Source organism: Malania oleifera, chromosome 6 (genome assembly GCF_029873635.1).
Source record: "Malania oleifera isolate guangnan ecotype guangnan chromosome 6, ASM2987363v1, whole genome shotgun sequence".
Classification (NCBI taxonomy): domain Eukaryota; kingdom Viridiplantae; phylum Streptophyta; class Magnoliopsida; order Santalales; family Ximeniaceae; genus Malania; species Malania oleifera.
The window spans coordinates 108,346,017-108,418,105 of NC_080422.1; the positions used below are offsets into that span (position 1 = coordinate 108,346,017).

Sequence of the window (72,089 nt, forward strand, 5' to 3'; positions counted from 1 at the left end):
GTCTAGGATTCATGACATCTTTCATGTGTCGATGTTAAGAAAGTACGTTCCAAATCTTTCGCACGTGATAAGTTATGAATTATTGGAAGTCAAAGATACCTTATCCTATGATGAAGTGCCAGTTCAAATATTAGTTCGGAAGGAAAAAGAGCTTCATACTAAAAATATTTCGTTAGTGAAAGTGTTCTGGCATAACCACACAGTGCAGGAAGCTTCATGGGAACTAGAGGAGGAAATACGTCAAAGGTATCCGTAGCTATTCAACGAGACCTCGCTAGGCAGGTAGGTGAAGCTGTTCAGGTAAGAATCAGATTGTGAATATATTTTGCTTTTGGTGTAGGTTGTCCAGTTAGGTTCAAGTAATTATAAATCTATAGGTTTCGGGTTGTGTGTTTTGAGTAGTTTTGGGAAAATTTTGTTTGACTATTTGTAATCTCCCAGAAACATATTATGTGGGTGGCCGCCGGCTCTTCCTAGAGTCGGATGATCGATTCAGTAATTTTAGGAGTGATGATAAGTATGAGTTAACAAATTTCTAGGACAAAATTTCTATAAGGAGGGGAGGATGTAGGAACTCGAACCGAGAAAAGAAAAATAAAAGAAAAGAGAAAAGAGAAAGAAAAAGAAAATAAAGTAAATGGTTTGGTACACACCAAACCATCGATGGTTTTGTAGGACTCAAGAAAACCATCGACGGTTCTAATCAGAAGGTTTTTTTGGAGACCAAACTGTCAATGGCTTTAGCAATATCAGGAAAATTGTCAACGATTTCAACTACCAAGAGGTTTCGAGGAAAATTTAGATTTGGTAAATGGCCAAACTATCAACGGTTTCAAGAAAATTGTCGACGATTTTCTCCGAGCCAGCTTACCTATAAATAAGTGTAAGCTCATTTTTTTTAAGAAAAATAATTTCTCGCTATCTCTATCTGTCACCTATGGTTTTGGACTTCTCTCTCTATAAAACTCTCCTGCGTCTCCCTCGTGCTCTCTGATCCTCTCTCCTTCCTCCCAACTTTCTGGTTTCCCTTTCCTTGGCGAGTTTAAGGAAAAGCTAGGTTTTGTTCCAACGAACATGATAGGCAGATTTTCAGGAACGGGTAAAGGGATTAGATTATGCTAGTTATTTTTGAAATTTGAACCGATTAAATTGTAGTATATGATACGAGAATGTTATATATGATTTCCTGATTTAATCAGGCGAATGAAAATGTTGTTTTGGTTATTATACTTGGATTTGGAGAAAAACTAAAGTGAGTGGGGTGATCATTTCCATTTTACCAGTAAAATATGTATTTTGAGTTGAACTAAATGTTATGGATGATCACACCCTTGTTTTTTGCAAAATATGTTTTCCCCGAGCACTTTATTATATTGCTATTTAATATTCAAATAGTGTGGCATGAGTATGATTATTTAAATGCATAATTAACCGGTGGATTAATTGATATGGTATTGCATGGCAAAATTGGAATTTTTATACTAAATGGTGGTTTAATATACGGAATATGGGTTTTATACTGAGATCTAGTTATAATGAGCTTTGAGCTTGGAAATGTTGTGAATAATGCAGAAATTGTGAGTCCATGGTGATATACTAATCGCGTGGTTATTAAAAAATTATCGTTGAGACGTTGGGGAGGAATGCTCACGATATATGTGTTGAGAATTGTGAACACAAAATATGAGTCGAGAATTATAAATATGAAATATGTGTTGAGAAATATGAACAGATTATCTATTTTATTATGTAAATTGCAATGTATATTCTAAGAACCTTGATGGACAGTGGATGCTCAGTACCGTAGCAATAGACGACATACATATATATATATATATATATATATATATATATATATGTCAGTGCAACCACACTATGTTTAGAGTGTTGGTAGTGGATGTCAATTTGGCCTGCGAAGAGTTGTGGACCAGCCCTGGAGTTCATACCAGGCTGTGGTAGGCAAATCAGACTACAGACACGATATGCTTGACTTAGCTTGGTGGTAGGCTAGCCAGGGCTAAGTCTAGTCTTCGGACCGCACAACCCGATCATGTGGGGTTATTACATGATGTGATTATGATAGTCCAATCAGGGAGGTTCTTATTTATATAATTGTAGATTTATATAATGGGGCTACTGTTGAGCTAAGTTGTGAACTAGAAAGAAATTATACGTATTTTTAAATATACAGGTGTGGGTACAGTTTAAAATGCTTTGCATTTAAATATAACTTGATGGATATATTTGCTACACTAAAACTCATGTTAGCCACACACTGGTACTAATTTAATCATCTTACTGAGAAGTGTCTCACCCCAATAAATATATCAACTTTTCAGGGCCTACAGGAATTCGAGTCTAGGAGCTCTGGGGCGGGACCTAGAAGAGTTCGCTGAGGGTGAGTGTTAGGGGACACTATTTTGTTAACAACAGATGTTTTGGATATTTTGGGTTGTAATATGAATTTAAGTATGATAGATGTGATAGTTGTGAGATAGTACTCTAGTAGGTATGGAATGGATGGTCTTTTGCTTCTGATGTGTGTATTTTAATTACGTTATGGAAAGTTGGTACCCGGGACCCCCTTTTTGAGTTCAGGTTATTACATTTGTGGTATCAACGGTATCATATAATGATGTCATTTTTATGTTGATTATGGAATATTTTTGGGGGCACTACAGAGTGGGCTAGGGTTTAAGGCAAGCATTATTATGTATTTCTTTTTTGGCTTTTGGAGGACTATGGCAGAGGGGGCGACCTAAGAGCTGTTGCTGTGCGGAGGGGCCTCTGCAAACTCCACGACTTGCTCTATCTCTCTTCTTCTCTCATCTCTCTCTCTCTCTCTCTCTCTCTCTCTCTCTCTCTCTCTCTCTCTCTCTCTCTATCTCTCTCTCTCTCTCTCTCTCTCTCTCTCTCTCTCTCTCTCTCTCTCCTCTTCTCTCATCTCTCTCTTTCTCTCTCTTTTCTTAGTTTTAAGTTGTTAGATTTATTTTCATTGTCAAGATTTTAGTTTACTTCAATTTAAAGTTGGGTTTAAATATCTGTTTAAGTAAGTTTAAGAACCTTTTTAGATGAATTTTTTTTTCTCTCTCTTTCTCATCTCTCTTTAATCTCTTCTCTCTATTTGAGTTATTTTAATCTTATTAGACTTGATTTTCATTATTAAGAGTTTAGTTTATTTCAATTTAAAGCTAGGATTATTATTCCTTTCGATTTTGTTTAAAGTTTCCATTAGAATTTTTATTATTCTCTCTTTGATTGTTGAAGTTTAAATTTGTTTGGGTTATTTTTATTATTAAAGTCGGTTGTTTTTATTTTTATTTAATATCATTGTTGGAATTAATTTGGGTTTTTTGATTGTGTTAAGTTTAATTTTTAAGTTGGTGTTCAATTGATGAATTTGTGGTTGAATGCTTCAGTTGCGTAATAAAGTTTTTGTTTTCAGGCTTTTGTCTAAATTTTCAAATGTAGGATTTATTTTCTGTGTGAATGTTTAAACGTATGATTATGTTTTGCATTTAAATTTTTTATCGTCTATCTTATTGTCAGTTTTCCCATCATTTGTTTACTGTTTCCCATTTCATGTCGTTAATTTGATGCATGTTAGATTCATAGTTTAGGGGTCGCGTTATTAAAATTTCATCACAATCTTTCAAAAATCTCAAGAAAACAAATCTGAACCATGTTCAATAAACTTTTTATACGAGTTCGGAATTAATATGCATTCCTTGAGGAGACGACCTGGCCCTTGGGCTAATTAATACACGACTCAACTCCTATACTTGGGATAGCCTTCACGCTACTCTTTTTTACAGTGAGTCAAGTTTTTGGCGTCATTGCTAGGGAATGCCAGAATTAGTTTCAAACTACTGTTTTTCCCTTTTATTTTGCTTTTCCTTATGAAAAAAAAAAAAAGTTTTGAAGAAAATATGGCTGCACTTACACCACACAATCTTATGGATTTTTTTGCAGCCTACACACACTACCACACCTTTTTGCATTGCTTTACCATATGATGCACCGAATTTCATGATTAAGCCTGAGGTGTTGTCAGTGATACCTCAGTTCCACGGAATGGATTATGAAAGTCCTTACCAGCACTTGACTAACTTTGAGCCGGTTTGTACCACTTTCATTAATAGGGCTGGAACTTATGAGTATATCAAGCTCCGCTTATTTCCTTTTTCTTTGAAGGATAAGGCGAAGATTTGGTTTAACTCTTTAAGACCTAACTCTATTACTAGTTGGACTGATATACAGCTTGAGTTCTTACACAAATTATTTCCTTTTCAGAGAACCCAATATCTGTAGGAGCATATCAGTCAGTTTACGCAGAAGGGTGACGAGACTTTCCAGGCTTGTTGGGAGAGGTTCAAGGATCTGATAAATATCTGTTGACATCACGGGTTTGAATCTTGGAGGTTAGCTAATTATTTCTATACATGTCTTACTTTTGAATGCAAATAGTTTGTCCAGACTATGTGCAATGGAGAATTCTTCAGCAAGGAACCAAATCAGACACTGTCATTCTTTGATTACTTAGCTGAAAGTGCCCAACAATGGAAGACACGATATGATCAGGCACCAATGGCAGTACAACCTCTCAGAGCAATCAGTAGTGGAGGTAAATATGAGGTAAAAGAGGAGACTGATCTCCATGCTCGTGTTGCTGATCTGACTAGGAGAGTAGAAGTTATGGAATTAGAGAATGTGAAAGTTGCGAAAATAGTGGAGATGCAATCATTAAATTGGGTAACAAATCTCCAAATCAACCATTCTCGAATGCCTACAATCTGGGATGGAGGAATCACCCAAATTTTTCATAGAGGAATGATCAATCTGGTCCATCTTCTTCACAGTTTCAGCAGCCTCCTAAGTCTTATACACCACCTTTGCAGCCAACATATCATCTAGTTGCTCCTCCGCATCAATATCAGCCGCAATAGATCTCTTAGAGCTACACGCCTTCAGGATTTCAATCTAATGTAGCTCTTGTTCCACCAAATAAATCTCCTGATGATAGCATGGCGCAGATGGCAAATACTCTTCAAAAATTTATGTAGATCGACACTCACACCATAAACTAACTGCGAGGCACTACTAATAAGATTAGTACACAGTTGAATGCCTTAGAAAAAGGGGAATTTTCGGCACAACCTCAACCTAATCCTCAAGTATACCGGCAACAAGTACATTGTAACGACCCAAAAAATTATAATGATTAAATAATTAGAAAGATAATAAATGGAATAGATAAATAAAGGATAAAGAGAAAAATAAAAAAATTTGAAAGAAAATAGCAGAACTCATCGACGAATATCTTGTCCTCGTCAGCGAGTAGTTTATATAAAATCGTCGACGAAGTTCAATCCCTCGCTGACGAATAAATCCTGAGTGAGTGAGTTTCGGATATCAAGATTTGTCGATGAATGCACCTTCTCATCGACGAAGTTCCTTCTATGACTCCTCGACGAGTCCTGTCTTCTCGTCGACGAGGCCACGTGGCAACTTTGAGTATAAAAGGTCCAAGGAAGCTTCTTGGCGAAGGAAAAACCATTTTCCTCCAAATTTCTCTCTCTAAAACATCTCTCTCCCTTCTCTCTAAGAATCCAGCCCAGATTCAGCCCAAATCGAAAAACAGAGACTGTTATAGTAATCTAGGGAAGATTCTCTACTCATCTAGCAAAGCAAAATTCTAAACTGGGCTTTTCGGGAAACGCTCCAAAGTTGAGGAAAGGGTTAAGATTCTTGGTTTTGGGATTTTAACTGTTTATTTGAGGTTTATAGGCTAAGAAAATGCAAAAATAGTAGGTTATTTGTGGTTTATCTGATTAAACTAGGGTTTTTAAACCAGGATCCGGGTGAGCATCACAGGCAACATCTTGGGGATTCTTGTTGGCGTAGTTCAAGAAAGTAGGTAAGGGGAATATATATTAAATCAGATTTTTATGAATTAATTCGAAAATGAAATATGTTATGACTATACGTGTATATGTTTTTGTATGGGTTTAAAATGCCAACCGTTTAAATTACGTTTTTTAAGCCTAGGGCTATTTATTTAGGTACGTATATGTGAAAATGAACTAATGTAAGTGAATATTATTTTCAGGATAATTATGTAAAAAGGAAAGGTATATTTTTGGTATATAAATGTTAAATGTTGGTTGGCTTATTTTACAGGAAATACATATATGAATTGTACTACTAAATAGTGTGGCATAAGTAAAATAGAATTCTGTGTAGAATTATGTTATATGTATAAGATATAGGATATACAGGAAATGAACTGAGTATGAAAACAATATATGAGATATGTTGCATGTGAGTGTTAATGCAACCATGGAAACAAAAATAAATGAAAGATGCTGAGACTAATACAAAAACAGTTGAAAGATGTTGGGACTAACACATAAACAGCTGAAAGATGTTGAATAGCATACTAGCGCATTTCTATGTGGACTAACATAAAAACAGCTGAAAGATGTTAGGACTAACACAAAAATAGCTGAAAGATGCTAGGATTAACACAAAAATAGCCAAAAGATGCTAAGTAGCAGACTAGCACATTTCTATGTGGACTAACACAAAAACAGCTGAAAGATACTGGGACTAACACGAAAACAGTTGAAAGATGCTGGGTATATTATGAAATGAAATTAAAATGAGAATGAAATGGAAATGAATGAAATGGAAGTGAAATATGAAATGTGAACAATGTGAAATGGGAAAGAGCAATGTAAAGTGAAATGTTATGAAATGTCAAAGTTGAGAACATGAACAGATGAGAATTACAGAATAATGACAGACAAAATAATGTATTATGGTAGTATCATTATTTATGCTTGTAAAACATGTTACGTTTGGGCGGGGCAAACTCTTCGCCCGAGGGCTTGCTGAGAAAAGCGAGTGCCCTGGTTAGTATCAGGTGTAGTAGTAGGCTGCATAACGTATTAGGGCAGAGGAAAACTACTTGTATGAGCGGGTAGATTTCCCTATTCTCGGGAGCCTTCGCCGGTAAACATTTGGATGAACTGTATGAGTACGAGATTACTTATTCACCTAAGGGTTTACTGAGTAAGGTGAGTGCCCCAGTATGCTTTAGTTGTGACCTTCGGGTTGCCTACAGTATCATGGCAGAGGGGTGCTACTTGTGTGGGCAGGTAATCACCCCTATCCTTAGTTTTTTTCTCGTGTGGGCGCACACGGCCACATAAAAAATCTCATAACAAATCGAATAAAGCCACCCTTCACCTCTCATCACAAGTGTGGGCGCACACGGCCATATAACAAATCTCTAGCAACGGTACCGTGCTCACAATACACTGGTCCCCAGGATTCTTAAAGCATATCATGAAATTTAGATAATAGAAAATATCATTTAAAACATCAATTCACATATATTTCCTGTTATTCCAAAAGTCTTGACCTCGGCCACAAAATACAACCCGGCATATAGTCGTCAATTAAAATTCGGCCCTTGGTCGTCATACCAAATTCCTACATTATTCACAAGAAATTCCAGTATTTTTCGCAACAATTCAAATCCAGTTAAACAATAAATCCTACCAAATAATCATCGGTCACACGATTTTAACATTTAAACATAACCATATAAACAACCAAACTTTCCACCATTCGTTTCTATTCAAAATACCATAACATATATCTTAAGTTTGTAAAATTCATTTCAAACAGTTGGTTTTTGAAATCACCATCAAATTCTTATATATATTAATTTAATCAGTTCAACTTAAATAAAATTACTGACTTAACTTAATCCCCTTACCTGATTCCTGAAGAAGTCCGCTAACACCCCAACTTACCCCCCACGGTGTTCAAAATCCCCAAAACCCTAAAATTCAAACTTCACTACATTACTCATCACAATCACTAGAGTAACTTTCCTTAAAATTCCCCTAAACTCTGAATACCCTAAATAGTTTAATAAAGCCTAAATTATTAAACTTACCCCCGATTTAGAATTGGTACCCCGGAGCTCCAATTCAAAAACTTGCTCTAGATATATTGTAGAGAATCTCCCCACGAATCTCCTGATAATTTTTCATTCGTTAATTGGGCTTATGATTTAAGAAAAATTGAGGTAAGTTTGAGAATTTACCTTACCCCAGGAGATATGTCTACGCCGCTATCATGACAGATGCGCTCCAGTAGAAGTGTCGGCAACGACGAACAAAGCCCAATGATATTTCTAGATTTTTGATTGGTTGAATATCGGAGATAAGATTGAGGAGAGTGGGAGAGAGGAGATGAGGAGACGGAACTGCTTCCTTAGCATTTTGTTTTTTTTTTTATTCAGATGCTTCCTAAAGATTAACTTTAGGAAGCTTTAGTTTATGTATATATATATCATTATAATATTATATTCTATTTTTTAATTAATAATTATTATTTAATTAATTTATTTATTTATTAAAATTTTAATTTTATCTTTAATTTTAATTTATTTTTTATTTTTTTTAGGATCACTACATGAGAGCTGCTGCTGCGTGGAGGGGCCTCTACAAACTCCACGGCTCTCTCTCTCTCTCTCTCTCTCTCTCTCTCTCTCTCTCTCTCTCTCTCTCTCTGTTCTTCTCCCATCTCTGTCTCTCTCTCTTTTCTTAGTTTAATGTTGTTAGATTTATTTTCCTTGTCAAGATTTTAGTTTACTTCAATTTAAAGTTGGGTTTAAATATTTGTTTAAGAACCTTTTTAATGAATTTTTGTTTTCTCTCTCTCTCGTCTCTCTTTCATCTCTTCTCTCTCTTTGAGTTATTTAAATCTTATTAGACTTTATTTTCATTATTAAGAGTTTAGTTTATTTCAATTTAAAGTTAGGATTATTATTACTTTCAGTTTTGTTTAAAGTCTCTGTTAGAATTTTTATTATTCTCTCTTTCATTGTTGAAATTTAAATTCTGTTTAGGTTATTTTTATTATTAAAGTTAATTTTTTTTCTTTTTAATATTTAATATCATTGATGGAATAAATTTTGGTTTCTTGATTGTGTTGAGTTTAATTTTTAAGTGCAACCACACTATGTTTAGAGTGTTGGTAGTGGATGTCAATTTGGCCTGCGAAGAGTTGTGGACCAACCCTGGAGTTCAGACCAGGCTGTGGTAGGCAAATCAGACTACAGACACGATATGCTTGACTTAGCTTGGTGGTAGGCTAGCCAGGGCTAAGTCTAGTCTTCGGACCTCACAACCCGATCATGTGGGGTTATTACATGATGTGATTATGATAGTCCAATCAGGGAGGTTCTTATTTATATAATTGTAGATTTATATAATGGGGCTACTGTTGAGCTAAGTTGTGAACTAGAAAGAAATTATACGTATTTTTAAATATATAGGTGTGAGTACAGTTTAAAATGCTTTGCATTTAAATATAACTTGATGGATATATTTGCTACACTAAAACTCATGTTAGCCACACACTGGTACTAATTTAATCGTCTTACTGAGAAGTGTCTCACCCCAATAAATATATCAACTTTTTAGGGCCTACAGGAATTCGAGTCTAGGAGCTCTGGGGCGGGACCTAGAAGAGTTCGCTGAGGGTGAGTGTTAGGGGATACTATTTTGTTAACAACAGATGTTTTGGATATTTTGGGTTGTAATATGAATTTAAGTATGATAGATGTGATAGTTGTGAGATAGTACTCCAGTAGGTATGGAACGGATGGTCTTTTGCTTCTGATGTGTGTATTTTAATTACGTTATGGAAAGTTGGTACCCGGGACCCCCTTTTTGAGTTCAGGTTATTACATTTGTGGTATCAACGGTATCATATAATGATGTCATTTTTATGTTGATTATGGAATATTTTTGGGGGCACTACAGAGTGGGCTAGGGTTTAAGGCAAGCATTATTATGTATTTCTTTTTTGGCTTTTGGAGGACTGTGGCAGAGGGGGCGACCTAAGAGTTGTTGCTGCGCGGAGGGGCCTCTGCAAACTCCACGACTTGCTCTATCTCTCTTCTTCTCTCATCTCTCTCTCTCTCTCTCTCTCTCTCTCTCTCTCTCTCTCTCTCTCTCTCTCTCTCTCTCTCTCTCTCTCTCCTCTTCTCTCATCTCTCTCTTTCTCTCTCTTTTCTTAGTTTTAAGTTGTTAGATTTATTTTCATTGTCAAGATTTTAGTTTACTTCAATTTAAAGTTGGGTTTAAATATCTGTTTAAGTAAGTTTAAGAACCTTTTTAGATGAATTTTTTTTTTCTCTCTCTTTCTCATCTCTCTTTAATCTCTTCTCTCTATTTGAGTTATTTTAATCTTATTAGACTTGATTTTCATTATTAAGAGTTTAGTTTATTTCAATTTAAAGCTAGGATTATTATTACTTTCGATTTTGTTTAAAGTTTCCATTAGAATTTTTATCATTCTGTCTTTGATTGTTGAAGTTTAAATTTGTTTGGGTTATTTTTATTATTAAAGTCGGTTGTTTTTATTTTTATTTAATATCATTGTTGGAATTAATTTGGGTTTTTTGATTGTGTTAAGTTTAATTTTTAAGTTGGTGTTCAATTGATGAATTTGTGGTTGAATGCTTCAGTTGCGTAATAAAGTTTTTGTTTTCAGGCTTTTGTCTAAATTTTCAAATGTAGGATTTATTTTCTGTGTGAATGTTTAAACGTATGATTGTGTTTTGCATTTAAATTTTTTATCGTCTATCTTATTGTCAGTTTTCCCATCATTTGTTTACTGTTTCCCATTTCATGTCGTTAATTTGATGCATGTTAGATTCATAGTTTAGGGGTCGCGTTATTAAAATTTCATCACAATCTTTCAAAAATCTCAAGAAAACAAATCTGAACCATGTTCAATAAACTTTTTATACGAGTTTGGAATTAATATGCATTCCTTGAGGAGACGACCTGGCCCTTGGGCTAATTAATACACGACTCAACTCCTATACTTGGGATAGCCTTCACGCTACTCTTTTTTATAGTGAGTCAAGTTTTTGGCGTCATTGCTAGGGAATGCCAGAATTAGTTTCAAACTACTGTTTTTCCCTTTTATTTTGCTTTTCCTTATGAAAAAAAAAAAAGTTTTGAAGAAAATATGGCTCTTATGGATTTTTTTGCAGCCTACACACACTACCACACCTTTTTGCATTGCTTTACCATATGATGCACCGAATTTCATGATTAAGCCTGAGGTGTTGTCAGTGATACCTCAGTTCCACGGAATGGATTATGAAAGTCCTTACCAGCACTTGACTGACTTTGAGCCGGTTTGTACCACTTTCATTAATAGGGCTGGAACTTATGAGTATATCAAGCTCCGCTTATTTCCTTTTTCTTTGAAGGATAAGGCGAAGATTTGGTTTAACTCTTTAAGACCTAACTCTATTACTAGTTGGACTGATATACAGCTTGAGTTCTTACACAAATTATTTCCTTTTCAGAGAACCCAATATCTATAGGAGCATATCAGTCAGTTTACGCAGAAGGGTGACGAGACTTTCCAGGCTTGTTGGGAGAGGTTCAAGGATCTGATAAATATCTATTGACATCACGGGTTTGAATCTTGGAGGTTAGCTAATTATTTCTATACATGTCTTACTTTTGAATGCAAATAGTTTGTCCAGACTATGTGCAATGGAGAATTCTTCAGCAAGGAACCGAATCAGACACTGTCATTCTTTGATTACTTAGCTGAAAGTGCCCAACAATGGAAGACACGATATGATCAGGCACCAATGGCAGTACAACCTCTCAGAGCAATCAGTGGTGGAGGTAAATATGAGGTAAAAGAGGAGACTGATCTCCATGCTCGTGTTGCTGCGCTGACTAGGAGAGTAGAAGTTATGGAATTAGAGAATGTGAAAGTTGCGAAAATAGTGGAGATGCAATCATTAAATTGGGTAACAAATCTCCAAATCAGCCATTCTCGAACGCCTACAATCTGGGATGGAGGAATCACCCAAATTTTTCATAGAGGAATGATCAATCTGGTCCATCTTCTTCACAGTTTCAGCAGCCTCCTTAGTCTTATACACCACCTTTGCAGCCAACATATCATCTAGTTGCTCCTCCGCATCAATATTAGCCGCAATATATCTCTTAGAGCTACATGCCTTCAGGATTTCAATCTAATGTAGCTCTTGTTCCACCAAAGAAATCTCCTGATGATAGCATGGTGCAGATGGCAAATACTCTTCAAAAATTTATGTAGATCGACACTCACACCATAAACTAAGTGCGAGGCACTACTAATAAGATGAGTACACAGTTGAATGCCTTAGAAAAAGGGGAATTTTCGGCACAACCTCAACCTAATCCTCAAGTATACCGGCAACAAGTACATTGTAACGACCCAAAAAATTATAATGATTAAATAATTAGAAAGATAATAAATGGAATAGATAAATAAAGGATAAAGAGAAAAATAAAAAAATTTGAAAGAAAATAGCAGAACTCATCGACGAATATCTTGTCCTCGTCAGCGAGTAGTTTATATAAAATCGTCGACAAAGTTCAATCCCTCGCTGACGAATAAATCCTGAGTGAGTGAGTTTCGGATATCAAGATTTGTCAATGAATGCACCTTCTCATCGACGAAGTTCCTTCTATGACTCCTCGACGAGTCCTGTCTTCTCGTCGACGAGGCCACGTGGCAACTTCGAGTATAAAAGGTCCAAGGAAGCTTCTTGGCGAAGGAAAAACCATTTTCCTCCAAATTTCTCTCTCTAAAACATCTCTCTCCCTTCTCTCTAAGAATCCAGCCCAGATTCAGCCCAAATCGAAAAACAGAGACTGTTATGATAATCTAGGGAAGATTCTCTACTCATCTAGCAAAGCAAAATTCTAAACTGGGCTTTTCGGGAAACGCTCCAAAGTTGAGGAAAGGGTTAAGATTCTTGGTTTTGGGATTTTAACTGTTTATTTGAGGTTTATAGGCTAAGAAAATGCAAAAATAGTAGGTTATTTGTGGTTTATCTGATTAAACTAGGGTTTTTAAACCAGGATCCGGGTGAGCATCACAAGCAACATCTTGGGGATTCTTGTTGGCGTAGTTCAAGAAAGTAGGTAAAGGGAATATATATTAAATCAGATTTTTATGAATTAATTCGAAAATGAAATATGTTATGACTATACGTGTATATGTTTTTGTATGGGTTTAAAATGCCAACCGTTTAAATTACATTTTTTAAGCCTAGGGCTATTTATTTAGGTACGTTTATGTGAAAATGAACTAATGTAAGTGAATATTATTTTCTGGATAATTATGTAAAAAGGAAAGGGATATTTTCGGTATATAAATGTTAAATGTTTGGTGGCTTATTTTACAGGAAATACATATATGAATTGTACTACTAAATAGTGTGGCATAAGTAAAATAGAATTCTGTGTAGAATTATGTTATATGTATAAGATATAGGATATACAGGAAATGAACTGAGTATAAAAACGATATATGAGATATGTTGCATGTGAGTGTTAATGCAACCATGGAAACAAAAATAAATGAAAGATGCTGGGACTAATACAAAAACAGTTGAAAGATGTTGGGACTAACACATAAACAGCTGAAAGATGTTGAATAGCATACTAGCGCATTTCTATGTGGACTAACATAAAACAGCTGAAAGATGCTAGGACTAACACAAAAATAGCTGAAAGATGCTAGGATTAACACAAAAATAGCCAAAAGATGCTAGGTAGCAAACTAGCACATTTCTATGTAGACTAACACAAAAACAGCTGAAAGATACTGGGACTAACACGAAAATAGTTGAAAGATGCTGGGTATATTATGAAATGAAATTAAAATGAGAATGAAATGGAAATGAATGAAATGGAAGTGAAATATGAAATGTGAACAATGTGAAATGGGAAAGAGCAATGTAAAGTGAAATGTTATGAAATGTCAAAGTTGAGAACATGAACAGATGAGAATTACAGAATAATGACAGACAAAATAATGTATTATGGTAGTATCATTATTTATGCTTGTAAAACATGTTATGTTTGGGCGGGGCAAACTCTTCGCCCAAGGGCTTGCTGAGAAAAGCGAGTGCCCTGGTTAGTATCAGGTGTAGTAGCAAGCTGCATAACGTATTAGGACAGAGGAAAACTACTTATATGAGCGGGTAGATTTCCCTATTCTCGAGAGCCTTCGCCGGTAAACCTTTGGATGAACTGTATGAGTACGAGATTACTTATTCACCTAAGGGTTTACTGAGTAAGGTGAGTGCCCTAGTATGCTTCAGTTGTGACCTTCGGGTTGCCTACAGTATCATGGCAGAGGGGTGCTACTTGTGTGGGCAGGTAATCACCCCTATCCTTAGTTTTTTTTTCTCGTGTGGGCGCACACGGCCACATAAAAAATCTCATAACAAATCGAATAAAGCCACCCTTCACCTCTCATCACAAGTGTGGGCGCACACGGCCACATAACAAATCTCTAGCAACGGTACCGTGCTCACAATACACTGGTCCCCAGGATTCTTAAAGCATATCATGAAATTTAGATAATAGAAAATATCATTTAAAACATCAATTCACATATATTTCCTGTTATTCCAAAAGTCTTGACCTCGGCCACAAAATACAACCCGGCATATAGTCGTCAATTAAAATTCGGCCATCGGTCGTCATACCAAATTCCTACATTATTCACAAGAAATTTCAATATTTTTTGCAACAATTCAAATCCAGTTAAACAATAAATCCTACCAAATAATCATCGGTCACACGATTTTAACATTTAAACATAACCATATAAACAACCAAACTTTCCACCATTCGTTTCTATTCAAAATACCATAACATATATCTTAAGTTTGTAAAATTCATTTCAAACAGTTGGTTTTTGAAATCACCATCAAATTCTTATATATATTAATTTAATCAGTTCAAATTAAATAAAATTACTGACTTAACTTAATCCCCTTACCTGATTCCTGAAGAAGTCCGCTAACACCCCAACTTACCCCCCACGGTGTTCAAAATCCCCAAAACCCTAAAATTCAAACTTCACTACATTACTCATCACAATCACTAGAGTAACTTTCCTTAAAATTCCCCTAAGCTCTGAATACCCTAAATAGCTTAATAAAGCCTAAATTATTAAACTTACCCCCGATTTAGAATTGGTACCCCGGAGCTCCAATTCAAAAACTTGCTCTAGATATATTGTAGAGAATCTCCCTACGAATCTCCTGATAATTTTTCATTCATTAATTGGGCTTATGATTTAAGAAAAATTGAGGTAAGTTTGAGAATTTACCTTACCCCAGGAGATATGTCTACGCCACTATCATGACAGATCCGCTCCAGTAGAAGTGTCGGCAACGACGAACAAAGCCCAACGATATTTCTAGATTTTTGATTGGTTGAATATCGGAGATAAGATTGAGGAGAGTGGGAAAGAGGAGATGAGGAGACGGAACTGCTTCCTTAGCATTTTGTTTTTTTTTTTATTCAGATGCTTCCTAAAGATTAACTTTAGGAAGCTTTAGTTTATGTATATATATATCATTATAATATTATATTCTATTTTTTAATTAATAATAATTATTATTTAATTTATTTATTTATTTATCAAAATTTTAATTTTATCTTTAATTTTAATTTATTTTTTTATTTTTTTTAGGATCACTACATGAGCTGCTGCTGCTGCGTGGAGGGGCCTCTACAAACTCCACGGCTCTCTCTCTCTCTCTCTCTCTCTCTCTCTCTCTCTCTCTCTCTGTTCTTCTCCCATCTCTGTCTCTCTCTCTTTTCTTAGTTTAATGTTGTTAGATTTATTTTCCTTGTCAAGATTTTAGTTTACTTCAATTTAAAGTTGGGTTTAAATATTTGTTTAAGAACCTTTTTAATGAATTTTTGTTTTCTCTCTCTCTCGTCTCTCTTTCATCTCTTCTCTCTCTTTGAGTTATTTTAATCTTATTAGACTTTATTTTCATTATTAAGAGTTTAGTTTATTTCAATTTAAAGTTAGGATTATTATTACTTTCAGTTTTGTTTAAAGTCTCTGTTAGAATTTTTATTATTCTCTCTTTCATTGTTGAAATTTAAATTTTGTTTGGGTTATTTTTATTATTAAAGTTAATTTTTTTTTCTTTTTAATATTTAATATCATTGATGGAATAAATTTTGGTTTCTTGATTGTGTTGAGTTTAATTTTTAAGTTGGTTTTTAATTGATGAATTTGTGGTTGAATGCTTCAGTTGCGTAATAAAGTTTTTTTTAGGCTTTTTTTCCGAAATTTCAAACGTATGATTTATTTCCTATGTGAATGTTTAAATGTAAGATTGTATTTTGCAATTAAATTTGTTATCGTCCATCTTATTGTTAGTTTTCCCATCATTTGTTTACTGTTTTCCATTTCTTGTCATTAATTTGATGCGTGTTAGATTCATAGTTTAGGTGTCGCATTATTTAAATTTCATTACAATCTTTCAAAAATCTCAAGAAACTGAATATGAATCATGTTCAGTAAACTTTTTACACGAGTTTGGAATTAATCTGCATTCCCTGAGTAGATTGACAATCTGGCTCTTGAACTAATTATTATACTATTGAATTCATATACTTGGGATAGTCTTCGTGCTGCTTATTTTTAGAATGAGTCATGTGGGTTTTTTATTATATATGTACGAGTTGCAGTTTAAAAATACAGAATTCTCTAAAATTAAATTAATGGATATATGTTGTCTACACTAAAACTCATATTAGCCACACACTGATGAAAACTTATTTCTTCTTACTGAGAGGTGTCTCACCCCAACAAATACTTTTATTTTTCAAGGCCTACGAGGAATCGAACTAGCGAGCTTCGGGGCTGAGTTTAGATTTGTAGTTTTTGTAAGTATAAGCGAGACACTAGTTTATCATGTTTTTGTTTATGTTGGGATGCTACATATATATATAACATGGAAAATACATATGTGGCTATCATAGTTTTAATACTCTGGTAATGTATTAGAGTTTTGAATGGTTTCTGCTGCTTGTATGATAGTTGTGATATTAGAGATTTATTTAAAATAACACTCTGAACCCAGTTGCAGGTTCGAGGCGTTACAACTTACACAATCAAATCAAACTAAGAAATAGAGAGCAACTAAGATTAGATATTTCATCTTAGTAAAATAAGTCCATTTATAATAAGAATAGGCAACCACCTAAAATGCAAGTCATACCATCCCAGTATGCTCCATAGCCATAAGTCAAAAATCAATGCCAACTTTTTCCATTCCAGCAATATGATACGAGAACCTAAAAATTTCATCAAGAATCACCTTAAAAAAGGCAAAGTCTACTCCCTTTTTCATTTTTATCCTCTCTTTATTTTCTTTATAAACTTGTGTAATGGAAGGTTTTTCATCTTTAAAGCATCGCCTTTCTTTATTATTTATAAATCGTTGGTTTTTATTATTAAACACACTCTAATTTCCCATCATTTGTGGCATATATTATTTATAAAGCATTGCTTTTTATTATTAAAAAAAGTATTAATTTTTAAATAATTAAAATCTCGTATTAAACCAATGAAAATGAATGTCATTGCTCACTTTTTGATAAGAGTGAGAAGCAACCCTAATTGAGATATTTATGCAAATTGGAATTGGAAGATGTCAAGTCCAAATGACCAAAATAACCCTCAACGCGCCCTAAAATCCGGACAACAAAAACCGCTGCACCCACGTATCCTCCCATCTCCATCCTGATCCGTCATTTTACCTTTTGTTTTGCCCTTCTTCGTAATATATATACGCCCACCTTCTGTTTCGTCCCTGTTCCCGATCCTCTCCCCTGCGCTCCCATGGAAGACGAACGAGAATCTTCTTCTCTCAAGCACAAGCTCAAGAGCTCCCTATGCTTGTCCTGCTGCTTTCGCAGCGCTCGTCGCGAAACTCTGGACTCCCCATCCGATGAGCGGCCCAGGCTGATCAGAGCGTCATCCTCCTGGCTCAGATCCAGAGCTCAAGACCTGCCGGAGATCCGAGACAAGTGCCGGAACATCATGTCTCGGATCGGCCGGAGCCGCCGCCAGTCGCACGATTTCAGGTACGACCCGCTCAGTTACGCGCTCAATTTCGACGAAGGCTTCGAGGAGAGCTACGACGATGAGTTCCCCCTGAGGAACTTCTCGGCGAGGCTGCCGGCCGCGAAGCCGCCCCCGGGGTCTGCCGCGTCGCCGACGGTGCCGAGGGAGATCGCCGCGTGTAGTTAGAATAAGCGTTCCTTGGTGTGGTGTGTTGGCGGGTTGAGTCTTGCGTTGAAGAATTTCCCCTTGGAGATCGCCCGTGGTGAATGTGAATGTGCTCCGCCAGTGAGAGCGTATCGAGGAAGATCATCACTCGATGTTATTGCAGGGATTTCGGTCAGGTTAGGGTTCTGTGTCGATGACTCTCTGTACAGAGATTTAGATTTGCGTGTGGTGTTCTAGCGAAAATTTTCTTGTACATAGATGCAGTACGGTCTTTCCTTGATTCTCTCATTCTTTCTGTTATCAATTTTCTGTTTGTTTCTTCTTCTTCGTCCACCTTTGTAAAGTTCTTTTCGGATCAAGAGAAACCAGTTCTTGAAAAAATGTTCTTCAACTGCGCTCAATCCAATCAGATCGAAAAACAGTATTTGCAAATACTTACAAAAATTCAAATTAATTTGGGAGAAAATTGATCGTTATTAACAAATTAATTTACCAGGTTGAATTGCGATAAGAATTTGCGAATCAACCTGCAACGCGTGCGCGAGTGAACTACCCCCCAGTGCGGAGTTGAAATTCCGAGGAGACGCCTCTTTCATCACACAAATCTTCTTCGCCTCCATCTTTAATTGAATGCAATTCACATGTCTGCTTCTGTGGCCCGTGGGGATTCAAATTGGTCATCAGCCCATGGAAGATGGCATATGCTATGTTTGAACGCATATGCGGTCTTGAACTTAAATTTGTGTTAATTTTAAAAAAAAATTATAACTTTTTTTTTTGAAAATTATATATGTAGTGTTTAAAAGGCCTCGATATTGAATTTAAACATACAATGTTATATCACTCATCCATCATGTTTTTTCGTCGCCCAATATTCCGATCCATATAATCTTTAATTTTAAGGATATTCTACGATCACATAACACGCTTGAAATATTTTTTTATTTTACCTAACTTACTTTAACTCTATGCATTACATCATTTTTAATTTTTCCTATTGAAATTTACAAGTACTATTTAATTTCTTCTTATCAAGTTTAACTTTGTTTTATGTAGAATATAATACAATTTTATAATTTTATCTCGTAGACTTTAAGATTTGAACTCTATACCTTCAATCATTAATATACATGGATTATATTTGACTAATTTGTACAGAACACATAAAAGTTGTAGGTGAAACATACAATAATGATACTTGTGAAGAAAAAGAGTGATGATCACTATAAAGGCAGGTCATCATGCACCTTAGTATAGGTTTTTAGAAAACAAAAATGATAATGATGAAGATAATGATAATACAAAATAATAAATAATAGATTTAGCTTAAAATCTATAATAATAATAATAATAATAATAATAATAATAATAATAATACATTTTAAACTAATTTTTCTTTTAATTTAAAGGAAGACATGATAGTTTTTGTTTGGAGTTTCCGCTCTATGTCCCAAAAGTGTCCCCTTCTTTTTATAATTTCTTATTAAAAATAAAATTTCCATTTGATGGGTAATTTAGTGAATATATATATATATATATATATATATATATATATAAACTCATAGGTTTTCTTAATTTTTTCATAGACTTCAAATGATCTTGTTACTATTCATAACTACTAAAAATCAAAAAACAAAGTGAATCGTGATAACTATTCGTAGAATTTATATTTATTAAATTATTCATCAAGTAAAAATTTTATTTTCAATAGAAATTTACAAATGTAAAAGGATAGTTTTGAAATATAATTAGCTAAGATGCAAATGAAAAAATTTTACATGGTTCTTTAATTAATAGTAAAGATGGGATAATTGCCATTGTAGTATTTGAGATTAATTGCTCGTGTTTCAAAAGAACAAAATGAATTTAAAACCAACATTAATTATTATTTTTTTTATGTGGTAATGTCCATCATGTTCTAAACATGGAAAGAAATTTAATTTTAAGATTTGAATAAGAAAAATTCTTATTGACACAAGCTTATGTATAACGGTCTTAGGCCCAACTTTGGTGAGATATTCTCCATTTTGGCCAACTATATTCACGAGTTTGTCTTATAAAAGACATCTTTCATAGTTGGAGTTCAAAGCATATTTATAAACCCAAGATCTCCCTAATACACATCTGACGTGGGACTGTGACATATTCTCTCGTTTGATCTTTGACATCCTCATTAGAGTTGCTTACATTTCTGTGTAAAATCTACACACATGATAGCACTCTCAAGATAGCTCTGAAACCAAACACAATAGTTTTGAGCCCAATTCCGATGATATATTGTCTGCTTTAGTGCACTAGTCTCATAAATTTGTCTTATAAAAGATGTGTTGTGCTGGAGCTGAGCTGGAGATGCGTGAGCTGAGCTGGAGATGCGTAAGCTACAAGCTGGAGATGTTATCGTAAGCCATTTATTTTAGATGAAAGAAACTTCTCAATTTTGATTTATTGTAATTAATTATGATTGATTATCAGCTACCTATAAATAGAGGAGTTGTGGAGAGTTGATATACACAGAGAAGAGAAGAAAGGAAGAAGAGAGTGTAAGGAAGAAAGAAGCTAAGAGAATTGTATTTCTTTCCAACGGTTTTAAGTGAATTGTGGTGTGCTTCGTGGACGTAGGTCGATCTTGACCGAACCACGTAAATTTCTAGTATGTCTTTTACAGTCAGAGTTCAAACCATCCTTATAAGGTTAAGATCTTCCTAATACACATCCAATGTGGGACCGTGACACCATGTGATAGATAATCACTAGCCGAAGCAAGACCCACACTACTTCACTAAATAACTTCTTAATATGTGGGCCCGTGTCATTGTAGGCCTGCTATATAGAATAATTATTTGATCAAACTTGGGATGATTGTAATCATTGAATCTACTAAGTAAAAAAGGTCTAAATGAAGTAGCATAGGTTATAAAGAATCCATACATAAAATTTTTTTCATCATGATCTAAATATTGAAAGAATTTTAGTTTTAAAATTTGAACAAGAAAAATATGTAATGATACAAATAGCAGAATTCATATTACTTCATCTTCTTATCACGTGAACTCATGTTATTACAAACCCATATTACTAATTGTCAAATCAATTAGTAAAAAGGGTCTAAATGAAGTCTAAAAGGGAGAATATATGTCATTTGAGCACAAGGGTATTAAAGGCTTAAAAAGCTGGCCTCTTTCTCAACCATCATCATCTTCACCATGTGTTGAATGTATGCAAGCTGATTTGGAAGCTATCCCTTCCCCTCACTTTTCCATAAACATAAAGTTTTGCCTCTCAAAACTCAAAAGTGGGTTACTCCACTAACCTAACTATCATTTCTCTCATTTATTTTTATTGATATTGGATATGTAAAGAAAATATAAAAATAAATTTTCTTTTTCAAATGAAATTCTTAATTCAAATAAATTCTTAAACATCATCAACTAAAAAACAATCTCAATATATATCTTGTGTCATCATGCACTTTGAAAACAAGTTAGAAATATTTTTGGTGTGTTGTATACGTGTATATTAAGGGCGTTATTGTCATTCATTTGGTGAATTTGATATATTTCGACTGTGGTAATTAGCAAGGAAATAGATTATTATAATTTCTTATTATGTACTTGGCACATTCAAAAACTTGTGCAAAATAATTAGACTTGATAATATTTTTCAGTCCATCACAAAAATAAGCATGCCCACAATAATCCAGCAATTAGAGGGACGTTAAAATTTTATATTATAGATAAGAATTACAGTCATTTCTTTATATATATATATATATATATATATATATATATATAGATATTTATATTTATCTTAAAGCTATAAAAATGAAATTAAGTTTATTTAAATATGACTGAAAAATAATTAAAGAACAATAATTTATGACATAAAAGAAAGTTCTTTTCATTAATGTTGAATTTCGATTAATATTTAGAAGGGGTTATTCATTTGAATCTATACTAAGTGAAGAGTTTCACATGGAGGGCGAGGGGCCCTAAGAGGTATTAGCGAGAAATTTTGGACTAATTTTAGATGAAAAAGTGCAATTCGGTGAACACACTAACTAAGTTTGGTTTGAAGCTAAATAAAGATTATGAAGGGAAGAAGGTTGATGATACTCTTTTCAAGCAGAAGCTTAATGTATCTAACAGCAACAAGGCTAGATATAATGTATTCAGTGTCTCATCAGCAGATACATGGAGAATCCAACAGAGATGCATCTGCTAGCTGCCAAGAGGATACTTCGGTACTTGCAAGGAACTAAAGAATTTGGATTGTTCTACAAGAAGGGAGAGAAGTCAGACTTGATTGGTTTTATTGACAGCGATTATGTTGGTGATCAAGATATATGATGAAAAAAGTACTTCAGGCTATGTTTTTATCCTTGGTTCAGGGGCTGTTTCATGGTCATCAAAGAAACATTCAATCGTCACTCTATCAACCACTGAGGTTAAGTTTGTTGCTGCAACATCATGTACATGTCAAGCCATATGGTTGAAGAGAATTCTTGAAGAACTTCATTTCAAGAGACAAGAGCCTACTGCAATTTTTTGTGACAACAATTCAGCAATCAAACTCTCCAAAATCCTGTTCTACATGGGAGAAGAAGTAGTGAAGTTTCATTTCCTAAGAGATCTCACAAAGGCTGGAACAATTGAGCTCATCTACCATAGGTATGAAGATCAACTTACAGATATATTCACAAAGCCTCTCAAATTGCCTTCGTTTCTGAAGTTACGAGAATTACCGGGTGTTTGGATTTTTTGAAGGACTTCGAAGCTGTTCTTTTTCAGAATTGTGTATTAAACTGAATGTTGGAAGCTACCAGCAGAAATGGGTTCTGATATCATTGAGGTTATACAGCATTTGGCATTGGTTGGAATTGAAAAGCTTACAATGCAGGTGAATAAGGTAATGCCTTTGGAAGATATCACTGAGAGCCAGGTTAAGTTGCAGTGTGAAATGTGAATCAGAGGCTGGGCAAGATTCATTTGGCGAGGGGAAGGAAGCTGCGCGGTTTCCATCTGTTCAGAATCGTGATGATCTGAAATCAAGTTCAACATGTAGCGAGATGGGTTTGGAGTATGTATCTCTGGAGGATCTTGCTCCTTTAGCTATGGATAAGATTGAAGTCCTTTCAATTGATGGGTTGAGAATTCAATCTGGCATGTCAGCTGAGGAGGCACCTTCATAGATCAGGCCCAACTCTGCTGAGGAAACCTCAATGTTTTATGGGAAATGCGCCAATTTCAATACATTCAGTTTGAAAGGAGCTATAGGCGATGAACTGTTGGATGTCAAAGATGGTGTTAACGATGCTGATGGATTGTTGGATCTGTCTATTACATTGGATGAGTGGATGAAGCTGGATTCAGGAAGTGTTGGTGAAGATCATATTGGTGAGCGAATTTCAAAGATCCTTGCTGCTTATCATGCTAAATATGCAGGTTTGATTGGTGGAAGGCTTACGAAGAATGGAAAATGGGGCAGAGCATTTGGTGGAAAATGTGGTCTGATGGGGAACAGCCTCACAGTACCTCTGATACCCCTGTTAGAAATAGGAGGAGAAGAAAGCTTTTCGACTTTATTATTCAATTAACCTCTAGCCCTCTAAATGGGCAATACATAAACAGAAAAAAAGAATTAAAAAATAGAAATAACTTTTGACCACTATCTCATGATTTGCAATACTATATATATATATATATATATATATATATATATATATATATATATATATGGGATTGAGAAGGCCTTAGACCAACCCAACATTGGTATCGAACTCTTAATTCAACATTTTTTCTTGTATGACGTGTTGGGAGAGACTTCAATGGTTGCCTTGCCAGGGGAGACCCCGAAGCTTTCTCGGGAAAAATCCCGATATGTGAGAGGGAGATTGTTGGGTTATCCCACATCGATTGTGGAAAAGGCTAATGGTCAGTTATTAAGTGAGAGAATATCTCACCACTTGAGTTAACTTTTGGAGTAAAGAAGGCTTTACATCACCCAACACTAATAACATGTCGTGTACTCATCTTACATCTAAGGACCCACTTGAAAAACAAGTTTGATAAATTCAAAACAAAGCAAATTCATAACAAAGCATACATCAATAACTAAATGAGAGAAATATTTATGAATCAAACAAGAGTATAGTAAAAAATCCAAGGCACACTCAACATGCATATATAATTCAGAAAAAAAATGTAATAAATTTTTTATACCTCTTATTATATATATATATATATATATATATATTCAAAAATTAAATAACATATGATGTACAATATACAATATAATGGAATTTGATTATTACTTTATTTTTTTATTTTTTATATTCAAATTTTCATTTTATTCCATTTCTAATTACTCTATTCCACAAATCTAACCTAGGAAATTGTCATTGATCCTCCAAAATCCAAACTCTGATTTTCTAACTAACACCGTAAGTTTACTAACCAAATAGCCCTTCTACGAAGTAGGGCACGATACAATTTTTAATTTACACACTAATGACGGGCATTTTGATTTTAAGCTTCTATCTATATCATATAAAACATGCAAATACATTGAAATCTAAATACCCATTCCCATGACCATCTTGAACTTGACGTTTGCATCTCCATTCTTCTACTCTTTTAGTTCCATGAATTCTGTCTGATTGTATATTCTTTAATCCTCATGGCTTCCATGACTTCCTCAACTTCCGTGCATGCTAAATAATGTTCATATTCACACTCTCAATGCACAGATCAAATACTAGATGATTTGTCATTATCAAAACAGGATTGAACTCATAGAGTCAACACAAGTAACCAAAACACCCATATAAACATAACCTATAGTTCTACCGAATCAGATTTTATAAATAACTGATATAAACAAATCCCCTTACCTGTTCCAGAAAACCGAAACACAACTCCAAATGGCTCAAAACAGCCACACAGATTCCCAAATTCTAAAACCGAAAGATCATACGTCAATATCACCTTATTTAGTACAGATCTACAAGTCACTAGGCTCGTTGCGACCCTTGCCTCAACTTCGGGGCAAAAACCCGAAAATCCTCAAATCGAGATTCTATTCCGTAGGACTTGTAGAGATTCACCCGCTAATCCACATAGTAACGTTAGATCGTTAATTCGAGCAACGAGCTGCCCGAAATCTTAGAGAGAGAGAGAGAGAGAGAGAGAAAGAGAGAGAGAGAGAGAGAGAGAGAGAAAGAGAGAGAAAGAGTTATATAATGAATATAACTTAGCCCTTAAGTAATCTAAAAATATCTCCTCCAAGATTTTATTTTTTTTTTTGTTCAGATTACTACAAGACATCTCTGAATGGATTAAACAGATGTGGGATTTTGGTTCCCTTACTTGCCCATGTTGATGCAGCTCGGGCCTTCTTTAGCTAGCTCTGATCTTCGAGATGCTGAACCGTCCACCTTCTGCTTTAGTGCTCGATACTAGGCTTCCCAATATTTGGCTCGTTTTACAAACGGTTCCGCTTTGTCCAATGCCTGGCTAAATCTTCTCCTCTATTCATCCCACTGACTGTCCAATTCTCGTATATAAAGGGTTTTTTCTTCGATCACAGCCTTGGCGCCTTCCAACATCTTGGATTTCTAGTCAAGCGCAACTCAAAGTATTCGTCTCTCCTTCCTCAGAGCCACCACTTCCCTTTTTGACTACATGAGCTGAGTCTTCTGCCATTTGACTTCCTTGCGGTGGAAGGCGACTAACTCTTCCTCCTTTTTCCCAATCTGTTGTCCTTCTGTTAATGTGCTTATGGCATCCCTCTCTACCGAATGCACTCTTTCTTTTGACTATAAATTTGCTACTGGAGCTTCGGTCTAAGCTGCGAGGACTTTTGGTACTTTCCTGACTCACGGATTCACTCTGTTGGCCCACCATGATTCGTAATTCCTCTGGACACTTGAGCACTAACTGCCCAACTCTACCAGGCATACATGTTTCAAGGACAATGCGAATTCTCATATTCGCTTCTGATTATCACCTTCTCCGTATGTGAACTGCACATCTACTAGTCCGTACATCATTGTTATGAACTGAACCACCCCCACCTGCCTTCTAAACATGAGGGGTGCATAAGTGATCCCTCCCCAAGGACCTAGCAGTGGTACCCAAGGAATATGCTCGCACTTGTATATCACATTCAAGCCATCCTTCCATGGTGCCTTCCAAAGTATCCCTGAATCAACTAACTTGTGTAGTTTCGCATTCCATTCCGGTTTGCCGAATTGTTCTTTCCATTGGATCTTTTCGAACTCAAACAAAGGAATCCTAATAGCTGAGAAGATGTTGCGAAAACCTCCTTGGTTAGGTGATAAGTGGTTCACGATCCAAACATAAAGTAGGGGTTTTCAGCATCTTAAATGCTCCCCTCTCTTCATTCTGCAGTTGTTAAGGAAGGGGAAAGTTTTCACCAAAATGCCCTGTACCAGATTGACTCCCTTCTGTACTTATGCGACAAATGAAACGGTCTCTTGATCAATAGTTCCCAGCTCCTTCGGAAAAATGACTAGACTATAAATGGCCAGTGCCATTATGCGTACCTGAGCTTCTTCCCTTTCTTCTGTTTGCATCACTTCTTTCAGCCGTTTCCAGTAGACTTTTCTAACTTTTGCGCCTTCCCTTGAGAGTGTTTTCTGAATCTTGATTTCGGTGGCGTCAAACAGCTCTTTTATGAAGGAAGCACTGGCGCCATGTTCATAGGTTTGGTATGGCGTCTACAATTTAACTAAATGCATGAGCAAAGTATATTCTTCTATGGTTGGTGCTAGGTCAACCCCGTCCATCGTAAAGCAACAGTATGGTGGGTTCTAGAATTCAACTAGTGCTTTTATGGCCTGAATGTTCACTGAGACATGCAGTAAGAATCCAATGTGCACGTATTCCTGAGAGAATTTCAATCATCGCGTTGGAGACCATTCTTTCCATATGACTCTCAACTCGTCCAGTGGGTTGGTTCTCGTGTTGATACTAATCCAATTTAGCAATTCAATGATGGACCCCTGATTAAGACTGTCCCCCCACTTGGCGTGCTGACTTTCTGAATACTGCTGCACTGCAGACTCGGTCTTACAGCAGATTGTTGGGCTTTCCATGAATGACTCGAGATCTTTTCCAGAACCTTGGCAAAGTATATGTGATGCCTACATGTATGCAACATGTTAGCCATGATATCACACAATTTCAAAACAAGTATATACACTCATGAAACCACACTAAGAAGAATGGGGCTTCTGTCCCAACCCGGGTAGGTGTATACAAGATTCTCCAAGGCTCTATCCTAGGCAGGGGATTTTGGATAAACATGTGTGGTTAGGTTCTAACCCCTATGGACAAAAGGTTCCCAGATTAAGACTTCATCCTCCCTTACAGAGGTCCGGACAAAGCTCCCACTGATCGGAGTGGTTTGCAGGTCCCCATAAGCTCTGCCACATGCGGACTGATACTATTACACTCATTTCTAATCTTAATAGGGAAAGCTTGGGTATAGGGTGTGAGAGTGTGTGAGTTCAGTTTTAACCCAATCCCTCTACCCCACATTTATCCATATTTTTATTCAAAAACATTATTCAAAATTGAATACATACTTAACAATAGATCTCATACTTATTTATACAACAATATATACAAGTAATCACATGCTTAAATAGCAAAGTACTTACACTTAATTGCATGCTTACTTAGGGTACTCATAATTAAAGCAAAGTATTCAAACCCATATAAACAGTCACATGCTCTAACCACAATATTTAAAGAGTGTATGTGAGTGTATGTGCAATCAACATCCAATGTGTATAAACAATATGTACAAAACGGAAAGGAGTAGTGAAAAGGCTTATTAAATCCTGAAATATAGGATAATTATCTATTAATTATTGGCTCAACTCTCAAGCATCCCTAACGGAGTCGCTAAGCTGTCGCGACGTTCCCGGACGCAAACTTGGGACGACCAAAAATGAAATAAGGTGTGGATTTTGAAAATGTAATTTTCGTGGAAAACAAAGTGTGTGGAATCGCCACTAACATTTTGAAGTGTGGTTAGAACACTTGATTACTACCCAATTAAGGGTAGAATCGGTCTGCGTTACCAAAGTCAGGTCCAGGAGTTCGGTTGCATGAGGGGAAGGTATTAGCACCCCCTACACACCCGTTCTTACAAACGGTACCTATTTAATCGAGAATTATCCCATAAATCAAATTTAATGAGCCTTTAAAATTACTCCTTTTTAAAAAGTGTGAAGAAATGTACAAAATGAAATACTATATAAATATTCCCTCAGAACTGGGGCATATCGTAGTCTGAAGAGCTTGTGCCTCTCTTTTAAATCATCGTGATATGAAAATCAAGAAAATACGATAAGAAATACACTCCCGGGGATTTTGAAAATTTTAGGGTTTTTATAAGTATGCAAATGATATTCTGAGAGGTTTTGAGTTTATTTGGAGATGAAAAATTTGTAAAGATGAGTTTCTAACTCAAAAATATTTTCCCCTATTTTTCTATTATTTTTCTGAATTTTATGTGATTTTTCCAAGTGTTAAAGACAATTTTTTATCTCCAAAATATTATTTATGACTTTTTTTTTTATTTTTAATTCAAATAACAAAAAGTCAATTAAGCAAAAACAACAAGAATCGAGTCAAAAATATTTTTAGGTTTTTTTTCCTGAATTTTCTGAATTTTTTGTGATTTTTCTAAGTGTAAAAGACAATTTTGGGTTGCAAAAATATTTTTGTAAATTTTTGGTATTTTAGGTGAACAAAAAGAATTATTTTAAACTGACTTAAAATATTTTTTAGAAATTTTCCAAATTTTCAAGATTTTTCGTACTTTTCCTAAATTTTACTGGATTTTTATGGTGTCTAAAATGTATTATTTAAGAACTTTAAAAAAATAAAGGAAAGAAGACCGGTTAAAATCGGTTCAGGGGGGTGGATTGGTCAAACTTTGACCGATCTAGGGGGACCCGGTTTAAGGTCTTGGTCCAAACCAGCCACGTGGTGCCCTATGAGCGGATGGACATGTGTAGGTGAGGATTGTGGAGATAATAAGATCCTAAACGTTGGATGGAAGAACAAGATCTAACGGTTGGGAATAGTGCACACACGGATTGAAATCGTGGCTTCATCCAAGTCGTTTAAAACAAACACACAATGAACGGCTCAAATCTAGCCGTATACAACATTTGATCGTGGGTGGTGAGAGACTCCACGTGTTGAGATCCACACGTCCCAAAACTGGAGATTACTTAAACCAAAAATTTTTGGAGAGCTTCGCCATGGAGATTTGGTTTCAAGGATTTCAATTTCTATCATTGGGTTTTGAGATTTCTAAAACTAAGGAAGACATATTGTGTATGCTCCTCGTAGGTGGATGCAAGGTGGATTTTTTGAGAATCATTAAGGCCTCGGAGAGGAGGATGAGGCATCTTGGCTTCAATTGGTGGTGATGCGTGGCCGAAGCTAAGTGGTGTTGGCAGTGAGGGTTGTGGAGGATGATGGTGATGGCGATGAGAAAGTTTGGCACAAACTCCTTACGAGATAAGTATCTGTTCCTTTTTTTCCCTTTTTTTTTCTTAGGTGATTTTGTTTTTGTCTTTTGGTCGTTATTGGTGATGTGTGTGAATTATGTTTTCTAGCCTAGGATGATCCTATTGTGATTTGATTAGTGGGATGTTTGGGATCCTTGACTGTAACGCCCTGACTCCTAAATGGCCCGAAGTGCTACTAATCCATTCATTTACCTAATAATCCACATTCTAACATCATGCACGCAGCGGAAAACATAAATATAATCTTCTAACATATATAATACCAGAGTTTTCTAAATTTATCTACACGTCATAATAAACCATGCTTCCACTTGTATTTACATATATACATATCTTCAAAACATAACCTACACTTCTAGTATGTTTCACAATCATCCATTTTCTCAAAAGATTTAAAACATAAAATATAAAATATTTATATCCCAAAATATTATCAAAATTATACCATTTTCCTCAAAATGCTATAATAACTCGAGCTCTCTAAACTCGATCTCGTGGAGGTCCTAAAAAAAAATTAATTCATATTCGGGTGAGACACATCTCAGTAGAGGAAGAAACAATATATTAAAACAGTGTGTGGTCAACATGAGGTTTGTATATAACATATTATTCATCATTTGCAAATTATTAACATAATTTCTGAAATCATTTTCTGATCCTATTCAAACACATGTAATATATTTTACCCACGAGATCACTTAAGGATATGAGTGATTACTCGTCCATACAAGTAGCACCTATCTGCTCTGACACATTAGGCAACCCAAAAGTCACAGTTAAAGTATACCAGGGCACTCACCTTATTCAGTAAGCTCTCAAGTGATAAATTAATCTCGTACTCACACAGTTCATACAAAAGTTTACCGGCGAAGGCTCCCAAGAATAGGGAAATCTACCCGCTCATACAAGTAGTTTCTCTTTGCCCTAACACGTTGTACAACCTACTGCTACACTTGATACAACCAAGGCACTCGCCTTTCTTAGCAAACCTTCGGGTGAAAAGTTTGTCTCGCCCAAACGTAATATATTCTACCAGCATAAATACTGATAATATCATAATACATTATTTTGTTTGTCATTATTCTACATTTCTCCACTGTTCATGTTTTTATCTTTGACTTTTCATTTCATTTCACTTTAAGTGGCTCTTTCCCATTTTATATTGTTCGCATTTCACATTTCATTTCTATTTCATTCATTTTCATTTTCATTTCATACCCAACATCTTTCAGCTGTTTTACCCAGCATCTTTTAGCTGTCATACATTTACCCAACATCTTTCAGCTGTTTTACCTAAAATTTTTCAGCTGTTATACATTTACCCAACATCTTTCAGCTGTTTTACCCAATATCTTTCAGCTGTTTTACCTAATATTTTTCAGCTGTCATACATTTATCCAGCATTTTCAGCTATTTTACATGGTTGCATTAACACTCATATGCAGCATATGTCATTTAACATTTTCATACTCAATTCATTTCCTGTATATCATGCATCTCATACATATCACACAGTATTCATATTTACTCATGTCACACTATTTAGCAGTGAAATTCATATATATTTCCTATAAAATAAGTCAACTCACATTTAACATTCATATACTTGAAAAATACCTTTAAGTTCTAACATAATTATTCTGAAAAATATTTCACTTTCATCAGTTCAATTTCACATAAATATCTAATAAAACAGCCCTAGGCTCAGAAAGCATAATTTAAAGGGTTGGTATTTTAAACCCAAACTGAAGCATATATATGTATATATAACACAATTCATGTTCCATTAAATTCATAAAAATTCTAATTTAATATATAATTTTCCTCTTACCTGATTTCTTGCACTACGCCAATAGGGACCCCGAAAATATGTTTGCGGTGCTCACCCGAATTCTGAAATTAAAAATTTTAGTTCCATTAAATTAATCCAAAATAAAATATTATTTTAATATTTCCTAGGCCCATGAATTCCAAATCAATAATTATACCCTCAAATATAGTCAACTTACTTATTTTCCCAAATCTAACTCTCGCTTTGGAGTGTGGCCTAAAAAACCCCAATTAAAAATTTACCCTAAGCAAAATGACGACGATCACGACTAGGACACCATAGTGGTGCCCGATCGTCGATTTAACGGCAGATTTAAAACAAAATTAAAAAATTAAGAAAAAATTGTCTTACCCCAGGAATAGTATCTAAGTCGCTCCCACGACAAATCCGCTCTAGTAGAAATGTCGGCAGCGAAACTAGGGATCTAACGGTACCTTCCGTTTCCCGGTCCGCCGCAAATCCGTCGAGAGAGAGAGAGAGAGAGAGAGAGAGAGAGAGAGAGATGAAGACGGAGGGAGCTGGACGAGCAAGAGAATTTCAGGGGAGGTGTGAATCTCTAGATCTCCTGAAGTTATCTTTAGGAGGTTTTCTTATATAAATATATATATATATTATTTAATTAATAATAATAAATATTTAATTAATTAAATTAATTTTAAAAAAATTTAATTTAATTTAATTATTATTATTATTATTTATTATTTATTTTTTTGGATCACTACATTGACAAGGGTTTCTGTATAGAGGTGGAAGATGATCTAACTCATCTCTGACTAGGTGGGTAGTGTACTCGGGTTGACTCATGCAAGTCAACTCTGTGTGTGTGTGTGTGTGTGTGTGTGTGTGTGTGTGTGCTGATTCAGATAACTCGGGTGAGTTCAGTGGGTCCGGGTCAGACATGTATAGGCTTTGGTGGGCTTGGGTCAGATGGGTTCAATTGGGCTGGGGGGTTAAGTCTAACAAATGGGCTTTGGTTATGGGCTGATTTGAAAGTCTCTAAATGGGCTTAGGTCAAGGCATTAAAAAGGGCTTTGCTTTTTGAATTGGGTTTGAGGTTGCGTTTTAAAATGAAATGTGGGCTCTGAAAGAAGGCTTTGAACCCGAGCCCAAGTTCGGTTGGGGCCTAATTTGATGGGTCCAAAATAGGGTTTGGATTCGAGCAGTTAAAATGAATTGGGTTACGCTATTTTAAATGTATGGGTTCGGGGTCTAAACCAAGTTTGAACCCGAGCTTAAGTTCGGGTCAGGGGAGTTCGAGTTTGGCTAGAAATTCAAACTCTGCTTCTAAGTCTGGTTTGAAGGTCTCACTCAGGTTCAGAGTAGGACCTAAGGATTGAATGCCCATACCTGCACTTACTTGCTCACACAACACAATTTACAATTTGAACAGATAGTAAGCGTTAAATTCGAACATATGGTAAGCATATACCTCAGATGCTCTCCTCCTCCTGTCTTTCCCCTCTACTTTCTGTATCTTCCTGGATATCTAGTGGGGAACCAACTCCTCGATTCTAAACTCTAGACTCATAATAGGATGACACCTTGGGGTGTCTTCTGTATCATGAATAGTGTGGTGTGCTTGGAGTGCAACCCTGATCGCTCCATGGAGTTCAGAGCTTTCTGAATTTTAGTGACCCCCTCTCTGGCTCTTTGGTTTGCACGAGTCTCTCCCTAATTCTACAAAGTTGCTTTACTGCTCTTTCTTCTTTCTAAACTGGCAGGACCTCCCCTCCACTTACTTTCTCTCCCAATTCTTATAAAGTATTTATGCTCTCAGTGGGTGTCTAACTACAATGCTAGTCTCCCTATTTATAAGGAGGCTCTAGGCTGATTTGGCGCCAAAAGCTCTAACAGAATTCCCCTCCAACCAACCTGGCAGGGAATATTTATATTCTTTTGCACATGTGATTTTTTGTTAACTGCATTTTTATTTTATTTTTGAATTTCATTTGCTAACCAATGTGCAATTTCTCTTTGTGCGCAAGTGATCCTAGGAGTCGGGGATTGGAAGGCTTGGAATCTTGGCCAAGTGGCATCTCAGGGATGGAGAGCTTTTAATTTATTTCCTATATTTTCCTTTTTTAATTTTTTTAATTTCCTTTGCATGCTGATGTACCCCTGATTCCCTTTTCCTGCAATTACTGTTTGTAACATTCCCTTGTAAGCACTTTTGTGCATACTTTTCTTCTACTTTTCTGTTGTAACTTTTCTTTTTTGTATTTTCATCTACAACCTTATTTTACTTTCCCTATAACATTCTCTGAATGTGTACACACGTGTCTTTTCCTGATCAGCGAGACCTAGGGGGAAGACGCTGATCCATAATTTTGGTGTCACACCAGGAGGTCTGAAAAGCTTGTTGGTGGTTGGAGTTCCTATGTAATAAAAAAAAAAACATAGTTAATAGAACCTGATTTTAATATCCGAACAAAATCCCAATTTTAAAATTATCAAATTTAAAATCAAAGACTTGACTTAAGGACTGCAAAACTCAATTTAAAATTTAATGCTTTGATTTAAAGGACTCAATTTAAAAATCCTAGATTCAAATTAGGAAAACTAGACTCTCAAAATTCTAAAACTTAAAGATTTTGGCTAAAAGTTTGGAAAACATTAATTACAAGGTCCTAACTTAAAAAGGCTCAATTTAAGATTTTCATCACCAATCCCTAGAAATTGAAAACTCAAGGGTGACTTCAATTGATAAATTTATTTTCAAACTAACATTGAGGACTTAAATTTCAGGATTCCAAACGTCCATACTAGACCTAATAAATGCAGTTGATTACAGGATTCTAACTAAAGATTTTTGCAACTAAGAAATACTATACTAAAAATAAAAAAGACTCAACTAAAAACAACTAACTGAAATTTTTAATGAACTTATCTAATTGAAATAAAACAACTCAATCATGGGGATTCAAGGTTTTAATTTCAAAACAAGGGGTTTTGCTTGGGATTCAAAATCAAGTTTTAATTGGTCAGGTTTCTTGGGGAAGCTCGATTAAAATTGGGGTGTCGAAAAATCTAATTAAATTCACATATTCAAATTTAATCGAGAATATTTTAAAAGTGAACTAACATAATATATTCCCCTTACCTCCTTATTCCTAGAGTGGTGCCTACGATCCCCCAAATGGCGAATCCACCCCGGTTAAACTGCTTTGGACCGAAACTAGGATCTTGAAATGATGTTTATCCTTCAATTTGGCTGAGCTCTAGAGAGAAATTGAAGAGGGAGAGAGTTGGCTGAGATCTAGAGAGAAATTGAAGAGGGAGAGAGAGAGAGAGAGAGAGAGAGAGAGAGAGAGAGAGAGAGAGAGAGAGAGAGAGAGAGAGAGAGTTTTTAAACAAAATGAGCTTAAGTTCCTTTTATAGGTTGCTACCCCCAGACAAAACCGTCAACAATTTCCCTAAAATCATCGACGATTTGGTCTTTAACCAAACCGTTTTTTACAGTTTTACCTTTACTGGCTCTCGATAATTCAAAATTGTCGACAGTTTTCTTGAACTCCACCAAACCGTCGACAGTTTGGTCTACACCAAATCAAATTCCCTCTTTTTATTGCTATTATTTTTATTATTATTTTTTCGGGCCTCTACAGTCTCGCTACATAGATCCTTTTTTAACAATAACCTAAGAAAATATACATTGGGACAAAAAGAGTTTGAGTTCCCAACATCAAACTATCATGAGATGATAGGTTTAAACTGTTGTAGCTCAACCCTTAAATCAGAGCCCCAAATGTCAAGAAAATAAAATAAATCATCCAATTCCAAAATTCGAGGCTAATGTGCCTTCACATTTCAACTTGGGACAGCAGACTCCAATAAGCATGATTTTCTTATGAAGTCCTTGAAAAGCCTTTTTTTTAAAATAAATAAATAAATTGAAATTACATTTCCACTTTACACTTAATTCATCCATTACATGAGGCCTAGTTCAAGAATAATAGTTAAGTTCAACCTCATCTGCATTAAGTAAATCATTTACATCAAGCTTGACATTTGCATTTGCATGAAATTGTCACTTGCATCTAATTTAGTTTAAGATTAGTGTTTCCATATATCATTTCATATGCATCATATTTCACACATACATCATCATGAAAATAAAAACCAAGCATCATGTACCGACCTTGAAAGAACATTTTATTTTCATGAAATCCAACACGTTCATGACGTCAAATTTAGTGTAAGAAGACCATGATGATGTACGTGTAAAAATTTCGGCAGAGTATCCTCTTAAAATTGAGTATACCCATCCACGTTTGCACCTGTTCAAAGAGAACAAATTTTATCGGCAAACAATAACAGTGTTTTCACAACTTTCATACACAACTATTTACATTCACAATACATCGAATTACTGTAAAAATTTCGTCAAAGTCTCCTCTTAAAATTGAGTATACCCATCCATGCTTGCACATATTCAAAGAAAACAATTTTCATCGGCAATCGACAACAATATTTTCACAACTTTCATACACAATTGTTTACATTCACACTGCATCAAATTACTATAAAAATTTTAGCAGTCTCCTCTTAAAATCGAGTATATCCATCCATGCTTGCACCTATTCAAAGAAAACAGTTTTCATCGGCAATCGATAATAGTATTTTCACAGCTTTCATACACAATTGCATACATTGAGACTATGCAAACAGTATTTTCCAATGACATATACATATTAAGGAATCCTCAATCCAGACTTCACCAATCCCTATACTACAGGATCTAGAAAGATCAGATCTACCCCCTCCAGTATGTCAATCTGTAGCATAAAACAAAATTTAGTTAGCATAGTCACATCATAAAATCCACATGACAGAAGTACAATGTGTGGCTTAATGTCTACTTACGATGCTCATATATACAGTTGTTCACAAAGCGTCGTGTGATGGACCTATATCACCTGAAGTATGGATCATCTGAATGCAAAGGACTGTCCTCTAGCACCACTGGAATGATATGCTCTCTCTGATCCTGCCATACATTCACATAAATCTTGTAGAAAGTCGTCCAATCGGTCATCCCTAGACCGCGTCTGTAAACTGAATGTAGGTTGTACCCATGAAGATGTATCTCTGATGTCGATAAGGGGTCGGGAATGCCCTAAAGATAGCCAAACTAATGCAAAACTCGGTTAGGGAGATACCACTCTACAATATGAAAACATATAAGTGACACTCGAGCTACCCACAAGTCACTCCCGACGTGATAATTGGTGGGTAAGTCGTTATAATCTCATCTGTGTATGACCTCCATATAAACTGCACAAAAATAGAAAAAAGTTATACGGACTATACATATCTCATACAGAAAAAATAGATTATCTGTTATGAACTTAAACTGTGATTTGTGAATAAAATACCTTATGCTTCCGGTGCATGTCCAACTCGAACCTGTACCAAGGCAACGTATGATGCACAACTGATAAAGCCCTCATGTCGTCCCTCCACCTGTACAAAATGAAAACATAAATATTAGAATGAAACCAAGCATTAAGCACTACTCCATATGTTATAGAGTACAACTTTATTATAACAGAAGTTGTTACTAACCAATATACCAGTGGTAATCGCTTAACTGAACGATCGTCAACATCCCTCGCAATCTGTAGCATACCCAGACGCAAAGGAGATAGGGAGGGGCATCTCTCCTATGCCCAAATCTGAAGTAAACGTAGAGGACTAAAGATCTCCCTCCTTGACGAGGGTGTTGCATGACACATCTCTCTGTACAGCCACACCAAAGTCGCAAATCCCCAACTTTACAAATTAATCTACGTAGGTCCTCTAACAGTGGGAGGAACATCAGATGGGCGTAACTGCCCAACATATCATAAAATAATGTCCCACATATCAATCACAAAATGTGGTCTCGTGCAAAGAAGACTACACTCTGATCATCCGCATCTGCTAGTAAATTACTGAACTGCTCCTGTAGATATCGTATGTGGATGCGGGAACTGTGCATCGCAGTGTCAAGTGGCACAACTCCCAACAATCGATGGCACATATGGCGCAGTGCCACTCATCCCTAGAGATATGCCTCACCATCTGTCAATCTGCACATATAACCAGTGACAGGCCTTTCGTCAATAGGCAATCTGAACAAAATCGCGATGTCCTGTAACACGATCATCACCTCACCATACAATAGGTGGAACGTATGTGTCTCCGGCCTCCATCGCTCCACAAAGGCCATTACTAAATGTTAATCCAACTACACTACGTAGAAGTCATGGTGCGTTCGAGCATGATAAATCCTCTCCACAACTATCAACTAATCCTTGGACCTAAAGAGCATCCCTTTACACAACTTGGATGACTCATCCCAATGAGTCACTTGTATAAGGAGCTCCATTTGGTATGACACATGCATCCTCTATATCAATTTGAGTGTATATTGGAGGATCGTCCATAAACTGTGCATTATAGATGTCATCATTCGTTTCACCAGGGGGGTGGATTCACATCATCGGTGAACTCATTTAACCCTCCAGTAGTTTCTTACTCTTAGTTTTCCTTGTCTTCTAAATGAACATCGTTCGTAATGTTCATTCCCTCGTCCAAAGCAATGTTCGCAATGGCATACAAATCAGCAGGAACTTCAACGTGCCAGGACTGTTCATCCATGTGATAAATAGGCATTTCATACGTCGATGACCAGAACGACAATCTCAAATCTTCATCAAATCCACAGCAGTCAAATCATCCCCACCAAACTTTGCACTCTTGTACTGCTCATTCATACCACATGCAGCCATTTCATAATGACATGTTGATTGGGTGTCTTCTTGCACTTCAGCCACTTATTCGGCAAGCGTCTCCGTCTGCCTATCCTCGGCAACACCAATTTAAGGAATGGTCTCCATAGATAACTGTACACTTAAAATATTTGTGTCAGAGCTGTGTGCATCCAATAAAATGTGCAGATCATAGTCATCTGTTATAGGAACAGCCTCATAGAGTACTATATTATTTAACTCCCACAAAGGGTATCTTGAGGTCACCCGCAATACATACTGGTTTGGATCAATATGAAAATTTTGTATATCCTCGCATACAATTTGTCTAATTTTGCCCTATTGCCAATTTGAATTACTCGAACAGACTTAGTAACATAACTAACACCTTCTTCTCTTGTGATAATTTCCCTCTCTCCCCCCTCCCCCATGTATAACAACACAGTCACTGGAACACTGTTAAACTTCCTGCCATTTAGATCGGCCCTCAAGAAGTAGTAAAGACTTACAAAAAACAAAAAATCATATACTTTAGACTTTGATTAATTGGAAAATTATTTTTTTGTATTACACTTCAATCTATAAAGAAAACAACAAACTATTTGGATGATGAGAACATGGAAAATGTTATCTTAAACTATGCATTGGAAGAACTACGGGGTTGTTTGGTATCTTTTATTTATTTTATATTTTTTGTTTCCATGCCTTTACTATGGAGAAAAATGACGTGTCTTTTTTTTTAACTAGTTTTGTTACTATGGAGAAAAATGACGTGCTTAACTAGTTTTGATTCTCGTTTTTTTTTTTTTTTGGAAAAAAAAAAAACTAAAAAATAGATATTATGAATGCTCTCAAATTTCAAATCAATGCACAAAACCTCTTTTTCCCTAGTTTTTTTATGAAGGATTCACAATCGAACCTATCATACTCCATATCTAACCCACAACCACGTGAGAAATGTATTTAAGAATAGAATACAAATTTGATATAACAAAAAATATATACAATAAAAAATGATTGGAATCGTAATGCATTAACTCAATTTCACACAGAGCACAAAAATAAAAAATGACCTCTCACATTTACTTCATTAGAAATAATTAATCTTTTCTTTGAAATATAAGGATATGGAGAGAAATTTTGAATTTTACTTGCGAACGGAGGCCCCAAATTAAGATAGCTCCTAGCCTCCTATAATCTTTGAAACTCATACAACATATCAACTGAAGAAAGATAGAAGAAGCCTAAATAAGGAACAATACATATTAAAATACGTATGATAATTTTGCATGGTATATTTTTCAGAATTTCAAAGAATCAAACACAACTTTTACATGGAAAAAATGAATAAATATAAGAAAGGATCTAAAATTCTCCTTAGATAACCTTAGCCAAAGGAAATAAGTGCTTCATTTCCTTACTAATTTAGAAGACCCCTCATCTAGAAAGAGAAACCCCAATTGTTTAAAGAACATGAGAGCAAATCAAAGGGCACTATGTACATGTATCATAAGTAACATCAACAAAAAAATCAAACCCTAACCACAAATTCAAATAAACATCAACAAATCGCCAAATTCAAATTAACATCAACAAAAAAATTCAAATTCAAAAAAAGAACAAATTGGACATGAAAACAAGAATAAATTCAAATAAATTAAATATGAACAAATCAATACATGAAAAAACCCTAACCTCAAATTAGGGGCTCCCAAATGATGCTTCAAGTCACCAAATTTGGTTCAATGCAATCAAATTCAACGGATCAAATACTAATTTCTACCACATAAATTTGTACTCAAATTTCGAATTTTAACAAAACAAGAAGAATGTTTAAATGTAGGAAACATACCTCATCTCTCTCCTTTATATAACATCTTCCATGATGTTCGAATTTGGCCTTGTCTCACAACGGTCGGCTCTCCAATCCGAAGCAACGGTCGCCTACAAGGCCGTCAAATCGTCCAGCCATCAGCTCGTCCTTTCCTTTCCTTAGCGTCAGCCTACTATGCGATTTGCAGAGAAAAAGGAAGGAAAAAGACGAGAAATACCAGACCAAAAAATACTTAATCATCCAGCGTTTTTTGGCTGTCACGTGTTAAACAACGCATACCTCTCCCACACTAAAAGATATTCGACCATCCAGTATCTTTTGTTTAAAAAAACATTGGACGGCCTAGTGTTTTTTAGGACGCACCAAATGGAAAAATAAAATATTTCAAGCTTTTCTTAAATATTTATATATAAAATAAAATTAAAAACGGAAAAAAAAAAAAAAAAAAAACTCCCATATATTGGTCCTAATTCCTAAGGGTGCCCTAATAATGAAGCTACGTAGGATGGCGTGCTACTTGGCGCCGAAGATATTGACCAAAAGTCAAAGGCTACTGTCTAGAGAAGAATGTCCCGCAGGGATGGCGAAGTAAAAGCTGCAGCCCGCGTTGAACCCACCTTATGGTCAGCGAGAAATGGGTAGTGGACATAAATATAAATATGGGCGAGGGAAGAAATTACAGAGAAGGAGACGTAGGAGTACTGTTGATTAGTTGTGATCTGCAATCTGCAATTTCCCAATTATAATTTCTTAATCACTTCCTAACCTAACATCATGTCTTTTCTCTGATATTTCCTCCCACCTCTCCAAGCAGTTCTGCAAAATTATCACATTCATTGGTCATATCTATATATATAAACAAAAACCTCACCTCCCCAATTCTATCAAACCAGCCCCTCTCTCTCTCTCTCTCTCTCTCTCTCTCTCTCTCTCATGGCAGCACCACCTCAAGAGAAATTACAGACGTTTGTCAAGAACAATAATAGTAGCAGTACGAGGCCATTAACAGCACTGCATGAAGAAGAAGAAGAAGAGCAAGAGAGCTTCTCGGCAGGAGGAGGGCTCTGCGGCTGTTGTGGGTTCTTTTGGGGCCAGAGCAGCAACGAAGATAGGTACCTGTTGCGACAGAAAACAGGGGAGAACAGAGGAGGAGAAGGAGGAGGAGGAGGAGGAGGAGCATGGTGGTCGGCGGAGAAGCTGGTGAAGAAGGCGAAGGAGGCGTCGGAGGTCATGGCGGGGCCCAAGTGGAAGACCTTCTTACGGAAGCTCGGGAACAAAAACAAGAAGGGCAGGTTCCAGTACGACCCACGTAGCTACGCCCTCAACTTCGACGACGCCGGCGACGGCCGTTCGCCGGATGACGATGATTTTCTGCTAGATTTTTCCGATAGACGCGTTGCTTCTTCGTTTTCAGATGACAAACGAGTAATTAATGGTTCATGACCATATATATATATATATATATATATATATATATTACATATATGCTGTCTTGGATGGCTTCAGCTACATCCATGCATATACTCAATTGGGTCTCTCCCGATCGCCTTTGCTTGTAATTTTATTTGTCACATCGATAAATAGTTGTTTAGTTAATTACAAGGATTCATGACTTCACATCAACCCACTCGTATATTCTTTTCCATTTCCATTTCTCTTCCTCCATCGTCTTACGTTACTGGTATAATTATATAAATCAGTGGATAAAAAAATGTCGAATGTGGATGAGAACCAAAGCCCAAAAGCTACCACATAGTTCCAACAACAACAAAAGCTGTCAAAAAAGACAGCAGCAATACTACTTAAAAGTACGGTTTCAATATTTCCCATACATAATCCTTTGTATAAAGGGTTGGGCGGAGGCTAGATCAGACAGAATCCCCTATTGCAGAATGTCCTGTAAATCCAGAGGAAGCAAACCCAACCAGACAAGAAAACAACACGGTTTTCATAACATGCCATATATAATTGCCACCAGAAAACAAAGCCAGTACTCATATTAATTACATATAAAAAAGCAAAAAAAATGAGACTCGATCTTAAATCAATACACATTCGTGGTACAAGCTGTCACACTAATTCTGTTTACACATATATAGAACTTTCCAATTTCATGAAGCTAACCACCAGAGTAATCAGATGATGCAAGCCTCGTCTAATTAAGAGATTACACCTTGTTTGAGTTTCTGTATAAGCAAAGTAATAAACTCCTAATGTATGGTAACTGCGAGCTTCCTTCGCAGCCCAATTCTTTAATCTTAAAATTACCCTCCCCGTGTGATGCTGGGAATGCTTTTTGGGTTTTAGGATGAAGTTGTCAATTTACATGAGGTGCTGGTTTCGGGTTTCACCTGCATTACTTCTTTCCCAGCTGAAGTTGGCAAAAAGCTGTCGATGGAATCAGAGCTTAAAGAAGAAACACTTGCTTTAATCAGCCTACCGCTTTCGCTTGCTCTTCGAAACAGAGGAAGACGAAGCGTTGCTGTGCCAATTCCTTTTCCTTTGGTTAATGAACCAGTTGTTAATCTGCTTTAACTGCAAGCCTGTTTCTTGAACCAATTTTGTTTTGTCTTCCTCCTGGGGGGAAAAAGAGTGAAACCAGTTAAGGGCAGTTTAGGAGTCAGCAAGAGAAAGAACGACTGAATTTGATATTAAAGGAGTTCATTGCCACACTTACTGTTGGGTATGGCCACTTGGAATGTGCTTGCCACCAAGCTTTTAAGAGGGAGGTCGTGTCACCGGGCAGTTTTCCTGCTCTCCTCTTCCGTAGGATTTCCTCTCTAACGTCCACAATCTTCTCCTTGTAACCCTGCAAAACAAAAAAACTTACTTTTTGCACTGATCGTGTGGAGCATGCACTTCAGGAAATTTTGTGCACTCTTACCTGTTTCAGCTCATGCTTCAACTCCTGCCTTACACGCTCCATTAATGACCTCTCACTTTCGGTTGGAACAAGGGGACCAAAGCCCATGGTGTCTGCTCCATCCAGACTTCCATCATACAAGTTGGTGTCACCATCAACTTGGTTGTCATCATCATCAGACATCGTAGCTCCTGTGCCTTCACCCGATGATACACCTGTTCACACATCAATGTTTGTAACGTTGCCACTGAAATCTTCTGAGTAGGAAGAAATTTTAAATTGATATAACATGAGCCTGTGTAGTTCGAAACGTGCCACCACAGTGCTTTTGTTTCATGTTTTGTTTTATGCTTGCATATTTTTGGAACCAAAACATGTGTATGCTGAAACATTTTTCATATGTTTAGGTTCTAGAAGGTGAAAATAGGAACAGAAACAACACAAACATTACAAACACTAGCTGGTTAACCATGTGAAGGACTGAAAAATCAGGGGACAAGTTTTCTTTGGCTCAATCAGCAGACAGCAACAAGAACCAAACATTGCACCGCCAGCCTACTAGTGTGAGAATTAGAAGGGGAATTCTTTTCAAGGCACAGTACAGCAAAAATTGTGGAGTTGGGGCACAAGTTTTCAATTCAAGGAAGTTAAACTCGATCCCAAGAGTAACTCATACAAAAGTGATACACACAAGATGTATCAGCATGGATCAAGTGAGAAGAATGTAACCAAAAAATTTCAATGAAATATCCTACCATTGTAGTAAACTAAATATCAAGTGGGTTGTTCATTGACAAAAATACTGGCAGTCTAACTTCATAATTGATCAGAGAATGCAAAGACATCTAAAAAAGACATGTTATTTCTACTATTATTCAACTTGAACTATTTGTAATTTTCCCTCGTTTTTGGAGTGAAAGAATGAGAGATGGACAGGGAAGAATCACCTGTTAAGCTTTGTAGAGATTGCTCGAGCTCCCAGCAAGCCATTACTGCTTCCATAGCGTGAACACGGACATGTTGTTGCAATTGTTCTTTGAAGGAACAAAGCAATAGAACATAATGCGTCTACATCAGAAAGTAAAAGAACAAAGGAAATGGAGGAGAAAAGTGATTCAGACTAAAAGGAACGAAACTGGATTAGTCCTAATGAATTCATACTGTGGTCAATCAGTCAATATAATTACACCATGCACATGAATAATATAGCACAAACAACAGCTTGTCCCAACAGAAAGTCTTGCATCAGCCTTATTCCAAACAAGATGGGAAGGGCAGCCAAGACTTAAATAAATATCAGGCAAAAATATCAAGCTATATGGTCCCACAGTGTCATAATTAAACTGAAAGAGAAACAATTTGTACAAAAACAAACGGCCATGATTAATATGCTTAATTATTATTATGAACATCCATAAGAATTAATAACTATGTCACTAAACATCATTTCTCAATATGCACTAAAAGTTTAGAATATCAACTACAGTATCACAAATTAAACAGGAATTAACTGCATTCAAAACCAACTCAGTAAAGGACTGTTGAGTGGGAAGCTAAAACCAGTAAATCAATGACAAGAATTTAGCACATGAAAATCCTAAAATCAATGCACATAATAATCAATATTGTAGCTTTCTTTCTAGTGGTTTCGCAATGTCCTGATGAAAGGTTTAGAACTAGTGCCCACATCAGTTTAAGTTGGGTTAACATTCCATTTTCATATCCATGGATGAGTTACGTCTTCAAGATAAGGTTTAGGTTTTTCAGATGTCAAATCATTAATTAGGAATAGTGCCTCCCCAGATCAGGAAAATTTAGACTTTAAACTGAGTTCATTCTTTTTGCTGGTAAAACTAATTCTCCATGCATGAAAAGCTCACCCGTCCCCGTCTGTCTCTAAGCCATACAAAATAAAGGTTTCCCTACTTAGGTTAGGTTTGGTTCACCATAATTTCCTATGAATATAGTGGTTATAATACAAAGATTTGATAGTTTACACAGAAAATTATGACCACAAAGCAAATAACCATGCCAATTAAATTTGCTATCACCATAAGTACCAAATTTCACTATTGGAACGTATTACTGTATCCTTATACAATTTTTATAATGTTCTCACTGTATTCCATCCTATTAAGAGAAATATAACCTTAGGGAGGAATTGGAGTCTCCATTTAAATGCGTTTATACTCTAAACATAGTAGCTTCATTAACCTGAACCTGCACAGTGAATGCTCAATATTAATATAGAGACAGCAATGCTATAATATTTTTCCCATTTGCACTGCATACGAAAGTTTCCAGCTCGCCTATGAGTTAAAAATTCCCAAATAGCTGCACCATAGACCTACAATCAAATCCCACCTTCATCACAACAAAGTTTTTATGGGTATAAAAGAGGGCCACTCTGAATTGTGCTTTGCTAAAAAAAAGGGGGTTTTACAGGTGCGATAGAGGGCCAGCCCTGGTTGTTCTTTGCACACCTAAAGATGAGAAATCCTCACCAAATATGAAAGACAAAAAGTTCCTCATAATTCAAGCCCTGAAAAAATTGTATTCCCACTTAGGTTGGAACTATTAAGAGATGCCTGAAAACCAAATCTTTTCGAAGGTGATATTTAGTATCACACATTCCCTTCTTGAATGCATTGATACTGTTTATATCTGAATATGTACAACTCAATTATGCCTGAGTTAGGTAGCCCAACTCACAGCCCTATTTATGCCTGACTCACACATAACTACGAAAGTTGGAACTCTTATTTTCCCTACACCACAAAAAGGTAACCATACACAGCAAATTAGCAATGTATTCAACAAGAAAGATTTAAACATATCTGATTTAGAAACATATCCTAACAAAATCCAACTCTAAATGGTTTGCCCAAGTCTGGACCCAATTATGGAAAATTATATTAATTAGGTAAAAAAAATTCCTAACTTGAAAAAGTAATCAATGGAAGCTAAAATGCACTGCCGAGCATCACCCAGCATATCATTGGACTTTATGCTTGCCGTTATTGGCTTTGTACCAAAGATCAAAGAATCACAATATTTTCCAACTCCATATCTAAGAAACCAAACTCTGACAAGTCTTCATTAATTCAACCAAGGGAAAAAAAACCTTCTTTTAAGTCAATCTTATGTCTTATCATCCTTTAACCTTTTTTCTCTGAATCTTCCATTTTGAACTTCAAACTCTTATATTGCTTCCAAGGCCTTTAAACTTGAAACATCTTCATGAAACTCCCAAAATTGAAATCGGTTTTACATCCTGTAAACTGCTGAACTGTATTACCTACAGCTGTGATGCTCACTCAAGTGGCATATTCTAAACTTTTTTTTCTGCAAGATCTCCCAAAAGAAGATGGGGAAAATCCCATTATTCATAAAATTGAATTATCAATAATCAATAATAATAATAATATATTAATAATAATTATTGAATAGATCAACTGATCATCCAATAATGATTAACATGAGTATCGCAAGCAAACAATATGCCTCCAATTTGAAACTTCAAACCATGCAAATGCAACAAAAAACCAATTAGCAGATCAACATCCCAATTCTTGCATCAATTTTCAGAAACCTTTTCTGCCAAGCAACTGATTTCCAAAACTAGCACTACCACTAACTCATCTTTTGATTATGCTGAAGTCCCAACGACTATACAGAAAAATCTCTATACCAACGACTATACGCTATTCTTCCACCTTCTGCACACCCTTGCATGTACAAGAAACATACAGAAGCACCACTTTGAGAAAAAATTCCACAAAAAGAACAAGTTTAGACCGTCGCCAAAAAATTCTTCAGGGAAATTATAGTTGACTTTGTTAGCTTTAATATATGTAGTGAACAAAATATGATTCTTAAAGATCCCAGTTGTCAAAATGCACTCTCTAGAGTTTGACAAACCCATGGCTAGGGAGAATATTTATTTTTACTATTTCTGACATATTTGTCACTTTGAAAAACAAGTTATTAGTGCTAATTCAAAATCAAATTAAGAAGACCTACCCATCTACATCAAGTCATCAATAGATGTTTTATTGAGCATATAGCAGAGAGAAAAATGAACATTTTTTTTTTTTTTTGCATAAATTGGAAATGGGCACTTCATTTTCCAAACCAGAACAAATTCCACAACACAGCAAGGACCAAGACATTTATTAAGTGGAAGAAAGAGATATATCAACAAGAGATTCTGCAAAACACTCCCAAAGTCCAATTATTGGACAACTCAAACAGCATGATTCCTCAGAAGAAGCACCAAGACATTCTGCTTATTTAATATCCATCAGTAAAAAGTCCAGAGCTGTATTATCGATAAGGAATTTTATACGTCTAAAACATCATCTTTCAAAACCCAGATGAAGCAAAATTCCCCCTGCATCAGACAAATTTCTCTCTCTCTCTCTCTCTCTGTAAAATTTGAGCTCTTGATGATTCCAACTGATCAAAATATCATCTTTCAAGGCCCATAAGAAGAGAATGAATGCCAAGTGGTCTTCTCCTTCACTCCTCACCCTCATCTCTCTCTCTCTCTCTCAACTTTTAGTTCAAAGAAGCACTTAACAATAAAAAATCAACAAACCAATGTTATAAAAGGCGAAGCGCTTTACTTCTAATCCTAAAGAGGCAAGGCATAAGCCTTAAAACGTTGGGGCATAAGCCTTTTGAATTTTTTGTTTCTTTTACATAAAAATATCTATAAATTACATATATTCTAAAAATAAAGAAACAAATTAAGAGAATCACAATTATAATGTTTAAATATATATATATATATATATATATATATAATTTGCAAACTATTAGCTAACCATTCAAATTTGTCAGGTTGAATTCATTACGTAAAATCATGACAAAAGATAGTTATACCATTATAAAGTTGAAATTATTTTTCAAGTTTAAGATACAACTCTCATACATTTTGAGAAGATTGAGGTTGAAGATTTTTAGTAACCAAATCTAACTTGACAATCACACACCCAAAATGCGCAAGACTTAACTAAAAAGGCATAGTAGGCATGTAAGCCAAAATTTTTTCCGAATTTAATATTTTAAATTGACCCTCAAAGCGTTTTAGGCATGCCTTGTCATGAGGACAACCTCAATTGAGCCTTTTAAACATTGCAACAAATTATAAGCGCTTATGAGTAGTAACTTGCACCAAAAGCCCCAAATTATTACCTATATTTCGCATTCGTCCCCACACTTAAAAATTTTTCTCACCAACATTCCCAAACTTCTTAGATAGTTTCAATTTCGACCCACTATTCCCAATTGAAGGATTCTGCACTAAACTCTAAACAATCGCTGCCCAATTAAATTACATCAACAGTCCTCCAAATACTCACCAAGGTCCACTTGTCCCTATATGAAATCATTTTGAAAGTTTGGGATCAATAGTGAGAAAAATTAAAGTTGAGGATGAGTATGAAATATGGTTAAAAGTTTGAGGGCTATTGTTGTAATTTACCCAATCATAACTATTGCGACTCAGTTAGCCAAATGAGAGGGCACAATATTTATATTTAATAATCGATCCCCACAAAAATATATATTATCAAAGGGCAAAAATGGAAACACGACAAATTAAGATTCTAACCATGAACTGGTCAAGCTCCTTCTCGTTCAAACCCTCGCCGGCGTTCCCAACCACAGGGTACTTCGCTGCCACGCGCGGCGACTGCGCGAGCTGCGCGTCGATCCTCGGCAGCTGATCCACCGGCGTCGCGATCCTCAAGCACGACACGTGCGCCGACAACAGCTGCTCGTACAACGGGTGCGCCAGAACGTCCGCCTTGTACCGCGCGCTCTCCCAATTCTCTGCACCCGTGCCGCACTCCATCGCCTCCCTCCCGTTGCTCTCGCGGCTCGACGCCGCGACGTCGTCGTTTTCCCTTGGTAGCCACCGGCCCGGCGACTCCGAATTGGTCTGCAGGTGGAGAAACCTCCCGTCGGCGAACTGGCCCTGCTGCCGGAGAATCGGGCTGTTGAGCCACGTGGGCGCCCCGGTTCCTCCGGAAAAAGGCGGCAGCGGCGGGTGATGGTGGTCGGCGGTGGGTTTCACCGCCGACTCCAGAATCAGCCTGTGCACGTCCTTTGGGTTGGGGTCCTCCCTGTCGGACGACGACGTTCGGCCGAGATGTTCCGGCGAAATTCCCCGTAAAACAGCCGCGTTTTCGCCCAAGTGCTGTTCGGTAAAATGCTGAAGCGCCATTTCGTGGGAGAGGTGGCCGTGGAACGCCATGAAGACTTTACTTTTTCACGCCAATAATCCCATCCCAACCGCGAGAGAGAGAGAGAGAGAGAGAGAGAGAGAGAGAGAGAGAGAGAGAGAGTAGGGAAAAAAAAAAAAAAAAAGGCTTATTACAAAAAAAGGGTCGCAGTGTCGGTGACGATGGTGGCGGGGGTGGTGATGGCGGCGGCCGGTGCCGAATTTAAGTGGGAAGGAGCGAAGTTGGAAGAAGAAAAGGCAGGGGAAAAGTTGATTTTGGGGCGAAGACTTTGTGGGAGGGAGTGGGTAGCGCCGGGACCGAGTGGTGGTGATCGGAGGGCGGACGGAATGTCCACGTGGGAGGCGTGGATAATTCGATGATCCTGGAGAAGGGTCATATAAGACAAAAGGTAATATCTAGTTATCTACGATGCTAGGCCGACGAACAACTACGTGACACTACTTCATGCTCTCCTGTACTCCTGTTTCGCACTTGGCAGCCCTCGCACTGTACCGGTGACCGGCTATTGCCGGTGTATCAACCGGCCAGGGCTCTTATATGCTTTTTTTATCTTCTTCTTTTTGTTTTTTATTTTTTACTAGAAAGATCTTAGTAACATCAAAATATTTTTTTGTTTTCAACCAAAAAGAGTCAAACACTTAATATTTCATTAGGTTTATACTAAAAATAATTTCAAATTCAAATTTTAAGGAAGGATATAAAAAGGATGTGAAATCATAATCAAATTAAATTGTAAAGCAAAAAAATTTGACCTCCCATTTGATGAAAAGACATTCATATTCCCTTTGCATGAATTTCTTACAACATTAATTTATCAAAAAAATACAAGTATTTCCTTTTATTATGTAAAATAACAAGTCTTTTGATGAAAGTTTTGTATCTTTTTGACAAAACAGATCGTAACATTTTTTAAATCTGAGTAAAGATCAATGAAATTTTTTAAACCACAAGAAAGAGCCCTATTTTTTAACCAAACCTCATAGAAGTTAAGTATTTTTTGTCCTATATTTTATTGTGCAATTCATATGCCTCGAATTGACCCCCCCAAAAAAAAAAAAAAGTCGTTTTGAGGTATTGCTTTGTGAGTTAATTCAACATAAAAGCACCCCAAAAATAACTATTTTAAGATATATTTGTTTCCCAACATTTTTCAAGATTTCCAATAATATAATATCCATGACAATTTCAATCCCATATTTGTTTCAATATGGAAGTATGAGCGGCAAGCTTATTCATATTTGGATTCATATGAAACATGAGCATCTTATTCCGTGCTCTCCTATAGGTAAGTTTCATTAGAATTTCTATTTCCATGAAAATCCTACTTTTGGACAAAGTTGCTTTAATTATTTTAAATTTTGAACAATAATGCCCCTATAATATAATATAACCATACTCTATTGTTATATTTAAAATAATAAATTATTAATAAAATAAAAGTAAATATTTTAAGTAAGCCTGAAAATTAATTATTTTAATTAGAATATATATAATGTAAATTAAAGATATTAATTGAAATGTTTTATTAAATTTTCCTCAATTATTAATTAAAAATTAATCAAAAAATATTAAAATGACAATTAAAAATATAAATTAACATAAAATTTAGTTAATTTTTAATTGAGAATATTAAAAATGCCGATTGCAAATATTTATCAAAACTTTTTTAACTAATTTTTCAATCAGACAATATTTTTTAAAATATCTATTAAGAGTGTTAACTAATTAAGATTTTAATTGACATTTGTAGTTTACTTAATAAGCAATATAAATATTTTATAAAATTTAATATTTAAACACTATTGCCCTCAATTATTTTGGTTAAGCGATTATTAACTGTTAAATATTTTAAATTTATGATTATTTAAAATCTAGGACATAAATTTAATTAAGTAAGTTTATGTATTGAAAAATATTATTTTTCTTTATATATTCATTGCACACATGAAGAGTATAATAGTTATCTTCTTAAAAATACCTATCAGGATTTCCATATTGAATTAAACACTGACATGGAAATCCCTGCATATTTTTAGAAACTTTAAAATGCAAACCAGACAAAAATATTCTCATAAGGCAGGAATCTGATTCCCAAGAATGAGATTTCTAAGAAAAGGAATATGCTTAAATACATTACTATGCGGACTAACAAACCCCAATAAATCAAACTGGGGAATATCTTATCAAGATCAAATCGGTCTTGGCTTATATAATTATGACTAATCCTTGCACTAACCTATGGCTACATGTAGTCTTTTTCTTTCTTTTTTCTTTTTTTTAATCGTATAATAAATTATATGAATCCTAAGTCTATACCTAGATATATATTATCATGAGGTCAATGGATAATTTAATTTACTTGCTACATTCTTAGTACATCATTGAATTCAATATCAATGCCAATCTCTCATAAAATTATTACAATCTTTTAAGCAAAATTCTAAGTAGCCCTTATTAGTTTCCTATTATACCTATGAGGTTAGTCTTTGCATCTCCTATCATCTTCCTTCTAGAAAGTAACTACATAGTGATCATTCAAAGTTACATGGTTTGACAATTATAGCTAGGTTTACACTCTTAGCATTGAATAAATAAATAATCAAGCCAGCTGCTTTTGTTTATTTTGACAAATTGATTAGTTAAAAATATTTAATAAGTCATTTTAGATTAGGTAGATTTTGATATTAAATTATTTTTATGTTTTTTGTAGAATACTTTTGAAATTTGAACAATCGACTAGCCCTTTTCCTTTTTAAAATGAATATTATATATATGAAAAGTATTATATTTTTTTCTGCTTTATTTATCTTTTTTATCCTTCTTCGACTTTTGAATGAACTTTAAGACTTAAAGGATTTAAGAAGGTTGTGTTGATTTTTTGGAATGCAACTTATAGGGTGGCTCAAAAAGGACAATTCAAATAGCTATGGGATGATCATTAATTAGAAAATATAACATCTTGGTCGTTTAAATTTTACAATGTGTATGGAAGAAAGAAACTAAGACCTGAAGGAAGCAACTCTCACATCTGCAGTTAGGAGTACAATGTAGTGATCCAAAAAAAATTAATTAATTAATTAATTATTAATTATATAATATAATATAATATAATATAATTGTAACAGCCCGGCCCTTTATACGGACCCAGGTTGCCAACCTACATACATAATAATCTGTACCTGATAGACATACATGAACAACCCGCCCTAAATAGGGACATACGGGTGTAAATCATACAAAACTGGGATATAAATGTCGCGGAAAAACATAAATGTCCATCGAGATTTATATTAGGTATATACCAGAGTCTATCAACTGTATTCTTAAATTCACAAACATCCAACTTAATACATAAATTAGTGTTTACAACCTCCAAAAAGATGTTTCTTACTAAGTTTATTACATAACCGAATACTTACACAACTAAACCAAAAACCACCCTCCCAGTCGCTCTAGCAACTAGGATCGACGTCCTAAAGGACCTGAAAATAGAGGTTGTATAATAGGGTGAGACACTTCTCAGTAAGGAAAAAAGTATTACAATCAGTGTGTGACCACATGTGAGTATTTCAATTTAAAACATATATTCATATATATAAAACAAAGGTTTTCAATACTGAAGCACAACACATATATCAATATAAACACTACCGTTATTCCATATCAGCTTTTAAATCATGTATATGAATATAGAACGACCAACAGCTTGGTATCACAAATAATGTCTATTTTACCCCGTGGCACGGATTGTGCACTCATATCTCTAACAATGTCTTGTTAGTGCAGGCACTGTCATGTATCTCATATATAGTCCGACTGCCTCCCCTGGTCCATTATTCACCAGTGATTACAAACTCTTGCAAGCCGACCATCTCTGTACCCACACCGCTTAGCGTGTGTGGTTGCACTGTACTCACTGGCAATGGAATCTGAGCCTCTTGGTATTGGGACTATAAACCCCTTTACCTTGAAGTATTTCGACTCTAGTTCGGTAGTATCTTTCAACTCCTTAGTCAGTAGTAACTCTCAACCCCTTAGGTGGTAGTATCTTTCAACTCTAATAGTCGCAAGTTGTGGTTCCACTTATCATATATACAATTTATAACAAAATATGATAACCTGTGCAATTCCAGTATTTTCACAAACTCATATATCCATATCTGGTATAAACCGGCACACAACTCCGTTCCCACAATCCATATCAATAATATCAAATGTTCACAAGTTCATTTTCATCCACATGTCACACTAATTTAAACAAAAATCCGTTATATAGTATATAATACAATAAACACCATTTAAATAAAAATAAAGGATTCAGGCATCTCCTACATATATAATAATACAAATAAAGAAGTTTTGAAACATTTGGATATCATACGTCAAAACCCGTATTTTTACCAAAACTATAAAATCACGAAACCCAGCATTTCAACCCGGTGAAATTTAGTAAAATAGCAGTAAAATCAATCATATGAATGTAAACTATCTTTTTAGCGTTTTAATTTTACGAAATAACTATTGTAATCAATTTCCCCTTACCTTAAACCTGAAATCGAAACACGAACGAACCGATCAAAAACAACAACTTGGGGTCCCCAAAACCTAAAAACCGATGAACAATACTTCAATATAATTTCCTATACTACCGATCTACCGAACTGAAACTGAATTCAAACTCTTACCTCGATTTTAGGGAAAATCCTGAAATTCCATAAACGAAGATCTATTCCACAATAAATGTAGAGATTCTCCTCCTGACCCACGCGGTAATGATGGATCGTGGATTTCGGCAACGGATGGTGCGAAATCCTAGAGAGAGAGAGAGAGAGAATGAGAGAATTTATAAAATAAAAACTAACTTTGCCTTTAAGTAATCTAAATAAATATCTCCTCCAAGATATTTATATACAAATATCTCAAAATATCTCTTTTCAAAATATCTTCTCTAAAATATCTCCTCCAAAATATTTCTTTATTTATTTATTATTCATTATTTATTTATTTATTTTTAGGTCGGGTTACTACAATAATAATATACATTATCTTCCTTAGGAAATTGAAGAACAGAGAGCTGCGTCAACTCACATCTCTCTCTCTCTCTCTCTCTCCTCGCCTTCTCTCTCTTTCTCTTCGATTTTCTCAATCAAATGTGTGCCGATCGAAAAACGAAAAATACCCCTGGGTTCCATTCTCGGCCACCAATATTTTAACCGGAGTAGATTCATGATTAGGACATCGTAGGCACTGTAAGAACCCGAACCGTAATATATGAATTTAAATAATAAAGAGAATGGTAAAATTGGAATTTAAGCAGGTTTCATCAACGAAGCCAGAATTCGTCGACGAAAGCTTTGTAGTTCTCAGCGACGAATTTCAAGTGCTCGTCAATGAGGAGAAGCCGAGAGGTTTTGGGAAATTGGGAATCTCAAGCTCGTCAACAAGGTGTCTACATGGGCTCATCGACGAGGACGTCATTCGTCGACGAGGACAGTTGAGTCAAAGGTACTATAAATAGATATTTTCATTACTTCTCAATTAAGAAAACTCAATTTCTCTTTCTATCTCTCTAGAAACTCGACGTACTCTCCCTCTCTCTATATTTTTGTGCTGTTGGTTGCGGGAATCATTGATCCAGAGTTACCACGAGGATTAAGTTCTACAGATCGGATCTTCGTTTCAAGTGTTTTCGGGTTTTGACTCAAAATTAAGGTAAGACTCGGTTTTCAATTCTGATCCGGTAGTTGAATAAGGAATAGGTTTGTGAGTATTTTCTGTACTGTGCTTTATAGGTTTTGGGAACTCGGTTCACTATTTAGGGGCCGTAGAGTTTAGGATTGACCATTTAGGGAAAGGTAAAGGGATTCAGTTTATGTCAGTTATTTTTTAAATCGGACTCGGTAGAACTGTGGTTCGCGGTCCTGTGTGCATTTTGATTACTCATTTAGGGGAATCTGACAGGTAAAATTATGGGGTTTTCATGTTACAGTTTTGGGAAAAGGAGGTTTTGGGTTACATCCCTGATTTTGTTGGAAAACCGTATGTAAATGGTGATTTATACTGTGTAATAGGGATGGTCGTGCATAGACTTTGTTTAAACTGTATATGTTTGGAAAATCATGATTTTTGGATTACCAAATGGGTGTGTTTTGTCTGGTTATATGAGCATGCATGGTTGTGTTTTGATGAAATGCAATAGGATCTGGGTTCCAAGTTGTTCTAAGTACTGAGAGTGTCAGGCTCTATATCCAAGAGTGTATGAAATCGTTGGCCATGTTTGGCAAGAGTGTCCGGCTCTATATCCGAGGGTGTGAGCCTTACCAACTGATCACCAAAGGGTGTGGATCCACCAGTTTGTATCGGTACAATGTCATGGGAGCCTAGGGTTCACCATGTGCTGGGGAAGCCGTGTATCGCGGGCCGACTACAGGCCGAAGGGTGTGACGACACCGGGTTGATTATGTGTGTGTGTGTGTGTGCATGTATGCACTGTTTTGAAACTAGTACTAAAACTGCATTTAACTGCGTATGTTTTGCTGTCATGATAACACTCAAATGCCACACCCCGATATAACATGTATCTGCCCTTACTAAGAGGTGTCTCACCCATACCGTATGTACATATTTTTCAGGTCCTTCGAGTAATCGGAACTAGCGTCCTAGTGTTGGAAGCATAGTGGTCGGTGTACTGCAAGAGGTACTTGGGTAAGTACTAGGACTATATCGGGTGGTCTTTTGTGGTTTTGGCTGACACCCGAGTTGTATTTTGTATTATGGACCTGGATTACCTTTTGAGTTGACTCTGGTATGGTACAAATTATGTATAGAATGACCTTTTTCCGCTGCATATATTCTGTTGTATATGTATGTGTATAGGGTACCTGGGAACCCCACGGGGTCGGACCCTCATTCATTGTTCTGTATATGGATGTTTTGTATGATACAAAGACAGGTTAAGTTACTAATTCGCCCCTGGATCCCATTATCGGGTTCAGGGCATGACAGGCACCACTCCTGAGATAAGGTAAACTCTCTCTCTCTCTCTCTCTCTCTCTCTCTCTCTCTCTCTCTCTCTCTCTCTCTCTCTCTCTCTCTCTCCTCAATTTCTCCCCAATATTCAGTCAAATTGACTATCGGACACCACCACAGGGTCCCGCCTTCGATCTTTAGCAAGTTAATCGGAGCAAATTCGTGGTTTAGGGATCCTAGGCACTACTCCTGGGGATAGGTAAAGGGAATAAATTACGTTAGGAAGTTTTATAAATTAACCAATTAAATTGTAATATAAGATTACAAGAATTATATACACGTTTTTCTGATATTTTGGCATATAAAAATTGGATTTTGGATTATTATTATTATTAGGAGTTAATTAAATTGGTGTTTGTGAGCCTAGGAATTTTATAATAATTATTATTATAAATTTGAACCGATTGAATTAAACTATTTGATTTCTTGATGATTATAACGGATTTGCTGAATAAAATTAATGGTCATGGATTATTAAAGTATGATTTATTATTCACAGACAGATTAGTAAAGTATGGTTAAATACATAAATCGTGTGACATGAGATTAATATTTTATTTTAATAAACTGGTTGTGACTGTTGTGGTGTTATATATTGCAATATAACGTTGGCAAGCAAATGAGGAGTTCTTTATATTGTCCATATTATAAGTTGTAATATAACGTTGGCAGGATTATGAGAAGTTCGTTATATTGTCATTTATATAAATTTGGTAAAAACTTTGGTAGGATGGATGAGGAATTTGTTTTTATCGATGTGCTATGAATGGTGTTGTGTGTATTGTATCTGTGAAAGTCCCTGTGCGGGCCACATATTGAGATATGCTCGGTACGTAGTGAGAACGATGAATACTAAAGTACTTGTTCATTATCTTTGGTGGGTGTGAGTATGTGTAGGTGAATTGAATACATTATGATTTTATTATGAAAACTACGTGTATGCGGATTTTGTGGTATGATTGATGTTGAATGTGTATGAGTACATGTATGTGAATTAAGATGCATAAACAACTTACGGTGAGGTAAAACTCTATGCTCAAGGGCTTACTAACTAAGGTGAGTGCCTTGATAAGTATCAGTTGTAGCCTCACCCGACTAAAAGGGTAAAGTTATATAAGATATCAGAGCAAAGAGACATTACATGTATGGGCATGTAATCTCCCCAATTCTCGGGAACTCCCTCTTATAAATAATAATGTATGTGTGAGTATAGTCTATAAATGTATTAACAATTGTTGTTGTCGTTTAACAAATGATTATATTTTGTATACACTAAAACTCATGTTGTCACACCTTAATAATAATTTATTTCATCCTTACTGAGAGGTGTCTGACCGCATCACTATCATATCATTTTTCAGATATCATAAGAAGTATAGCAGTAATCAAAGTGCGCAGTGGAAGCATGGGTGGAATAGAAGGTCCTTGGTTAGAATTGTTAGTATTTTATTTATGTTTTGATGACCTCTAAACCGTGTTGTGTATTGGGATTTTTATTGTAATAAAGGTTAATTTTTAGTGCTTTGGTGATTGTTATGAAAATCTTCTGCTATTTTATTGTCACGACGTCCTAAAGCGGAACAAGGTGAAAGAAAAACGTAAGGTTTAAATTTTTGGAAAAAAATGGTGTAATGGAGTCGTCACTAACCTTTTGGAGTATGGTTAGAACACTTGATTACTACCCAATTATCCCACATATTATATTTAACAAGTCTTTGAAGTTACCAATTTTTATGAATTTATGAAATGCAAAAAAACAAACAAAAATGCAAATAAATGAATCACACAAATATACAATATGTATATACTCCCTCAGAACCAGAGTATACGAAGCTTGAACGGCGTAATCTGTGATGGACTATCTTCATAAGAAAGAGAGACATTGTAATGGAAGAAGTGACCTTCAAGGTTATTCACATTAACTTTAAAGTGATTAGTTAGCGGAGGTAATTTTTACCATTTAGATTCCTCCCTTTATGAAATTACAAAATGCAAACAAAGGGATAAATAGTATAGTATACATATTCCCTCAGAACTAAAGCATGCTAAGCTTTAAAAATTCACGCCATTTGTTACAATCATAGGGATTGAAAAATCGAGAAGATATTTTACAAAAATACACTCCCGGAGTTTTGAAATATTTATAGAATTTTATAAATAAAAAGTAATATTGCGAGAGGTTTTTGGAATTTGTTCGGGATGGAAACAATTTTCTAGGCCTAAGAAAACATTTTTGTGATTTTTTCTAAGTGTGAAAACTTTTTTTTTTTTTTTTTTTTGTGATTTTTGTGATTCTCTCAATATTTTTCCGAACTTCAAAATAGCACAAATATAATTAAGACAAAAAATCATGGAAGTCAAAGTTTGAAAATATTTTTGGGATTTTCTAAAAATTTTGTGATTTTTCTGACATTTTTTTGTGAATTTTTGTGAACTTTTCAAGCATTGAAATAATACTAAATAAATAAAATGAAGAAGACCGGCGCCAACCGGTTCCGCGCAGGGGGGGTGGTTGAACCTAACATTGAGCTTGAATTCCTGCATTTATAATTTCATACCTATTTTATCACATTTTAGAATGTGACTCAGAAAGGAGAGACCTACTAGTTTTACCTTTCGTGTTTCTCTCCTCTGGTCTTCTTTTCTTATTGGTTAGTCTTCAAGGGGTCTGTCTATAGCGTCCTTTCGGGAATGATTCCTAAATTATGAGCTACGGCGCTACAGAGCACTTTCTTCAAGTGAGATAACATGGCTGTAGTAGGAAATAGGATTGGTCAACCATTAGATTTTCTGATAGAATGAAACGTAATCTTACCATCTACTTACAAAGAGAGAAACAAACTTAACAATGGAAGACTTCAATATCTCCCCAAAACCAAAAAAAAAAAAACTCCTACCTTGTGCTTAGAATGAGAAGGCTATTTATAGACTTAACTTGGGTAAGCATGGGAAACAAGACATAGGGAAGTAATTATGGGGGGAACAAAGCATGAAATGAAAAATGATGAGGGAAACAAAATATGAGGTGAATAATAATGAGGGAGACAATGCATGGGGTGAACGATAATAAGGGGGACAATGCATGGGGTGAATAATAATGAAGGGAATATAACATGAGATGAATGATAATAAGGGGGACAATGCATGGGGTGAATAATAATGAGGGGAATATAACATGGGATGAATGATAATGAGGGAAACAATGCATGTAGTGAATAATAATGAGGGGGACAATGCATGTGATGAGGAACAAAGCATACTTGCATTTTATAAGTTAGATAAATAATAATAATAATAATAATAATAATAATAATAATAATAATGATAATAAAAATAAAAAAATAAATACACAGGAGTCCATGAAACTATGCGAAACCCAATGGAGATGTGTGGGGCCCACAAGCCATGTGGGACCCAATGGAGATATGTGGGTCCCACAAGCTACGTGGGGCTTACAAACCACGTGAGGGTTGTAGGAGTCCAAGCTAGCATCAGTGAGGGTAACGTGCACCGGATGTAGGAATTCAAGTTAGTGTACCAAATGAGGTAACGTGTAGGGGTGAGCATAATTCGGGGAAAACCAAATTAACCGACCGAAATTGGTCGATTCGGTTCGATTAAAAAATTCGGTTCGGTCGGTTTGGTTATGTTTTCTAATATTTCGGTTAATCGGGTTTCGGTTCGGTTAATGGAGAATATTAATTCGGTTAACCGATTAACCGATTTACGAATTAATTAAATTTTAAATATAAATTAGTAAATTAAAATCCGATTTCACTCATTCCCTCTCATACTCTCGGTCTCACACTCTCACAGTCTCACACTCTCACTGCTCTCAGTCTCACAGAAGTCAGAACATGTAAGTCCCTCATTGCCTTTCGCTGTCGTCGTCGCCGTCGCCATCGCCGTCGCTGTCATCTTTGCCGTCGCCGTCGCCGGCCATCATCACCAACCCAGTCACTGCTCTCTGAAGTCAGAAGCCATCGCCGTCGCCTTTCTCTAGCTCACCCGAGCTCCTCTGCACCACCAGGCACCATCTTCACGCGATGCCTTCATTTGTGTCCATCGCCATCGCCGTCGCCGTCGTCGGCCATCATCACCAACAGTGCAACACAGTAACTGCTCTCTGAAGTGAGAAGTCGGAAGCCCTCACTGAGTCACTGCCTCTCTGTCGCTCACCTGAGCTCACTGCTCCGCACCACGGTACCACCATCTTCACGTGATGCCATCGCCGTCGCCACTGGCCAGCCATCGTCACGGAGAACCACCCCCGACTCCTCATCGTCATCGGCGTCAAGCTCACCCGAGCTCAATCATCTCCCTCGACTCCTTCCTGACTTCCCCCTTCCCTTGTTCTGGATTTACCTTCCCAATTCCCCCTTCCCTCATATTTCTCGGTTAAATTAGGTTAACCGAATTACCCGAAAATAAATTCGATCGGGTTCGGTTCGGTGAGGCCCAATGGTTCGGTCGGTTCGGTTAACACTATTCTTTAACCAAAATTTTCGGTTAATTCGGTTAATTAACCGAATTTGGCCGAATCGACCGTTTGCTCACCCCTAGTAACGTGCACCAGATATAGGAATCCGAACTAGCGTACCAAAGGGGGGTAACGTGCATCGGATGTAGGAATCCAAGTTAGGGTATCAAATGGGGTAATGTGCATCGGATGTAGAAATCTGAGCTAGCATACCAAGAGATGTGGGCCCACAAAATCATGTGGAGCCCACAAGCCATGTGAGGCCTACAAGCTGCGTGAGAGTTATAGGAACCCGAGCTAGCGTTCCAGGTGGGGTAACGTGCACCGGATGTAGGAATCCGAGCTAGCATATCAAATGGAGTAACGTGCATCGGATATAAGAATCCGAGCTAGCGTATCAGGAGATGTGGGGCCTACTGGAGATATGTGGGGCCCACAAGCCAAGTGGAGCTTACAAGCCGCGTGAGAGTTATAGGAACCCGAGCTAGGGTGCTTCGGATGTAGAAATACAAGTTAGCGTTCTAGGTGGGGTAACATGCACCGGAAGTAGAAATCCGAGATAGTGTACCAAATAGGGTAACGTGCACTGGATGTAGGAATTCGAGTTAGCGTTTCAAGAGATGTGGGGTCCAATGAAGATATGTGGAGTCTACAAGCAGTGTGAGACCTACAAAAATATGTGAGATCCACAAGCAGAGTAGAACCTATAAAGATGTGTGGGGGTCCACGAGCAACATGGGGAAGGGTTTGACACGAGATCTCCCAAGAAAGGTTTGGTTAAAATTGAGGTGTCTACATTTATTATATGATATCAGATATTTATTTTAAATAACACTTCGGACACCAGCTTCGGATTCAGGGCGTTGCATACAACCTCATTCCACACCTGAGTGTTGAAGCTTAGGTAAGTTCTTTTTTCAACAATGATGACTTCTCAATCAACCTAAACTTCATCCTTCTCAAATGGTCAGTATTCCACCTACTCCTCAAATATCTTCTTCATGACAGTGGATATCCTTTTTTACTTTGAATTTGGTTATTAGTTTATCATTTTAAATTTGTACTTTTTAAACAATTTATTTACAAGAGTCTAAGTTATACATTCATTTAAATAAAAGCATTTATTTACACTTTTTGTAGTAACTTGCTTGAATTCAAGATTTTTTTTTTTTGAATTTTATGATGGTGTCACAACCTAGATTTAAAAAAATAATTTTAAAACTTTTTTCCCATTTCAAATATTCTGATGATACATGCTATAAGGGTCTATAAATTTAAAATCTATTTAGAATAATTAAAGTGGTTTAGTTTGTAGATTATATGAATATTTTTACGGTACATAGTAAAATTATAAAGCTTAATCTTCTTGCATCATTTTCTTTAAATTCAAGTCATTTGGTGTTGCTTAGACCAATAAGAGAAAACTAAATTCATTTTACTCAAACTTTAAATTGTTTTCAATATTAATGTTTGTAAAATATTTGATCTTAGTCCCTCGGTCAATCTATTTATATAGTTAATTATTTTTTTTATTTTTTTGTCTATTAAAATATACAGCGAAAGATAACCCATCCTCCATCCCTTACTTCTTCTAGTTGGATTCCCTTACTTCTTCTTGTTGGATTTTGTGAAACTTAGTTATGTTGATCCAAATGATGACCCAACTCGAATTAATGCTGTGTGGTTTTTAATGAGAGATTTTTGAGCTTGTTTTGTAGTCCATTGCTGTGTGCAGGATATTAATTCGTTGTTATGGTGATTAGGGTTAAGGGTGGTCGTCACAGTTAAAGAAAGAGAGAGCGAGAGAAAATATTGTACGACGCACTCTCTGTATTTTTCTTCCTGATAATAGTGAAATCCCTACAACTCCATGGATGTAGGCAAAATTGTCGAACCATGTAACTATTGTCACGTGCGTGTGATTGATTTTTCTTTGACGTGTGTTTTTCTCTATTTTGTTTCTCGCATGATTTGAGAATTTTGTATTAATTCCGTACACTTCTCACCCTTCATAATATTCAAATTTGAAACCTCTATATTGCAAATGTCAAACTTTAATTACAAATGTATCTGTGAGAAAATGTCTATTGTTAAAGCTTGATATCTATTGTTGGTTCACAATCTAATAGTTTAACCTATTAGATAAAGTAATAATCTAACATGATATCAGAGTTGGTTTCTAGGAGATCATGAGTTCTAGTTTTGTCGCTCACATTTATTCTGTAGTACTTTAAAAAAATTATTATATATCCTATAGTGAGTGTTATTTATTGTGTGTTTATCTTTTCACATGCAGTCAGGTTGCACGTGTAAGTGAGTGTTAAAGCTTGGTATATATTGTTAGCCCCAACCTAACTGTTTAGGCTTTTAGCTAAAGTGGTAATCTAACATCAATTATTAAATAATTTTTTTATAAATTGTAATTTTTTGTTCCTTCTCCTTACTCACCCTTTGAAAAATGAATGTTGAATAAATGAGATTGTTCCATGCTCTTCCCCATTTTGAATTTAACTCAAATGAAGCCAAAACATTTAGAAGTCTTTCTTTCTAATAAGTTGATGTGTTGGGATAACTTTTGGGGAGAAATGTTTAGGTGGACCTCACAGGCATTAAAAACAAAAATGGAAATGAAATCAAAAGAGCTGTTCACATTGACTTGGTAATGGCCCTTGTTTGTCTTCTAGTCCCTCTTTAAAAAAAAAAAAAGATTGAGGGAGGAGAATACACTTTAAATGATTAAGCAAAGGCGAATCATAAATTAAAGTGTTAGCCATCCAACCCATATATTTATAAGACCATTAATATATTTGTGCCCAAATTTTTTTAAAAAAAATTAAGATAATAAATTACACATGTTAAATTTTGATTGGCCAATACATTTAATTTGATAATATAATATTTAAGCACAATGTAAGAGAAAGAAAGTCATCTCATAAATAAGAAAGATTGTAATGTTGCGTGCAATGTATATCACGCGATGATAGTCTAACAATTGCTTAAATTCTTCAAAGAATACGTGTAAACTCAATGCTGTGTGGACCATGCCAGTACGTCATACTTGAAAACATAAAATTTTTGTCGAACATGTGAAAAATGTGAAGTGTAAGTAGAATCATTCGAGAATTGAAGAGATTATAAAAGGAAAAAAAATGTTGCTTAAAAAAAAAAAAAAATTAAGGGTCCATTTAGTGATAGAAAATATTTTCTATTTTTTATTTATTTTTAATTTTGCAAAGAATTAGAAATATTTCAGCTTATTTTTAAGTTGTGTAATATTAATATTAAAAGAATAAAAAATAGAGATTCTTGCAAAATAATTTTTTTTCTTTTTTATTTCTATACTTCAAAATATTACAACAACTGACAAATAGTGTCAATTTTTTTTTTATTATTTATTTATTTTATACAAATATTATGAAATTAAAAATTAATTAGCTTTTTAAATAAATTTTTCAGAAACATAATAAAAAAATATTTTTACAAATAAAGTGGCCCTTGAATTTTTTTTTTTAATCACATTACAAAAAATTAAATTACGTATTTACGGACACTACATTTTTTTTTTTTTCATAATTCGAAGTTTGGCATTTTATTCCTATAAGTTTTACAATTAAATTGGGATAATTTCAGAAAAGTTAGACACGTGGAGGTGTAGTAATTTTCCGAACAATCGAAGAGCGAGAGAACCCCCAGGGTGTGGTTCAGGTGGTAGTGTGGGCTGTGGGAGTGCCTCTCATGAGGTTAAGTGTTCAAACCCTCCTGGACTCATTTCCGTCCCTGAACTCTTGAATTTACTTTCCCTTTGGAGTTGTGGGGTCAACTTCAAGGAGCGCAGGATTAGTCACATGGACCGTAAAACGGACACGTGGATACCCGATGCATAATCCAAAAAAAAAAAAATCGAAGAGCCAGAGGTGGCGGTCCGGTGGCTCCGCCGGGGGTAGGAGTAGAAGGTGGAGCGCAGAGACGTTCACGCGGTAGTCGGTGGGTCCCACCAGCAGAAGCCGAAAGCGCGGGCAGTGGTCCCCAATGGAATAGCCTGCCCAGCGGGACCCACTAGCATCTGCTTCTTCCCGCGGGACTGACACGCGTCGGTACGTAGGATGGTCCCCTACTAGGAGTTCATTATTGGCTGTGCCCCTGCCCCTGCCGTCACCCAGACGAGGGGCTGCCGTTGCACAGAGAGGTTTAATGGGACCATGGGATAAAAGAGTTTATCCAAGGTCATTTTGGAGATTTCACCTTCGTTTGTTCTGCTGATTTCTCCTCTGTAGTTTTTGTCTGAATTAATTCTTCATTTAGGAGGGTGGACAGATTTGGAATGCTAGAAAGTAAAAAGACGCGTTTAATTTGTTTTTGGTATGTCTGTTTAAGAGGTATTTTAATAATTAAAGTTTGACATTGAGCTTCCATTCTTTTTGTGTATCCATATAGATAAAATTCGGGTCTAGCTTTGTTATGTCTTGATGCTCGGATTTATGAAAATCCCACGTGCGCATATACATACAAATAGTTTTTGTGACTGGAATGCAAAATCTTTAACTCAAAACTCGAACTTATTTAAGTCTTTCCTTATCTCATTCCTTGATCAGTAATGGCGGGAAGAGGGAGTCCTCTGTGATCACTTATGTGAATTTGGGAACTCTAAGTCCATTTAGGTTAAGGATTTTAGTGAGGAAAAGAAAAGAATAAGAAAAGTAAAATAAGGAAAAACTTATTTTTTATTGTATTTTTTTTCTATATTTTCATGTTTTGAGTAAAGTGAGTATATATATATATATATATATATATATATATATAAAATACCAAAACCATAGACAAAATTTTCATTTTACTCATTATTAATATTTAGTTTATTTAATAGAGAAGGAAAATGTAAGGGAAAATGAGTTTCCTCCTTATTTTCCTTTCTTTTTCTTTTTCCAAGCAAAATCTTTGATCGAAACAGACTTTGAATTATATTAAAACTTATAATTTGTTTTTATATGATTAAAAATTGAGAAAACTAAATACTAATCATTTATAAAATCAAAATATTGTTCATGAATTTGATTTTTTTTTTTCATTTTTGTTCTTACTTTCCTTGATAACCAAACATAGATACATGGATCCTTTGATATTTTTCTTACCTTTTCCTAATATTTTTGAGTTCCAAACGGGGCTAAAGGTTATAATTTTTACTCAAATAATCAAAATAGTAATGTTATATTTATCTACCAAGCATCACACTTTATCTTACCCACTACTTTTGGTTTACATTTATTTATGCAGGACTAGGCCGAAATCTAAATGAAAAATTTATTTGTGTTTTTGAACAAAATAAATACAAGAATTAACTGAAATTTGAGAGCGTATGCATAATTTGTATAGTTATTAAGGGAGAGGGAGACCAAGCATTGCAAACTTGTGAGCATCCATGACTACCAAATTAGATTATGCATCATGTGTAAGTGTCCTAACTAAGTAAATTTCTTGAACCCACCACTATTTGTGTAGATAGACTCAATATGCACTATTAACACCCTATTTACGTATTTATAATCTAACAAGTTCGATGATTATTTTGAAAATGATGCAAGTATAAAAGCTCAACACATTGGTCTCCTAACTCATTTTTTAATTTTTTTTCTGTTATAGAAATTATCTCTTTGTTTTTTTTTTTTTTTAAGAAATTTTTTTTAAAAAAAAAAAACTGAGCTTTGGAGTACCTTTATAAATGAGGAAGGTAACCCATTAATTTTTTAAGTAAGAAAAGAGTGTTAGCATCTTATAGTACTTGTTCTAAGAATACTTATTGTATTTAAAATGTATTCGTGGGTATGTCTATTGAGAACCTGAATTTAGTGGAGAAAATAGAAACAGAGATGGCAAACAACAATGCCGAATTGTGATTGAATTAAAATTGAATTTACATCAGACTTAAGATCTATTTATAATGCAACAAAATAACAAGGTAAACTAATAACCAATTCCTCTAATAATAAGTCTCTGCTAACTAACTCTTCTCTTCTTTCTTTCTTTCTGTTTTAATTCTTTCTTCTTTCCTTTTTAATTCCATATTCTCAATATAAGATGGAATACTCCGACACCCCCCCCCCCCCAAGATGAACATGGATGTTAAGAATGTTCATCTTGCGAAGATTATGATGAAAAGATAAAGATCCGAGGGGCTTTGTAAATATGTCTGCTAGCTGTAACCTTGATGGAATTTGGAAAAGTTTAATAACATGTTGTTGCAATTTTTCTCTAATAAGATGGCAATCAATCTGGATATGCTTCGTTCTCTCATGTTGAACAGGATTTGTGGCTATGGACATTGCTGATTTACTGTTAATATATAACAAAACTGATTGGGAATGATTGAGATCCAAGTCTTGTAAGGCATACAAAAGTCATTGAATTTCACATGTTGTAGTATAAACCCAATACATTTAATTATTTCCAACATGTCATACACATATCACAACTCAACTCAGTATATTCATTTTACTTATGTCACACATTTTAAATAATACACATAATTATATCATCTAAAATAATAAGTCAACTCATATTCATAATCTATTTTACTGAAAATACACATTAAATTATCTCCACAATTTCCAAAAAATTTATTACTTTAAGCATTCCATTTTCGTAAATAATAACTATAGCACAACCCTAGACTCAAAAATCTCAGTTTAAATGGTTAGCTTTCAATACTCGTATGATAATCATATAAATATACAAATAATTTCCATTATAAATAGTGAAATTTACAAATTTACTGGTTTAATTTATTCCCCTTACCCGATTTCCTGAACTACGCCTGTAGGGATCCCGAAACGATGTCTACGGCGCTCACCTGAACCCTAATTCAATAACCCTAGTTTATCAACTCAAACCCTAGATCAACAATTATTAAACATCTCCATGCACATACACCCCTTTTAAATAATCATATACTAGACAAACGGCTCATTTCTACCCTTACCTCAACTTTGGGGTAAAGCTTGGAATGACCCTGTTCAAGAATTCACTCCACTAAACTTGTACAGAATTTCTCTCAGATCCTCGTTGCGGCTTCCAATTGTCGAATCAGGCAACGAACTGTGAGATATCAAAGAGAGAAGGTGAGAGGCGTCGTTTTGAGAGAGAGAAAGTGAGGAATTTAGGTTTCTTAATGAGTAAGAAATGAGAAATTCAATTTATAAGTTGTTGACTCGACCAACCTCGTCGACGAAGTGAAGTCTTCGTTGACGAGTTGCAGAAGATCGTTCGTTAACGAAAGAAGGACTTTGTCGACGAACCCTAATCCTGAAATTTTTGTCGTTCGGGATCTCTTCGTCGACGATGCCTGAACTTCGTCGACGAAAGAAAGGGATTCGTAAACGAAGCCTACTGTTTCTTCCCCCCCCCCCCCCCCTTTCTTCATTCCTTTATTATTTTCCATAAATAAATTTTCTGGATCTCTACAAGTACGCTTCCACATTCAGTTTAATATTCTTGATGATTTGACATGATTGATTCTGGCATGATGATGGTTCTTATCAATTAAAGAAATACTCTTTAAGTTCTAACACAAGTTTGTCAGGTTTAGGTCTGGTAGTCGCCAGGCCAACCATTTAATTTTTATTAAAAAAACTATTGAATTCTATATATATTTATAAATTATGATATTTGATACATATGTAATGTGTCATGTATTTATTAAAAGAATATAGATAAAATAAAAATTATACAATCATATTTTTTGAACTATTTAGAAGAAAAAAAACATAAGTAGGTTGTAGATGCTATTTTTTAAATTTCAAATTATTTTTAAAAAATAAATTAAATAATAAATAAGTTCTATTAACTCACATATATTAAGATATTAATGAGAAAATAATAAATGAATGTTGTTTTTTTTAAATGAAAAAAAAAAAAACACACTTTTTTATGATTTTTTTTTAAAAAAAAATTAACTTAAAATAAATATATTACATATTTCTTAACATATACCATCTATAACCCGTTTTTAATTACATGGATTCAGGTTTATGATTTACTTACCCATTTATAAATGAGTCAAACAGAATCCAACCCATTGAAGTCCCACCCATCTATGATCCGAACCCATCAAAATCAATTTTGTCACCCGGCATGTGGCACATCCAAGACAACTCGTCAATCAAAAGAAATAATTCAAACTTCAAAAAATAACCGAACCGATTGATCACTTTTGATTGGTCGACCACCCATCAGGCTAGTGTCAACCTGTTTGCGTGTGCGCAAAAGAAAAGTGTAGGAAGGAGGCCCAATAGACGGCTCATACATGGCCGGTCGCCCACCCTGTAAAAATTTTTATTTCTATTTATTTTTGTCTTGAAATTTAATTTTTTTTAATTGAATTAATATCTATTTGGTCAAAAAATGACTATCGACATGAATGAGTTCGAATCAACTAAAAAGAAAAAGTTGATTTGGTTAGAAAATTAGTAAAAATCTCTTCTCTTTTTGTTTAGTCCAAAACTGAATCAACATGGCTAATTTTTCTTTATGGAAGGGGTATTTGCCTGGACGACGGCAGACATGCCTAGGGTTGACCCCATAGCCAAAACTACCTAACAGGAGAACCCATAGTAAACTGAAGAAAACAATTCTGCATAAGCAGCAAATCAATAGATGAATTGCAATCTTTGAAAACACAAACATCTGTTTCAAGCCAAATTACCCACAAACAAGAAAATTTTGCAGACTACCATATAGTCATTGCGTCCTTATTCCTCCTGAGAGCTCTAAAATTGATCAACGAAAGAGTTTTCAAAGCATTAAGGTCTACACAAAACTTCTTAAACGAGCCAAAGAGCTTGTTCTATAGACACCAAACCATAGAGGAAAAAAATGAAGAAAAAAGAAGAGCTTAATCCTCACCATCAATATAAAAACCAGAGATTAAAGCCAACTAAGGTTGGGTTTTTTATTTGAAACAAAGTGTTTATATTATACTCTATTAAGACAGCCCACCACAAAAAAATTTTAACCTTTGGAGTAAGTTTAGCTTTCCACAAGTGCTTAACAAAGAAGAAAAGAATGAGAACAAAACTTTAGATGCAAATAATGTCCCACATAAATGAGTGCAATAAGAAATATTTTTGAATTAAAAGATTAAGGAGGTTATGGCTTTTAAAATTTAGTGAGAATTAATAGGAAAGTTGAAGAGTTTTTCCAATAAAGGTCTGCTTTTATGTGGAGTAGGATAATGGTTATATATATATATATATATGTTGAAAATTGTCCTCTTGCTGCCATCTCTTCTTTTCATCACATTACCCATACGTTCTGGTGAAGTATAGAAAGAGGATTAAGTAAGAGAAACGATTCTTATGAGTTTTTCTTCAAGATTGATTTGCATTATGGCTGATTCTGGTATGGTGTTTATGAAACTTTAATTTTTTCCACATAAAGGTGATATATGTGATGATCATGATAGTTAAAGATTCCTATTTTCAGCAGATTAAATTAGAAAAAAAATTCTTACAAGTGGTATTAGAGTGTGGTTGAAACTATATATCATGATTTTCCTTTAAATATAGAGATCGATTTTGTTAACATCTTAAGATATCGCTGTTGTTTTATGTGTATTGTTTTGCTTTCATGATGTTTGTTTTGTTGGGTCCAACCCACATGAATTAAAAAAAAAAAAAAAAAGGTGCCCATGTGCAAAAAGCCCATTAAGGCAATTAAAGGTGCGGCTGAGTGGAGTGTTGCAAAAGGGTGAGAGAGTTCAGCACCGCAACAGTGAGCGTGAAACAGTATGTGGCGGTGTGTCAGGCAGTAGTGGGTGTTGTGCAGTTTTCATCAACTTGATGATCGAAAGGTCTTTTAGTGATCCGATTTTGTTGAAATTTGGAGAGTACGTTCGAGATTTGTCGACCTTCGATTTGGATGGTGAAGATATGTTTTAGAGCTTTGGAGGACTTGATTTTGTAACACTGACAGTAACTGCGTTCGGGTGACTTCTTTCCACTCATTCTTATTTTATCGCGATTCTTTTGAGAATCCTTTTTTGCTCTAAGTTTGTAAGAATTTTTGGTGATTGTACTGCTATAATTTTTGCCTCTATTATAGTGGAAATTTTATTGGATCTCATAGGCCCCGTGGTTTTTACCCTTCACATTGAAGGGGTTTTCCACGTTAAAAATCGCGGTGTTCCTTTTGTGAGTGTGATTTATTAATATTGTTGGTTGGTTAATTTTGCTCGTCACAAATTTAATTTTTGGGAAATATTTATCCACTGTGCTAGTTGTCTTGTTACTTTCCCAACAAGTGGTATCAGAGCTTGGTTCATATAAAATATGGAAGACAACGTAGGTACTATGTGCAAGCTTACAGCTTCAAATTATTCAATTTGGAAACCAATGATGGAGGATGTTCTTTATTATAAGGATTTATTTGATCCAATTGAGTTGGTTAGTGATAAGCCGGAAAAAAAAATTGAAACTGACTGGAAGAAAATGCATAGAAAAGCAGTTGGCAAAATCAAACAGTGGGTGGATAATAGTGTTTTTCATCATGTGGCTTAAGAGACAGATGCCCAAATACTTTGGAAGAAGCTGGAGAGTATTTATGAGAGAAAGACTACTCACAACAAAGCTTTTTCAATTAGAAAGTCTGTAAATTTGAAGCTTAGAGAAGGAAAATATGTTACTGAGCATTTGAGCGATTTTCAGAATTTGGTAAACCAGTTAACCAACATGAAGATAATTCTAGATGATGAAATACAAGCTTCATTGCTATTAAGTTCTTTACCAGATAGTTGGGAGACTCTTGTAGTACTTAGCAACTCAGCCCCAAACGGTGTGTTGACCTTGTCGTTTGTTAAAGATAGCTTGTTTAATGAAGAGACTAGAAGGAAAGAAATGGGTACAGGTAATACCCAGGTACTTGTTATAGAAGATAGGGGGAGAAACCGATACAAAAATAAAAGGGGTATGAGTAAAAGTAGAAGCAAGTCAAGGTCAAGATTTAAAAATCTTGAGTGTCATTATTATGGAAAAAATGGTCATATCAAGAAGTATTGTTACAAGTGTAAGAAAGAAAATAAAAGTAACAGTGACAAGCAAGAAAAGAAGAATCGGGATAATAATGATCGTGTTGCCACGACTATTGGAGATGATTTGGTTCTTGCTTATGATGATAATGTAATTAGTGTTGCCTGTAATGAAATTAGTTGGGTGGTTGACAGCGGTGCCTCTTTTCATGTGACATCAATGAATGATTTCTTCAGTTCATATACTTCTAGTGACTTTGGAGTTTTGAAGATGGGAAACGATGTTGTGGTACCAATAGTA

The 72,089-nt window shown here is 35.5% G+C and overlaps 3 protein-coding genes across 3 annotated transcripts; 2 read left to right on the forward strand and 1 right to left on the reverse strand.

The window, feature by feature from the left end:
- Positions 1-17,501: 17,501 nt before the first annotated feature.
- On the forward strand, positions 17,502-18,481 carry LOC131157900 (uncharacterized). Its single transcript, XM_058112356.1, has one exon. It carries the CDS (start codon positions 17,773-17,775, stop codon positions 18,181-18,183), a length of 411 nt encoding a protein of 136 aa, XP_057968339.1. The 5' UTR covers positions 17,502-17,772; the 3' UTR covers positions 18,184-18,481.
- A 22,357-nt stretch (positions 18,482-40,838) lies between these two features.
- Positions 40,839-41,774, forward strand: LOC131157901 (uncharacterized). Its single transcript, XM_058112357.1, has one exon. The coding sequence runs from the start codon at positions 41,085-41,087 to the stop codon at positions 41,592-41,594; it is 510 nt and encodes a 169-aa protein (XP_057968340.1). The 5' UTR covers positions 40,839-41,084; the 3' UTR covers positions 41,595-41,774.
- Positions 41,775-42,096: 322 nt separating this feature from the next.
- On the reverse strand, positions 42,097-49,868 carry LOC131157902 (homeobox protein knotted-1-like 2). The gene is made up of 5 exons (XM_058112358.1): positions 48,632-49,868; positions 43,962-44,082; positions 43,036-43,229; positions 42,829-42,960; positions 42,097-42,728 (listed from the first exon to the last, which is right to left on the reverse strand). The coding sequence occupies exons 1-5, from the start codon at positions 49,274-49,276 to the stop codon at positions 42,588-42,590; spliced, it is 1,233 nt and encodes a 410-aa protein (XP_057968341.1). The 5' UTR covers positions 49,277-49,868; the 3' UTR covers positions 42,097-42,587.
- Between the last annotated feature and the right edge of the window lie 22,221 nt (positions 49,869-72,089).

Excerpts from the sequence above, each read along its gene's own strand:
- LOC131157901 (XM_058112357.1), top strand. The coding sequence starts at position 41,085 with ATGGCAGCACCACCTCAAGAGAAATTACAGACGTTTGTCAAGAACAAT.
- LOC131157902 (XM_058112358.1), bottom strand. The coding sequence starts at position 49,276 with ATGGCGTTCCACGGCCACCTCTCCCACGAAATGGCGCTTCAGCATTTT. Across the intron at positions 44,083-48,631 it reads AGGAGCTTGACCAGTTCATG|ACGCATTATGTTCTATTGCT; the intron begins GTTAGAATCTTA and ends TTTCTGATGTAG. Across the intron at positions 42,729-42,828 it reads CCAAGTGGCCATACCCAACA|GAGGAAGACAAAACAAAATT; the intron begins GTAAGTGTGGCA and ends TTTTCCCCCCAG.
- LOC131157900 (XM_058112356.1), top strand. The coding sequence starts at position 17,773 with ATGGAAGACGAACGAGAATCTTCTTCTCTCAAGCACAAGCTCAAGAGC.